A 72,089-nucleotide genomic window follows, 5' to 3' on the forward strand; every position below is an offset into this window, starting at 1 on the left:
CCAGTTGCCTATCAAGAAAGGGAGCAGTAGGGTAAGGCAGTGCCTTCCCGCCTGACTCAGAGTGAGGATCAGCCTTCTGAGGAAGCTGATTGTGAGCCTGAAGAAGGAACTGTCCCAGAGGAGCTTGAGCCTGATCAGGTTGAGTACTTGGGGACAGGGGTGCCTTCCAGCAAGCTGCTGCTGAGGCTGCTGGGAATGCTAGTGGCACCCATAACATCTATTGGGATGATGGACTCCTGTATTCATAGAGTAGAGACCCCAAACCTGGTGCAGCCAGGAGGTTGGTCATTCCTTTGGCATTCAGGGGCTTCCTATTGACACAAGCCCATGATAGTCCCTTAGCAGGACACCTGGGCCAGAACAAGACTTGGGACAGAATTGGCCGTCTCTTTCACTGGCCCCACATGTCTGAAGACACCAAGGAGTTCTGTCACTCCTGTGTAACCTGCTAAGTCAGTGGCAGAGCAGGTGGCACTATAAAGGCCCCCTTATACCACTACCTGTGGTGGGGGTTCCCTTTGAACGTGTAGGGATTGACATTGTTGGACCAATGGATCCCCAAACTGCATCTGGGCATAGGTTTATCCTGGTGGTAGTGGATCATGCCACCAGGTACCCAGAAGCAATTCCCCTTAGGACCACTACAGCAACTGTTGTGGCAAGAGCTCTCTTGGGAGTGTTCTCAAGAGTGGGTTTCCTTAAGAAGGTAGTATCTGACAGAGATGCAAACTTTATGTCTGGCTACTTAACTGCAATGTGGAAGGAGTGTGGAGTGAACTACAAGTTCACCACACCCTATCATCCACAGTGCAATAGTCTAGTTGAAAGGTTCAACAAGACCGTAAAGGGTATGATTAAGGGTCTCCCAGAAAAGCTCAGGCAGAGATGGGATATCCTGCTACCCTGACTTTTGTTTGCATACAGGGAGGTTCCACAGACGGGTCGGCTATAGCCCATTTGAACTTCTGTTTGGGCACCCTGTTAGAGGACCACTTTGTCTGGTGAAGGAGGGATGGGAGTTACCTCTCAAACCCTCTAAACAGGATATTGTGGACCATGTACTTGGTCTCCGCTCCAGAAGGGCTGAGTACATGAAAAAGGCATCCAAAAACCTTGAGGCTAGCCAGGAGTTACAGAAAGCCTGGCATGACCAAAAGGCTGTACTGACTATCTACCAGCGCGTGGGGATGCGCTGAAACATTTTCATTTTGCCATGAGGGGAACGGCTAAACATCACTCTGCACCTTGCTCTTTCTGTGCCTTCAAGATACCGCCATTGGTCACACTGCTGTGAGGGGAACAGCTCAGGATTGGACTGCACTTCCCAGGGGGCCCTGCACTGCGCGGGAGGAGGGCATCAGCAAAGGGCGCCAGAGGCCCTTAAATGCACCAAGGCACTCAAGCAGTGCAGGACACGCTGAAACATTTTCATTTTGCCTTGACTGGAACGGCTAAACATCACTCCTCACCTTGCTCTTTCTGTGCCTTTGCGACACAGCCATTGGTTGCGCTGCCCCTGCCGTGAGGGAAACGGCTCAGAATTGGACTGCACTTCCCAGGGGGCCCTGCACTGCACGGGAGGAGGGCGTCAGCAAAGGGTTCCAGAGGCCCTTAAATCCACCAAGGCCCTCACGCAGCACGGGACGCGCGCGGGTGCTGCCCGGGGGAAGCCCGGCCAAGGCCATCGGCACCCGTCAGAGCCCGTAAGAGGCTGGGCTGGGCTGGGCACCCCCCCCCCTCTATGACCATCAATGGGTAAGCACAAGCTCTTGGGTGCTCAAGACCAGGGGGGGTTAAAAGCAAAAATTCTCTTTCTATAATTTCTTATTTGACCTCTGCTGTGTGCGCTCTTAATAAGGAGATTGCAAATGCGGAAAAAGAACTAGGCCTGGGCACAAGTGACGGTTTGGGCAAAGCAGCGGGAATTGTGCCATCTACACATGTACCGCTAGAACCAGTGGTAGTGATGAGTGGTCCGATAGAAAGGAGCAAAATCCAGTCCCCTCACTTTGCAGCACCTGATGATTTGGACAAAAATAGGGGGGATTCTTCACCAGAAGAGGACACGTCACAACGGGCACTGACGGTGGGTCCCGGAGGGTCAAAACGTACCACCAGAAAAGCTGTCAAGGGACCGAAACTTATTACCCCAAAATTGGCATCGGGGGTTGACGAGAATCTTCAATTAACATTGAGGCAAATTGTTTAAGATGTATTTAGTGCCCGTTTTGAAACCATACTGACTTCTATTGCCAGCAATGTTATTGACACTATGAATTCTTGTGTGGCTGATCTTAAGAAAACATTTGAACGTCTGGATAAATTTATGGACTCATGTATGAGGGAGAAAATGTGACCATGTGAAGTTAAGTCGAACCTAGGCACACTTCCTACATCTTCAGTAGTACTAAGGACCGCTGTGTGTGGAAATAACTCGGGTCCCAATTGGTTGCCCATCCCTGGGGAGGGTGAAAGTTCAAATTTGGGGGGCGGGGTTGGTGTTCCCAGTGTTCAGGGCCTAGGGGGAGTTAAAACATCTAACGCAGCCCGGAAGGTGAATCCTATCCATGATGATGATATTAAAACCCTTAGGGTCAGTAGAATCGATAACCCCCCCCCGAGGCCACTCCTTTGGGTGCAGTTCTCGTTGGGGTTCCTCATTTAAGTGCATCTGATGATGAAACAACTGCGGCTTTGCTGCGAAAATAAAAAATCTGGTGTGATAACTATTGTTCTGGCAATTCTGAGATATCTAATCACATCATAATGGCTAGACGGGTGTCCTGGGTAGGTAATCGGTCAAAGTAAATCCATGGTGACTGTATTATAATACATTTTAACAAACGGGGCATAGCTCCCCTGTTGCTCTGTGATGCTTCTGTGTCAGAACTCGAAGCTAGACCTTGGCTTACCGGTTCTTGCACAGGAACAGAGATGCTTGTACCCAAATCCCTCTCAGCAATGCCAGTAGGTCTTTAATCAGAACCTCCTTGCATTACCTCGGGGGAAGGGGGAAATTGGATAAAATAACAAAAAAGAAGAGAAGAGACTGTTCCTGTATGGGTCCTTCGCTCAGCTATCTTCTGTCACTGTCTTTCGCTAAGGAACCTAAAAACAATAATACATTATCACAATTCTAGCCTCTTTTAAACTATTTAGATTCTACTCTGTAATCTTCTCTCACCCACGCTTATGCTTCAGGACGTTAGCTCCTCTACTGTTATATGGTTGTGTTTCAATTCTCCTCTAGTTAGTTGACACTAGTATATAAGAAAAATAACATTTTAAATTGCTTTTCCTAACATGAGCCTTGACTATGTTAAATTTCATTCTTAGAGTAAGTGCACTTACTTCACTAATTAGCGGAGTTCTTCTCTAATTGGGGATCTGTTATTCTTTGTTATTCTGCTCTGCACCTCTTACACTTTTTCATCCAGATATTTTAATGTATTTTGCAGGTTGACTGGGCAAACTACAATTCCTCAACTCCTGGTGAGTATTTACAATATTTAAATTTCATTATATTCTTTCGCCTGGCTAAGCACACTGTCCATGTTAAATCTATATTCCTTTTCTTTATTTTCAGATACGATGGACTCAGTGAATATTTCTAGTCAGGTAAATGACAAATTTAACATTGCAACTCTGTAAAAGTCTGTTAAAGCCTTATTTGCTTTCACTTCACTTATCTTTCTCCAGCTGGTTTCTGCCACACAAAGCCTCTTAAATCATGCTTCTCAGGGCTTCTTTCTCTAGATGATTTTTCAAACTGCTTGCCTCCAAACTCCTTCTGATAGCTAGACTTGATGAATCTTTTCTCTGTGACCTTCTCTGACTCATCTGCACCTCTCAGGGCTTAATTACTTTAACTTGACTCGGCAACTCGCACTTGCCTGAATGCGCCGAGATCCTATTTGAACTTGACTTCTTTTTGTTTTATTGCTAACCAAATACCAATCTTTACTGGAACATTTCTCTAACTAAACTATAGCGCAACCTTGAAACCAACTTCTCCGGTCAAATTCTGTGGTGAAGTGCGCATTCCTTAATGCGCTCGCGCTGCTCCTAGAATTCACTGCAGCTGTGACCAGAGAGACTAGAGTGTCTACTCGCCTTCTGCTGTGGCCACTGCGGCGGCTATCTTATTTTTCCAAATCTGTACCTTTTTCTTCCAAGTGTGTCTGACTGAAACATCTTGTCCAGCTCGCCTCATATTAGGGTCACTAAGGATAGAACCCAGGGTTTGAGTCCTGACATTCTGATTCTTATGTAGAAGGTAGAAGGGTTTTTCTGTTGTTTTTTTGCTTACCCACCGTTAAATTCCATCCGTGCCCCAGGTGGGGCCAGTGCCAATAGCTCTTATCAGCCTTTATTGGGCCGGCTCAGTTTCTCAAGTTCAGCCACCAGTACTCAGGGTGTATTTAGGAGGGAAGAATTACTATCTAAAATGTCAGGATCATTGGCAAGGCCCCGTGGGGAAGTCTTACCACTTTCAAACAGATTCTCCCTACTCCGTGTGCTGGACGTGAATGATTGACTAGTGGTGAAAGAGGATGGTTTAACGGTAGTAAGTTCTAATAAACCTGATGGAAGCAATAATGGTAGGGGCGTCTATAACTCTGGCTTATGTCCTATTGATCTGGGCAGGGAAGATTCTGTAGGCGACTACCCACATAATTACAGGATTATGAGCTGAAATATTGCGGGTTTAAGATCCAAGAGAGACAATCTAAATTGGTTATTGTTTATAAAAACAAATGACATAATCGCCCTCCAGGAGACCTGGGACAGGGGGGAACATTTCTGGCTGGATGGTTTTATTTCATATTTCTTACCTGCATGTCTGGCTCTAGCGGGTAGAGCAAATGGTGGCCTTATGTTTCTTCTGTCCCTGGAACTAAGGGGCACCATAAAAAGGTTAGAGATAGACTCCTTTCATTGTTTGATAATTAAAGTCAGTAGACCAAACTACCCAAAGCTATTATTAGTGAACTTCTATAACTCGTGGGAGAGTGATTATGCGAATCAGCACCCAAGCACTTTTAATCATTTTTTATAGGAATATAGGACTAAGCAATCCACTTTTTATCATGTTTTATTAATGGGTGATTTTAATACTCACTTGTGTGAGTTGCATTGTTTAATTGATGACCCGCACGGATATAATTATGCCATGATCCCACATTTTGAACATTCCACACGTGGTGAGGGCCTTGAGTCCCTTTTGACTATTACCGATCTCTTTGAACCCGGTTTTGTTAACCCACAAGATCGGTGTCCCACATTTAAATCTAAGGTAAGAGACACAATCATAGATTACATTTTTCTGTCCCCTATGCTGCTAAGTAAGGTTATTTCTTATAATGCCTGGGAATCGCCTTTCAGCGATCATAATCCTGTCATTTTAACTTTGGATAATAGCTGTGGCATTCTGGGAAAAGGAGGCAGGAACTTGGTTCCCAGTAGGGTGGTTACTTGTGATCAGGGTAGGAGGCTTAGATGGGCCAAAGTAACCCTGGATACTTTTTTTACGGATCTGTGCGAAAAAAGTATAGATAATATCACAACTTGCACTGATTATTTAAGTTCTAAGGATGCGGTTCTCAGAGCCTTTGAGGGCATCTGCAGCCAGATAGCCTGTGACTTAACAGTAAATATAAAAACAAGAAACACATGAGGTCTAAGATGGTTTGACGAGAATTCTTCACATGCCCACTGCTCCTTAGTTCTAGCTTTGAAAGAAACAACCACGTGATAGGGAATTGATAGTTAGGCTGAGGAAGCAGTATAAGACAGTATTGCATAGTCGGAAAACAGAGATCAAGGCAGAGGCGTGGAATGCCCTAATATCCACTGCGGTGTTAAGGGATAGCTCTAAATTTTGATCTATTATCAACACCCCGTTCTTATCCGGTGAGGATAATGAGATCCAGGAATGTAATATTACAGAGGCCCAATGGCGTTCCCACTTTGAGGCAACTTATGAATACAGGGTGGCACTGGAATGCATTCCTTGGTCTTCATTTTGTCAAGCTACAAACCCATTTGAGTTTAAAGAGGGGGAAATTGAGAAAGCTATAAGAGATACTGCTAGTAACAAAGCACCGGGCCCAGACTGCGTTCCTGCAGACCTCTATAATAAAGTAGACCACAATTCTGGGAAAAAATCCTTGCTAATGTTTTTAACGCCTCGGGGTTGGTAGGGTTTCCGGCATCATGGTCGCAATCAATCATTATCCCTATTTTTTAAAATGGTCAGAGAGGGGATCCTCTGTGTTATAGACCAATATCCCTCATTGACTCTTTTGTGAAGATTTTATGAAAGGTTATTGTTAGATCTGGGGGTCCCTAGTTGGCAATGGTATTCACCTTTGTCCAAATGGGTACCCTTACTTCTGGATAAGGGTATTACACTCCTTAATAACCCCTGCTCACCCCCTTGGTAGCTTTGCTCGAGCAGACAGGCTTATCTCAGAGCAGTGTGTTAAGCATTTGTGAATATACACAGGAATACAGTGAAAACACTACAGATGGACGCAACACAGGTTTTATAAAAATAAGTATTCTTTATATAGACTTAACACTAGACCACAAACAACAAAAATCCACTATACTACACTTAAAGTCGACTTAAAGATGATTAAAGTTGCCTATTTCAAGTTGATGATAAATGCGACAAAGTTCTCAACAAAGTACCTGGATGTGTAACGCAAAGAAAACAAAAGGCTCGCAAAAAATTAAAATGCGTCGGTTCCGTGATCCGGGGGAGAGGATGCATCGGGCCTCAAACCTTGCGCAGAGTAGGGGATGCGTCGTGATCCTTACCGGTGCGGAGGTGATGCATAGATTCTCGGACTGCGGGCCCGTTGCGGGGCGCAAGATGGCGCCTTGATGCGATGCGATGATCCAGTTGCGATGCGACAAGATGGCGCCCTTGATGTGGCGAAGCGATGACGATGCGATGACGCCCTGGTAGCCTTGCGACGACTCTGTACTTTAGAGCCGCGACAGACCCTACGACACGTTTCTCCAGTGATGCGATGGCGACTCTCACTATGGCATCACGCTTCTTCAGTGATGCGACAGCAGACAGCTTCGATGAACACACGCTTCCAGGGAGATGCGGCGAAGGCTCGCTTCTCCGGAGATGCATCGATTTCAGCTGCGGCGGCGACACCCTTCTTCTCGATGTGTCGCACTTCCAGCTCCCAGTGGTACGCAAGTGTCTGGAGTCAGAATTCCCAGCAAGGAAATTCAGTGGGGAGCTGGAGGTGAAGTCTTTTGTCCCTGAGACTTTAGCAGGAGGCAAGCACAGTTCAAGCACTTGGAGAATATTCTGTAGATGAATGGAAGTCCTCAAAAAGTTCCTTCTTTCCTTTGGCAATAAAGCAACCACTGCAGGCCAACCCAGCAAACAGCACACTGGCAGAGGGGCAGTCCAAACTCTTGCAGCTTCCTTGGTTCTTCTCATTGACAGAAAGGTTTATTGTTCCCGAAGTGATCTAATTTCTTGGGATCAGGGTCCCAATATTCATACCCCAAAATCCTTTGTTCTCTGAAAGCAGAGAGGCCTCTGCCTAGTCCAAACCAGTTCCTGAGCACTTTGTTTACAAGACTCTCCTCTTCCTTTCACTGTGCAGGGCAGAGACATCAGCCGCCCCACAGGAGGTGGAGCCAGCACAGGGGCGGGAAGATAAAGATCTGGAGCACTTTGTTGACAAGATTCCTTTTCTCCTTTCAAAGTGCAGGGCACAGACATCAGACAAGCCACAGGTGGTGGAGCCAGCACCAGCATTGTAGAGGGAAGGCCCAACGCTATTCAGGTCCCAGGTGCAACTCCTTCCTCCCATCTAGATGCAGATCTATCTATTCACCACTGGGCTGCCCCAGCCTGTCTCCTGGAATTCCCCAGCCCTGTCACTCACAAACCCAGACATGGAATACACAACCTAGCAGAGGCAGGCCTGGACAGTTCGGCAAGAATATACCTACTTTCTAAAAGTGGTATTTTCGAACACAGAATATTACAGCCAACTTTGCTAAAAGATGTATTTCATTACTCTGAATTCAGGCATACAAAATTCGAATTTCTACCATGTTCTCTGAGTCAGTTAGGATTATAGGAATGTAATAATCTAACTACCCATTCTAACCTATGGAGAACAGGTTGCCTTCAATAGTGAAAAACGAAAATGGCTGTCATTCACTATTACGACATGCTACACACACCAGGGCATGTCCTACCTTATACTTACAATGCACCCTGCCCTTGGGCCTACCAGAGGGGTGTCTAATATGAAGCGAAGGGAAGGTTTAGGGACTGGCAAATGGGTGCACTTGCCAAGTCGACACGGCAGTCACAGACTGCACCCAGGCCTTGCAATGGCAGGCCTGAGACATACTTTACAAGCTGCTTCTGTGGGTGGCACAACTAGTGCTGCAAGCCCACCAGCAGGATTTGATCTACAAGCCCTGGGCACGCATGTGCACTGTACTAGGGGCTGACAGTAAATCAAATAACCCATCATGGAATAACCAATTAGTACATCAATTTAACATAGGGAACACTTGCACTGTGGCACTGATTAGCAGTGGCATTCCGTCAAAAATGGAAGGGAGACTCACGCCAATGATGTCAGGTCTAACAGTTATTTTAGCTAAAATTACAGATTGAGCAAATGAGAGAGAGATCTTGTCTAACCTACAATATGGGTTTAGACAAGGCAGAGGTACTATGGATCTTTGCCTGCACCTGCATTTATTAATAAGTAAATATACCATGGCTAAAGAGGGCTGCTTGAGGATGTCATTCATGGAACTATCCTCCGCGTTTGACCTGGTCAACAGGTCAAAGCTATGGAGTATTTTGCTGGAAAAAGGTCTTGACCCTTGTCTAGTTTACTTCTTGGCCAATCTCCATCAAGACCTTACAGCAGAGGTCTTCAATCTGTGGGGCGCGACCCCCTGGGGGGTCGTGGAGTCCTGGGAAGGGTGTCGCAGATACTGTTGGAGCGTGCAGCAGTTCCTGGCGTCAGGCTGATTGAGGCCGGGTGATCACGGCGGAGGCCTAATTCACGCCTCATTAACAAGTAAAGGTCTTCTGAAGACCTGTGAAGTACTCGGGTGTGCCTTTCTGTGTGTCCCGAAGCTGTTTCAGCCGGGCTCACTTACACGTGGTGGGGAGTGGGGGGGGGGGGTGTCTGGGGGAGGAGGCTGTAGCCCTTTGAGTTCAATCAATGGACTTAGCTGTGGGGTTTATTTTTATTTTTAACGTTTTATATAGCGCTAGCTTAACCCGTAGGTATCAGAGCGCTTTACAAACACACATAGTAAACAGCAGAAGGACATTACAGTCATTGGTTCAGTCCCACGAGCCCTCATACCTGGCGCCTTTGCAGGAGAAATGTACCTGAGACTGTTCTTCACGGTGAGGTGTTTAAACAGCCTGTCTGCTCCCCCCCCCCACCTCCCCCAAGCAGGGAAGCACAGAGATGCCCTCCCATGAGAGAGGAAGAAGAAGGAAGAAGACGCAGAGAGATACTGACCCCACCCCCATGAGAGAGGCACAGAAAAGGTGGGTGGATGAAGGATGAATGTATGTGTGGATGGAAGGATGAAGAATGGGTGGATGGATGGATGGAAGGAAGGATGAAGGATGGATGGGTGGATGTAAGGATGAATAGATGGATGTGTGAAAAGGTGGGTGGATGAATGATGAGTGGATGGATGTAAAGATGAAAGGGTGGATGGATGGATGAAGGATGAATGGATGGATGTGTGAAAAGGTGGGTGGATGAATGATGAGTGGATGGATGTAAAGATGAAAGGGTGGATGGATGGATGATGGATGGATGGATGTGTGAAAAGGTGGGTGGATGGATGGATGAAAGGGTGGATGGATGAAGGATGTATGTATGGATGGATGGACAAAAGGGTAGATGGATGAAGGATGGATGTATGGATGGATACAAGGTTGCATGGATGAATGATGGATGGATGGATGAAAGGGTGGGTGGATGTATGAAGGATGGATGGATGAAAGGGTGGATGGATGAAGGATGTATGTATGGATGGAAGGACAAAAAGGTAGATGGATGAAGGATATATGTATGGATGGATGTGTGAAAAGGTGGGGGATGAATGATGGGTGGATGAAAGGGTAGGTGGATGGATGAAGGATGGATGGATGAAAGGGTGGATGGATGAAGGATGTATGTATGGATGGAAGGACAAAAAGGTAGATGGATGAAGGATGGATGTATGGGTGGATAAAAGGTTGCATGGATGAATGATGGATGCATGGATGGATGTGTGAAAAGGTGGGGGGATGAATGATGGGTGGATGGATGGATGAAAGTGTGGGTGGATAAAGGATGGATGTATGGATGAAAGGTTGGATGGATGTATGGATGGAATAATGAAAGGGTGGATGGATGAAGGATGGATAGGTGAAATGGTGGATGGAAGGATGAAAGGGTGGATGGATGAAGGATGGATGTATTAGATGGATGGGTAAAAGGTTGCATGGATGAATGATGGATGGATGTGTGAAAAGGTGGGTGGATGGGTGGATAGGTAAAGGATGGATGGAAGGATGAAAGGGTGGATGGATGAAGGATGGATGGATGTGTGAAAGTGTGGGTGGATGAATGATGGATGGATGGATGTGATGAGGTCTAACAGGCGCATTTATGGTTGTCGATAGTTGTTGATGATGAGGAGTACCAGTTTCTAGGATCTTTTGTCGTAAGGGGGTCCTTACGCCTAAAAAGGTTTTACAAGGGGGTCTCGGCATCAAAATGTTTGAAGACCTCTGCCTTACAGCATCAGTTAGGATATCCTAGGCTGGTAAATGCACTAGATCTTTTAAATCGAGCAGGTATGCATTTTGGCACCCCTGCTTTTTACTCTTTACATTAATGATCTGGATAAATCACTGGTGGAGGCACCCCTGGATATTCCACGTGTACTTTTAGCCTGTACCGCGGTAGGCCTCCATAGGCTCCTTGGCACCTTTGGGGCCTATATGCACTCTCTGGACCTGATAGTGAATATTGGTAAGTCACATACTATGTCAACAAGTCACAGAGCTAGAAAAATGAAACCCTTTTACTGTAATAGAGTGGAAGTTTCTTCAGCATCCTCTTTTACCTACTTAGGGGTTTCATTCGATGATAGGTTATCCTGGGTCCCGCAACAAATAGTAAAAAAAAACACAGTTACACGATCTTCTTTATCTCTTTTAGGGTTTGCACAGCGTTTGGGGGCTAGACAGATAGAGGCCATTCTAAAGGTTAATAGAGCAAAGTGGCAGGCCATTGCGGCCCATGAATCCTCTATCTGGGTCTATAAAGAGCAGACTGTGGCACAGATAGTCGAAAATAAATTCTTACAAAAACTTTTCTCTGTACCACAATCTACCCCAACGTATGCTATACATCAGGAATTGGGGCTTGGCTATATTTCTGATATTTTGAGCACAGCCTTGTTGCTCTGCTGGCTCAAAACCTGGCTGAACCCTGATCTAACCCTGAACCATTTGATTATCTAAGATAGGACGGCCAGAACTTTTTGAGGCCCCCAAAAAGATTCAAACGGAGGATGTGTTGTGTGTGAATTTGAATTTTAAGAATTTTCTGATGCTGGAGCGAGAAGAACAGGAGCTAACCAAACCTTTAGTTAGGGCTCATTCCTTGTTAAAAGCAACCATCTCTATGGAACCCTATCCAATAATGGTGAACAAGCCTTATAATCGCTGGCTCCTAATTAGGCTCCGCTTTAATTTGATTCATCTCACTTTGGGGGATTTTCCTGGATGGTGCAAACCTGAGGACGTAGAGCCCTGTCACTGTGATAACTTTTCATCTCATGATACTTCACATTTTATGATGTTCTGCGACTTTTATTCTAATAATCGCAAGATATTTTTGTTACCTATCTTGAGAGGAATGTTTTTTTTACAGGTTAGACCAGCACTAGTCTTTTTACAGTCATTGTGTAACCCAGGAGATATTTTTAACATTGCATATTTTCTTGTTGCTGCTGTAAGGTTAAAGAAAAAAAGGAATCTGATGATGTATTTTGCCTAATCAAGACATTTTAGGATTGTTGAACTGTTTAATCTATGAAAATCTGGATAGGATGTTTTAATTTGTGCCATTGTTTTTATACACTTTTGTCTACATGCTTTGTAATATTGTTAGTGTTTGTTGCTTGTTTTTGTACTTTTATGATTTTAATTAATCAAATAAAGTGGATTGACTGACTGATCTACCCGCCAGGATAGAAAGTGTGGGTATTGGCGCCTGTGGCCCCAGCAGCTCTCCAAGACAAGTGGACTGGGCCCCACACTATTGTTGAACAAAAGGGAGAGGTCACCTATTTGGTAGATCTTGGAACTCCCAGGAGCCCCCATAGGGTGCTTCATGTCAACAGACTGAAACCATATGTTGACAGGGCAGACAATGGCTTGCCCATGGCTATTGATGAAGCACTGGAGGAAGAGAGTGACCCTCTCCCAGACCTGCTCTCTCGGAACCCTGATGATGGATCAGTTGATGGAGTAGCCTTGGGAGGCCGCCTCACTGATCAGTAGCAAACTGATTGCAGACAAGTTCTACAACAGTTCAGACATATGTTTTCACTGACTCCAAGTCAGACTACCTGGTGCACTCATGAAGTGGACACTGGGGACCGTCTGCCTGTTAAAAATAAGATTTACAGGCAACATGATCATGTCAGGGACTGTATCAGGACAGAAGTCCAGAAAATGTTGGATCTGGGAGTAATTGAACCTTCAGATATCCCATGGGCAAGTCCAATAGTCCTAGTACCCAAGCCTCACACCCAGGGTGTAAGAGATATGAGGTTTTGTGTAGACAACAGAGGTCTCAATGCAGTCACTAGGACTGATGCCCATCCAATTCCTAGAGCAGATGAGATTATAGATATTTTGGCATCTGCCAAATTTCTGAGCACATTTGATCTAACAGCTGCCTATTGGCAGATCAGACTAGCTGATGATGCAAATACAGCATTTTCAACCCCTAGTGGACATTATCAATTTGTGGTGTTGCCCTTTGGTCTGAAAAATGCACCTGTCACATTTCAAAGGTTGGTGAATAAAGTCTTAACAGACCTGGAAGCCTATAGTGCAGCTTATCTTGATGATATTGCTGTCTTTAGCTCCACCTGGGAAGATTACCTGACCCACCTGAAAAAATGTGTTGGAGGCCCTGTAGAAAGCAGGCCTAACACTCAAGGCTACTAAGTGCCAGATAGGGCAGAGTCAGGTGGTGTACCTGGACCACCTTGTAAGTGGAGGCCAGGTTCAACCATTGCAGAGTAAAATCCAGACCATAATGGACTGGGTTGCTCCAACCACCCAGACTCAGGTCAGAGCTTTCTTGGGCCTGACTGGGTATTACAGAAGATTTGTCAAGGGGTATGGATCCATTGCGACACCCCTAAATGAGTTAATAAAAGAATGCCTAAGAAAGTTCAGTGGACAGTCAGCTGTCAAAAGGCATTTGATGACCTAAAGCAGGCCATGTGCACTGCACCAATTCTGCAAAGTCCTAACTACTCCAAAGAATTAATTGTCCAAACAGATGCATCTGAGTTGGGGGTAGGAACTCTGCTATCACAATCGAATGATGTTGGTCAGGACCAGCCAGTAGCTTTTATTAGCAGAAGGCTGACCCCTAGAGAGAAACGTTGGTCAGCTATTGAGAGGGAGGCCTTTGCTGTGGTTTGGGCTCTGAAGATGCTGAGGCCATACTTGTTTGGCACTCACTTCACAGTTCAGACAGACCATAAGCCCCTCCTATGGCTAAAACAGATGAAGGGTCAACATCCCAAACTGCTCAGGGAGTAACCATGCCAACCATGTAACCATGCCAATGCAGATGGACTCTCCAGATATTTCCACTTAGAACATGAAGACACAACTGGTCAAGGTTAGTTTAAAGTCCTTCCTTTGGTGGGGGTGTAGGATACAAGGATCTTCTTTCTATGGTTACCCCCACTGTTTGCTGTGTTTTACTGTTTCTTTTACTTTAGTCTGGCTGTGGCCCTGCCAATCAGGACCGCAGTCTAACTGTTCTATCTCTAAATGGATTGCATGTACTTTAGGTACATACCAGTATGGTTACTGAGTTACCTTGTGAGCCCCTAGTATATTGTACCCTGGGTAAAAAGGGCATAGGCACCCCAGAGGCCTACCAGGGGCTGAAGCATGTATTATGACACCTCTGGGAAGCCTTCCAAAATGACACCACTGGTCTGCACTTGCTGCCTGGGCAAGGTGGTGTAAGAACTCCTTGCTGGGATATAGTATACCAATATCCACCATTTAAAACCAACACATATTAACCTATAAGTCACTCCTTTGGCAGGCCTTGACAATCCTGAAGGCAGAGTGCTTGGTTTTGTGTGAGAGGGTGCCCTAGCATGAGCTGACCCCCTCTGCAGCTTCCGGAATCCCTTCCTTATGACTGTTCTGAGATATGGCCATACAATGTACTCTTAAGTGCATTATAATCCTTGTGGTTAATGCTAACTTTAAGTTGGCTTTATCAAAACATGTCGTGTTTGGTGTCAAACACTTTGAAATAGTACCCCGGCCAGTTCTGGCAGCGGGGTTGGCATTCCACCCTTCTAGAGGGAGAAGACATGTACACACTGGTACACCCGGTAAATGTTTTAAAGAGCCCCTGCATCGCAAAATGGATGCTGCTGCTACAGACACAAGTCTGACCTCCTGCTGCTGGATGAAACTCCGGCAGGGGAGGCCTGGACAAAAGGTTTCCTGCCTTGGGAGGGGCTAGCACTTTCCCAGGAAGGCTTTAGTGTATTGGGGAAGGGTGGGTTGCATTCACTGAATGCTTTTCAGACACTGCCTGGGGCACACAAGGTGCTCCATGAATTTCCCAGTTCAAACCAGTTGCTGGGGCACTAGCCCCAGCTCTGGCGTGAAACTGGACAAAGGGGAAGGTGTGTAACCACCCCTTCCCCAGGTCCTCCCATAGGTGGGACCCTAGAGTTAGTACAACCCCTCAACTTAGTATAAATATAGGAACCCAGTCACTAGGACTTTAGATTACCCTGGATGAAACTCTGAAGACAAAATCATGGACCTTCAACATTCCATATCGACTGGAAGACGGAAGAAATCTCCCTTGGTGTCAAGGAGTGACTTCCCTATTCAAACAAGCACCAAAGAAGCATCTTGCCAGTCGGCATTTTCGAGGCTCCCGCCGGATCCCAAAGAATCTGCGACACAGGACATGGGCTTCCAGACATCTCCGAGGCTGACATGAGTCCCCAGCAAAGCTAAGACCTGTAGATATCACAAGAGATGTGGGACAGGAACTCCTAGACATCCTGCAGGCTTGCAAGTGCATCTACCTCCCAAAGTTTTCCGATGTTTTGCAATGGGCTATTTGTGGCCCTTGCTCCGAGCACCTTTTGCACCGAAGCTGAGATGCCTCTACTCCACGAGTGTTCCATGGGCCCGCTTTCTTCACCGCAGCTTGAGGCTCCTTCACGATATCTAGTCTGTTGGCTAGTGGGTCTCCCCAAAGGACAATCCTTTGTTTCCTGAGCTTTCCTGGTTGCTCAAGATGTGTTCTGACTCCCCTCCAAAGGGTGAGTCCCTCATACCTTGCTGGTTTAGACTGAAGCTAATCTTTGCATCTTGCGTGGGTTGCTGTTGTCAAAGCATGTTGGGTCCAATCCGGATTCCGACGCTCCAGCACTCAACATCCTTTGTGGGACAGCTTGAATCCAGCTCCTGGTTGTCTTCGACACCTCCTGGTCCTTGTGGCTGAAGTGCCAAGCTGCACCTACTTCACTTGAAAGCACCCGACATCGGCTCGCATCTTCTTGTCGCCATCCTGGTCACTGGCTAGTGACTCAGACTCTGTCCCCTCTGCTTTCAGGGTTTCAGATCTCTGATCCACCCTTGGATCCATCCGGACACTTTTCCTCGGGAAACATCCTTTACAACACAACTTTTACCACGCAGTGCCTTTACGATGCAACTTTTACAACGGAAACCATTACAACGCATTGCGCTGGGGGGTGCTCTAGGATAGGGAATAGGTTTAATTTACTATCCAACACCTTCCCTACTATCCACGGGGACTGGAGTTGGAATAGTAAATTAAACAATTCACTATCCAGCGCCCCTAAGCACTATGCATTGTAAAGGCATGCATTGTAAAAACTGCATTGTAAAGGCATGCGCGGTAAAAGCATGCGTTGTAATATCATACATCCCTTTTCCTCTGGTCGCCTGCAGCACTTCTTCACAGCTCTCCATTGGAATCGCCAACGAAACCCGACACGAAAAGACACCTATGCACCCGGCTTCCCTGGGTGAGGTAACACGAGTACTCTGGTGGTCTTGACTCTCAAAGTGTCCTAGTCTAAAGGGCTTTCACCGCAGTCCACTCCTGAGTGTCCTTAAACTTTAAAATTGGAACTTAAACTTTCCTCATAGAAGTCTATGGTGATGTGCGGCTGTGTTTAGACACTGTACGTGGGTCTCCTGCATCCCTACCTTGATTGATTCCTGGTTGCCCCGGCAGTTCTACAGGCCCTAGGCCTCACTTCTATCCCTCATGTGGTTCTTATACCACTATTTTAGTATATGGTTTGTGAGGCCCTTAGGACAAAACATATACTGTGCTATTTACTGTGTGCTATATAAAGTTTGTGTACTGTACTTTTTGCCTCTAGCCTCATAAAGAGACTAGAGGGGTTGTGTTTAGAATAAATACATAAATATTTGATATATACCTGGTTGGTGCTCTTTCATTTGATCATTATAGATTGGTAAAACAACCTGCTTTACATTCCTTCAAGACTTAGCCTGAAGGCTGCTCTCCACAGCTACCACTAGGATAGCCTTATCTAAAGGTTGTCTTAAACCCAACATCAGTAAGGGTCGTAAGACGGGTGCAAGGTGCCCACTAGAATAGTGGACATCATATGCCAGACCAACTTCTCACAACGTGGATCCACAAATTTCCACACACACAGCATTCCCCTAGGTCTCCCAATAAAAATGATACCTCACTTGCGTGGGTGGGCCAAGTACCCATGACAGGCAAGGGCCCAAAACCTCCTGAGACAACATCAAAATGACCTATCACAAAACAACCTAGTTTTGCAAGGGGGGTCACCTGGGTTTTTGTCCCAGGGATTGACAGCCATCTTGGGAAACTAGACACCCGGGGAAATCCAGCGAGGTATGGCTTGCGTGGGTCCCCTAACATTTCCTACCCAGAATCCCCAGACAACATCAAATTAATATGAAAAAATCACTTTTTTCCCAAATTTCTCTGTGGGAAAGTTCTGGAATCTGCATGTATCCACAAATTTCCACTCACCCCGCGTTCCCCAAAGTCTTCTGAGAAAAATAGTGCCTCATTTGCGTGGGTGGGTCAAAGACCCGTAACAGGCAAGGGCCCAAAACCTATTGAGGCGACATCAAAATTATCAATCACAAAACAACCTGGTTTTGCAAGGGGGGTCCCATGAGTTTTTGGCCCCGGGAGTCCAGCAAGGAATGGCTTGCTTGAGTCACTATACGTTTTCCTACCCACAATCCCCTGCAAACCTCAAATTTAGCTGAAAAAATCACTTTTTACTCAAATTTCTTTGTGGGAAAGTTCTGGAATCTACTTGGATCCACACATTTTCTCACACTCACCGTTCCCCCTGGTATCTTGATAGCAATGATGCCTCACCTGCATGGGTGGGTCAAGTACCCACGATAGGCAAGGGCCCAAAACCTATTGAGGCGACATCAAACTTACCTATAACAGAGCTACCTGGTTTTTGGGGGGGGCATCTGGGTTTTTGTCGCCAGGCTCGGGGCCATCTTGGGAAACTACCAAACCCTGTTGTGGGCCTAAGCCTACCCACATTTGTGAGGTACCATTTTTCTCAGAAGGCTTTGGGGAACGTGGGGTGGGTGGAATTTTGTGGATCCACGCAGATTCCACAACTTTCCTCCACAGAGGAAAATGTGGGTTTTTAGACACATTTTCAGGTTTGCGAGGGATTCTGGGTAACAGAACCTGGTGGAGCCAGTCCAGTCACCCCATCCTGTATTTGCCTGGGTGTCTAGTTTAAAAAAAAAAATATTGGTTTGCTAAGCTTTCCTAGGTGCCAGCAGAGCTAGGGTTCAAAATCTACAGCTAGGCACTTTGCAAAAAAAGGGTCACTGTTCACTATAAAAGGAATCTGACTGTTACGTTCCGTACAATTTGCAATATATCGGGCTAAAAAGGTTTATGGAACAGAAAGAAACTCACCCTGGTGTATGAAAAGCAGCGGTTGAGCCCATGAGACGAGGGGCATTGAAGTTTAGTTCGCAGCACCGGCTCTTTCACCCGCATAGTCACGGACTAGGAATCGGCAGTGAGGAGCTGCATTCTGAGCTCCTGAGAGGGATTATGGGGATACGCACGCAAAGAGGCAGTGTGTGGGTGGAAGCTGCAGCGGGACTACTATGCAGCTGAAGAGCCACGGCTAGAATTGCCTATTGTGATCCTACCAGTGACTGGACCAACCGCCCCGTAACTAACAACTGCGGCGAGAAAAGTGGAAAAAAGGAAAAAAATGAAAGAGTTGGTGTGCATGACTCCGGTAAGGTGAGGGGGAGGGGTAAGAAAGGTGATCTGGTGGCTCCCAAACCCCTAGTTAGACCACTAGCAGAGCACTCTTTACAAGCCATAACTCGGACAGTGGTTTTAAAAAGCACAAGGGAACAAAATGTCCCCCCCATAATAGATCCCCCCTAGGTACAAAATCAAGGCTTAAGTTACTCCTTAAGGAGCAAGCACTTAGTCTCTGAGTTCACTGGGGAAGCCGGTCAAAGCTCCTCAGTGGAAGATCGGGTCGTAACTCCTACTATTATTACAACAAAAACCAGCAATAAATTGGGAGACAGGCAGAAGACTCAGAATCCGGGGGGGGGGGAGCACTACCGTTTTATCAACTAAAGCTGCTCAAACTAGTCAAGGGGTGAAGATCAAGGTGACACCCTCCAACCTATCCTTCTTTAAAATACAAGAAAAACAAGCACCTATAGTCTTAGCTACTGAAGGGAAGAATCATACTGGTGGGGTCAAAGAAATGCAATCTGCAGTGACTCCCCCTAGGGATGAAGGAGGAGAGACGAATAACTGGTTTCAAGCCCTAACTTTGAGGGACCCCGAAGAGGTTGGGGTGACTCCTCAAATAGCTTGCCAGGAAGGTCCAGAGGCAAAAAATACATTATTCCAAGGCACACCTCAAAACAGGCAAGAAAATACTCTGGAACAAGGCTTACAAGCTGGGATGGGAAACCTGTTGGGGACCCTAATTGGCGAGATGAGAACAAACTTTGCCAAGTTAGAGAAGAACCAAGAAAATATCAAGGCAACTTGCGAAGCACTTGAGTCTAAAGTCAACTCCTTAATGGACCGAGTATTTGTCGTGGAAACTACAGTGGAAAAATTCGGGAAAGATGTAAAAGATTGCGAGGGAGAAATCTGCACTTTAAAATCAAACGAGAAGGAACTTGAGGCAAGATTGAAACACTGGAGAATAACCTGCAAATATTAAACATTCCAGAGGGGTCAAGAGGACAGAACATAAGAAAATTTGTGGTAAAACTATTGAAAGATCATATCCCTGGGATGGATGAGAAAACGCTGGACGAAGATATCCAAAGAGTTCACAGAGATCCCTTTAGACTTGGTAACTTAAAGTAAAATGCCTGGAGAATACTAGTACATTTTAAAACCTACACCTTGAAAGAACATTTTTTGAATGATGTTCTAAAAGCGGGGACTTTTGAAAAAGGAGATTATAGCTTCAAAATTTGTTACGACCTATCAAGAGCCACACAGGAGCTGGGAAATTACATGCAAGATCTCAGGTCACTAAGAATCATGTAGAAGAATCAGACCTACAACATCAAAGAGCCAAAAGAAGTATTCAATCTTATAAAGCAAATTGAATTACAGCAGTGGCAGAGTTAAACCTAGGGATCATCTCTAGTGCGTAACCAGAGCCTCGGTTGACGGTGCTCGCATTGGACCCACAAGTTTTGTCCAATGACAACAGGGAGGGTTCTCCAGGGGAGGGGGGGAGTTTTGTTATTTATTTGCACATTTATTTTGCTTTGGTGGGGGTTTTGGAAAAAAAAAACACAAAAATATGGTCCGATATGCTGAACACCATTGTAGACAAGATACCAGCAGAACAAGGGTGGTTCTTAAAAGAGGAAAAGAACAAGAAAAAAACAATGGCCAAAATTCTGGTTAACAAGACGATAAATATCATGTCCTGGAATGTGAATGGCCTCAGAGTAAAGAAGAGACGCCAGCACATTTTTTAACATTTAAAAATAGTGAAGTGTGAAGTTATAATTTTGTGAGAGACTCCTTTTAAAAGCAGAATGGAGTAAAATTATGAAACATCAAAAATGGGTTGACAGTTGCATCTGCACTAATCAAGCTTGCTGTATTATTAAAGGGATAGCAATCATTTTTAAAAGATCGTCAAAAGCAAAAATTCTAGAGCAATGTACTGATTTGAAGGGAAGATGGGCAGTTGTTAAAGTAAAAATAGGGGGAAACCCATGTATTATTGCTGGATACTATGGGCCAAATACAGATAACCTGGTCCACTTCTAGCATTATATTGCCAATTAATAGAAGTTTCCGCTCCAATTATTCTGGGAGGAGACTTTAATTAATTACTAGATCCTAAAATTGATAGATATCCACCCAGAAAAGCATTCAATCGCCAGAAAAGAGAGAATGGTTGAATAGGTTTACAGAAGACTTAGGTCTGGTAGACGTATAGAAAACTAAGGGAAATCGAAATAATACATTTATCTACAAACACAAAAAGTATGGTCACGCATGAAGGATTGATTTTTTCCTGATGTAAAAATCAATAAGTAATTGCGGTAACAAGGTCAAACACGTTCCTGCACATTTATCCAACCATTCTCCAGTCTGTATAGAAATAAACCAAGGGTCTTCCCAGGCAGCTATAAGATGGACCGTAGATTGCACGCTCCTTTTAAATAAACAGGTAACAGAAAAATACAAAATTATAGCTGAGGAATACTTTGAGAATAACATCAACAAGGAAACTCCCATCCAAATAGTTTGGGATGCTTATAAAGCAGTAACAAGGGAAGCTCTCATTGGTCTGGGGGCCACAAGAAATGTGGAGAATAGACATAAAATATATCAGTTGGAGGCAGAGATTCTAGATCAACACAGGATCCTTGAGCCTGCAATGTCAAGTCTAGAACAAGTAAAGGCAGAGGACGAAATTCACAAAAAGAAAAGCAAATTATCAAACTTATTGAAGGAAAGGGTTAGGAAAAAGTGGGAAGCCTGCAATCTAGCAAACAGTGAATATGGGGAAGGCAGAGGGAACTCCTTGCTTGGAAAACTAAGACTTAGGGGCCCATTAGGATGTCGGGCAGAATATCCTCGCCAGGCTGGTGGTAGCCACCGCTGGCCTGGCAGGGGCAATCCGCCCGACATCCACTCCCGAATTCCCCCCCATCCATATTGATATGGCGGGGGAGACCGCGGCGGACAGAAAGACCATCCACCGCTTTTCCTCCCCGGTCGTCTTGCGGCCGGTGCGGAAAATGATTAATATGGTGGCGGTGTCTCATAGACACCGCCAGCCATATTAGTATGGCCAAATCGGATGACTTTCCGTGGCGGCTTGCAGTCTTCACTCTGGGGGCCCCCTGCGGGCCCCCAGAGTGAAGGAGGGGTGGGGGTGAACACGGGGGGTACCGGTGGTACCCCACAGCATTTGCATAAGCAAAGCGGCAGGCACCGCGCGGTGCCTGCCGCTTTGTTTATGCAAATGCGCACATTCATTTTTAACATTGTGGAGGGTGGTGTAGTGAGCACTGCCCGCCGCAATGTTAAAAATGTGGGATGCTCCCGCCACTGTGGCCGGCGCATCCTAATGCCGACATCGGGACCCCCGGCCTTAAGGCGGGCGATCCCGTTTTCCGCAAGGGTGGTGGGCGGGTAAAGCCCGCCCGCCATCCTAATGGTCTGACAGAAGTAAGATTATTGCAATACAGGGAATATAACATGGGAACACAGGTAGTAGATGACCTGGGGATTGAGAAAGGTTTTACAGACTTTTTTCAGTCTCTACATGATGAAGACCTAGTGGTACCTAGTAATTTAGTTGATTCCTACCTGAGAGTTTCCAAGGTTAGAGGCAGAAGAAAGGGAACTGTTGAATGCAGAAATTACTGTGGAAGAAGTGACTGATGCTCTAAACACACTGAAGAGCGGGAAGGCAGCAGGTCCAGATGTACTTCCAAATGAGCTATACATAGTTCTAAAAGAAACACTGGGTCCCAGATTAGTGGAATTATTTAATATGATTGTCACTAAAGGTCCAGCCCTTCCGAAAACCTGGAATGGACCCACCATCAGTTTAATTTTAAAACCAGAAAAAGAGCCCATGAAATGTGAGTCATATAGACCTATATCTCTCTGAAACAACGATTATAAAATGTTCACACAAATTTTAGCAGCATGACTAGGGCACATCACCAGCCATTTAATTCATGAAGATCAAAAAGGGTTTATTAAGGGGAGAAAAATGAATTACTCGCACCCATCAATTGATTGGAGCTATCGATATTGCCATACAAGTTCTTAAGTTCGACACCGCAAAGGCATTCGGTCAAATAAATTGGATGTTTTTACGCATATGTAATACTCCATTACAGCTTAGGCAACAACTTTTTAAAGGCAGTTACAAACATATACGCAGCCCCAGTGGCAAAAATACTCATAAACAGTAGCCTTACTAAGGAATTTCAAATTAAAAGAGGCATGCGGCAGGGTTGCCCACTCTCCCCTTATTTATTTACCCTATAGATAGAGCCACTAGCTAACTTTATAAGAAGATGGCAAGGCATTATCCCATTTAATTTTAAAGGATGGGTTAATAAAGTGGTCTTATATGCAGACGACTTGATGTTTTTCACAAGTAATCTGGAAGCTTCTTACCCTAATATTACACATCTGCTAAATGAGTTTGATGAGGTTTTTCGGGTATCAGGTTAACCACTAGACAACAGAGATAATGGAGTGGAACTCCCAACCATCAACAGCACTTGTAAAAAGTAGAATAAAGTACTTGGGGATTGAGATATTAAAAAATAATGACGAGATTGCCCAAGTAAATTTCGACCTAAGAGTGAAAGAAACTAGAAAACTGCTAAGATCCTGGAGTGGCTTACCTCTTTCATTCATGGGGAGATCCATTATTAATAAGATGACCATTCTTCCTAAATTCTCCTTTATCCTCAATGCTATTCCACTAGAATTTAAAACTCAGTGGATTAAGAAGATACAAGGTGAAATCAACAGGTTTATATGGCTCTCAAACAGAGTAAGGATTGCCTTGAAAAAATTACATAGGAAGAAAGAACAAGGTGGTATCGCTAGCCCTGACATCCTATTCAAATCTGGCATGGATCCGGCCCTCCAGGGCTGACTTTGGAGAACCCTGGATTACAGAGCTATCCAATTTAAAAACATCAGGATAGGGGCGTGGCCAAGATGGCGACCTGAGGAGACGGCTGTTTGAGAGGCTCTTCATCCCAAACACCCATTAGCGCACTTTTATTACACATTTAACCCCTCAATCGCCTCGATTGCTGACTGCTTTTGGAGAGCACACGGTGTATGCCTCGGAGCGGCTGGGCGCGAGAACGTGAAACGCCCGAGCCCTTTGGCAGTCGTGAGCGCTGTCCCCGGACCGAGGAGTGACAACATTGCAGCCGGGCCCGCCGAGTGATCGAGGACGGCTTGGTCCCCAGCAGCGGGCCGACGCACTGCGCAGAACAGCACTGCACGAGATGCCACAATGGGGGAAGAGACGCGGAGGAGCGAAGAGCGAGCTGCGAGCCCATCAGCGGGAGGCCTGAGGAGGGGGGCGACCGAGCCGGCCGGAAGGAGAAGCACTCGAGGTCCCGGTCTGGGCCTACACGGAACCCGATAGACGTGCCCCCCCAGCGCCTCAGGGGGAGGAGAGAGCGGCAGCCGGCCGGGTCACGGCCCACAAAGTCCCCCAGTGAGGTGTGGTGCACTGTGCTGGGCCAATCTGGGTCTGGAGCTCGGGGGGTATTCACTCGAGCCCCCGGCGTGAGGCCTAGTGAGGCCTATCAGGCACGGCGGGAAGGCCAGAGAGCATGTCATCCCGTGCCAGGGCAGACGCTGAGTCAGTGACCAATCCCGGGTACCCCTTCCAAGCATCGGCCGCACCGCAGCACAAGGGGCCACTGTGTAGGAGAAGAGAGCTACACCAGTCCGGGGAGGGCCGAAAGCTCGGGGGGCGATAATCAAGCCCCAGGTGTGGGCCTGGCGTGGCCTGTAAGATGCGGTCCACCAGTGGGCTGCAAAGGGGGCCGGAGTGGGCAATCTCCGTCGTCCTGAAGGGCGTAGAATAAGAGGTGGGCCCTGGGGACACATTGGAAGTGCAGGCTGCGCTGTAGCACACAGGGCCCCCTGCGCAGAAGAGAAGAGCGGCACCAGACCAACGAGGGCCGAAGGCCAGGGGGCGTCAGCTGGGCCCCCGGTGAGGAGCCTGGTGGGGCCCACCAAAACTAGGACTTCAGGGCAGCGACAGAACAGCGATGCGCAACGAGTGAATCCGGCCCGCACGAGTGTCCAGCATTGGGGACGACTTGTCCTACTCCTCGGAACTGCTTGTGCCCGCTCTCGACAGTGAGCCCACTGGCGGTGAGGGCCGGCGCAGCGGAGCGCGCTGCGACTAAGCACGCGGAATATCATGTCTACCACGAACCGCAGACCGGGCCGCACCATCCCCGAAATGCTGGCCAAAGGCGCCCCTAAAGGAGATAAGAGCCCCGATAAGCCAGCGCTGATGGATCACCCCAAGGAGAAGGAACGAGAGGGGGGAGAGGCCCCCATCACAAAAGCTTTCATGGAATCCCTGTTCAACTCCCTCAGAGAGGACTTTCAAACCCTCAAGCAGGATATGGCGGGAGAACACAGAGAGCTGCGTTGCGATGTTGACGGCCTCGGAGAGCGCGTAGCGGCGATAGAAGACACTGAACACACTTGGAGTGAAGAGGTCGAATTTCTACAACAGGAGATTATCAAGCTCCACGAACAACAGACAGACTTGCAGGCACATGCTGAGGACCTTGAGCACCACTCCCGTCGTAACAACATACGAGTCCGGGGCGTGCCACCCAAATCAGAAGGGGACAGTGTTACGACCTACCTGCAACGATTGCTTTGGGAAATATTGGGAGGATTTTGAGATCTGTATAGATAGAGCACACAGGGTGGGCCTGGCGCGTCGGGCACAGGCCCCTCCACCCGACATCTCGGCTTTCCTGCCCGACTACCCCTTAAAGGAACGTATTTTGAAAGTGGTGTGCCAAAAGCAACCCCTCCAATTCCAGGGACACCCAGTGGGGTTATTCCAGGACTTGTCGGTGATCACTCTACAAAAGAGAAAGGCGTTCAGAGTGGCCACAACTTTCCTGTGGGACAATAAAATTCCATATTCCTGGGCCATCCCTTCAGGCCCATCTTCAAATGGAAGGGGACTCTCCACCAGCTCCGATCCCTACGAGACACGTGAGAACTTTTGGGCATTGCCAATGAAGGGGAAACTGCAGACGAGGGTTGATCCACGCAAAATTCCCAGCAGAGATCCCCACAGACATCAGGAGACGGCTGGCAACTTGTAGTGCGCCGGCGCTCGCCCAGAAGCAACCTCCGGCCAGACCCCAAGACCATGGCTCAAGAACACGCAGCGGCGATACAGGAAGTCTCCAAAGACACGAAAAATGGGACTTGCTGCAACATATATGGGGGAACCAATACGCACCATCTCAGCATTGGGCTGGGGGGGCGGGACAGGGGTCTATGGGATCGCCACTGCCACACCCTCCCTAGACTCGTAACTTTACTACAGGCCTGGACTGAGATTGTATAGGCCTGGGACAATGACCATTCGTTGGGGATTCAAAGTTGGGGCCGGGGGAGAGGGAGGGGAGGGTGGGAGTGGCAAGGGAAGTTTGGGAATTTGGGGCAGTGGGGGTTGGGCTGGGAAGGGAGGGGGGCTGGAGGGAGAACAGTTGGGGTTGGGCTGGAGAGTTGAGGGGTCGGGTCATGGGGGGGACTAGGGGCGGTGGGAGGGGCTGGGAAGGGAACCAGTGTGCCAAGGGGGGCTACAGGAGATAGATTCATTACCTTTCATGTACGTCCTGCAATGTGGTGCTGTCACACGTGTATAAGGCCTCCCACCCATTTGTCCTCAGATGGCTGATTGAACTCTGAAGGTATTGACTCTTAATGTGAAGGGCCTGAATAACCCCATCAAGCGGAGGGCGGTGCTCTCGTACCTGGAAAACTCAGGGGCCGAGATTTGTTTACTCCAAGAGACCCATCTCCTGGCGAAGGATTGGCATAGGATGCGCTCCCGCGCCTTCCCACAGCAGAATTTCTCCTCTCTCCCAGTGAAGAGGGCCGGGGTGGCCATTTTGGTGTCTAGGCATTTTCAGGGGTGGGCGGGGGACAAACTGGGAGAGATTAAAGGCAGGCTCCTCGCCTACAGCTTCTTGTTAGGTGGACAGCCTCTGACAATTGGTTCTCTATACTCTCCGAACACTGGGCAAGAACCCTTCCTGAAGAGCGCCATTTCGGAGACACTCCAGTCCCCCAACTCTCTCTTACTTCTTGGGGGGACCTCAATTTGGTAATGAACACTAACATGGACAGATCTGGACATAGATATGGGGACACGGGCTCCCTCTCCATTGCGGGCAAGGCTTGGATACACGAACAGGGCCTGGTAGACCTCTGGAGAACTAAACACCCTGGGACGTCCCAATTCACATATTATTCACACGTACACTGCACCTATGCTAGGCTGGACCACTTCCTTGGTTCCTCTGACTTAGTCACTAGCCTTACAACTGTCTGCATTACACCGGCAGCTCTTTCTGACCACGACTCAGTTGAGCTACTGCTCAAAATTCCTAAATTTAGCCGTCCCCCTGGGACATGGCAGCTGCGCGAACCCTCCTGCAGCGCTCGGAGGTCACCAAGCAGCTTCATAAATGCATCACTGACTACCTAACCGTTAACAACAGGCCCGAAACGCCGGCCTCGGCCCTGTAGGGGGCCCTGAAGTCGGTGGCCCGAGGCAAACTCATCGCGATCGCGGCTGCAGAAGCCAAGGTCCGCAAGGCGAAACGAGAGGATCTCACCGCCCAGGTCTATGAACTCGAAAGCGTTCATAGCCGAACCGGGGCTCCACGAGTGTGGAAGCAATTGAAAGCGGCCAGGGCCCAATTGGCCAGCCTAGACACGGATAGGGCAGAATTTGCTGCTCTCCGCCTTCGTCACACTTACTCTGTCGGAGGGAACATGACCGGCCGCTTATTGCCAGCGCGCTGAAGGCAAAGACACAACGCTCAAAGATATCAGGTCTTAAGGATGAGAATGGCGTCAACATTGAGGGGGAAGCACAGGTCGCAGAGGCGTTTAGGGACTTCTACGCCTCATTATACCGTGCCGACACGACCTCGGGCAGAGATAATGACACATACCTAGAGACCGCGGGGATAACCGCGCTTTCCTCTGAGAGTGCGAATGCCCTGGAAGCCCCCATACGTATAGACGAGGTGACAGCGGCTATATCCCAACTCCGCCCTCTCAAGTCCCCTGGGCCGGACGTCTTCTCCGCCCGGTTTCTATAAAACCTTCAGCCAGCTGCTGGCCCCTATTCTCACCCAGCTCTTTAACTCCTTCGGCGGCCCGGGCTCTATCCCTCCGGATATGCTGGAAGCCGAAATTGTGGTGCTGCCCAAACCTGGCAAAGAGCCCACACGCTGCTCGGCATTCCGCCCCATCTCCCTCCTCAATCTGGTCCTGAAGCTTTTTACGGGCATCCTAGCCACATGCTTGGGTTCATATCTGCCTGGGATTTTGGAACCCGACCAGTCGGGCTTTGTCCCAAACCGGCAATGCAGTGATAACACCAAACGGATACTCCACCTGGTCGACAAGGCTCACTTTCAACAATCAGACTCAGCTCTGCTGGCCATTGACGCTGAAAAGGCATTTGACCGGGTGGACTGGACCTTCCTGCAACGAGTTCTGATGCGATTTCGGCTGGGAGACCGATTCCAATCTTGGATTGCGAGTTGTTATCATCGCCCTCAGGCTCGGGTTCGCTTGGGTGGCCTACGCTCGAGGACCTTCGAGATCCAACGCGGTACGAGGCAGGGGTGCCCACTCTCACCTCTCCTATTTGCTTTATACTTAGAGCCGCTAGCGCAAAAGATCCGCGATAACCCCTACATTCACAGCATTACGTTCGGCAGGGAACCTCACACAATTGGCCTGTACGCCGACGACATCATAGCTGCTATGGACTGTCCGGAATGCTTGATATCTGCCTTTATGGAGGAAATAGAATCTTTTGGAGTCATCTCTGGCTTCAAAATAAATAGGAGGAAATCGCTGATACTGCCTCTGGGCAGAAATGCTCATTCCCTCGCAAACGCACCGACGTATGGTGGAGGCCTACAGACGACTACACAACTCCCATATTTGGGTATCACCCTCACCTCCTCCACAGATTCGACGGTTGCCCTCAACTACACAACTCTTACATCCCGGGTCCGAGCCGACTTCGCACGGTGGTCCAAACCGTCTCTCTCCCTGCTCGGGCCAGTTGCGGCAGTGAAGATGTCGACTCTGCCTAAAATTCTGCACATCTTTCAAACCATTCCGGTAATACCCCCGGCTGGCACTATCGCAAACCTACAGACTGCCCTTAACCATTGCATCTGGGTGGGGGAAAGACTGCGATTACATAAGCAACTGGCATATCGGGGCATAGATGAAGGGGGTCTTGGGATCCCCAACCTCCTCCACTACTTTCAGGCCACCCAACTCCGTTACCTGGTGGAGTGGTACAGACCGGAATCCAAAAAAAGATGGTTGTTTCAGGACAGAGCGATGGCCCAGACATACCTATGGAAAGTTCAGTTCCTCCTACGGCACAACAGGCCGCGGTACCTTCTGAAATCTCCTATCACCTGCACCATCATGCGAATCTGGGATGCGGTTGCTGTCAGGAGAGGATTGACGACCTTCCCGCTCACTCCTCTTCTAGACAACCCGGAGTTCCCCCCGGGCAATGACCCTCGCGCCTTCCCACAATGGCGCAGCATGAGTTGCCGATCCGCTGGCCACCTTTTTGATCTGCACGGCTTCATCCCCTTCCGTGATATATCGCGGGGATACGATGTCGTCTCCCCCACCTTTTCCAATACTTCCAAATCCGGCACTGGCTTACACATCCAGACCGCGCTCCCCTGGTTGGCAGACACATGACAGAGTTCAAGAGGTGGCTGGTGACAAAAGACTCGGACAGACATCTCATATCGTAACTCTACAAAATGCTCACACCACCCGCTACCCCAGGCAGAGCGGCGGTACAGAGACGCTGGGAGGCAGAGTTAGAGAGGACCTTGACTAAACAGGAATTGAGCTACATTTACTACAGGGCTTCACACACTACACGCAACACCGCAGGCAGGGAGGCGGCAGTGAAGCTGGGCCTCTATTGACACCTCACCTCACCCAACAAAGGGAACCCTGCTCGCAGCGCGCTTTGCTGGAGCTGGTGTGGAGAACGGGGCACCATGACTCCTCTGGGAATGCAGGGAAGTTAGGGACTATTGGAAAGCGGTCCTGGATGACATAGACAACATATTTGACTTTGAAATTCCGAGATTCCCAGCCTACGCCATCCTAGGCCTTCTCAATGCACTTACTTTCCCCCTGAAATCAATTATAGGGCGTCAGATGGGGATCGTCATGCAAGTGGCATCACAACATATTCTGTCACTATGGGGAACAACTGCTAGGGGCACTCACACGGGATGGCTACATAAAATCTGGTTTACCTTGGGCATGGAATGTATTCAAGCAACACTTCCACAGTCCGCGGCCACGTTCTGGAAGGTCTGGCTACCATTATTGTCCCTCCTCTCAACTGAATTCAATGAAATCACTTGCCTTAGATATCGCCGCTTGTTGCGCCTCACGTAGACCCCACAGGATCCCACATAATCCTATGAAAGAGGGCAACGAACAGCATTTGAATATTTTGATGATTGTCTTACTGGTATGGCACACTGGTTGGGGTGGGTGTGGGTTGGAGGGGGGGTTTCTGGTTTCAAATTTTGAAGTTTTGTTTCCCTATCAGGCTGAACACCCCCGGGTTTTGCATCCCACCTACGAATTGGCATATGTATCTTGCTTCCATCTCGATTTACAGTGAAAACATGTATATCTGCCTCAACCGCTGGATATGTATAATGTCCTTTCATTGTAGCACATTGCCTGTTTCTGATCTTGAAATCAATAAAAATACATTTGAATCTAAAAACATCAGGATACTCCTTAAAGCACACTGCTCTTATACCCCTTATTTTGAAATTGCTACAGAGGAGGACTATTGTATGTTTAAAATTGATCACCTACACTTTTTCCAAAAAATCAAACTAAAGGTCCTAGTCGCAGCTTACAAACTGTGAAATCAAATAAGGAAAATATTGAAGATTTCGTATTATAGTAATCTAGCAGCCATCTAGGAATCACCAGGAACTGCTGAATATTTGAAAGACACTCTGGCAGTCCCCTTGAAGAGGGTAGGTATTACAAAGTGGTGTCAATTGATTCAAGCAGGAACCTTGATAAGCTGGGACTCCCTGTCAGTAAGTACGGATGGGAAACTGTCCAGGTTCAAATACTATCAACTTACGAGCTGGGCAACGGACCTAGAGGAGTCACAAGAAGAGAATACGGAGGCAGAAAAGGATTAACAAAGTGTCCTAGTATGAAAATAAATATTGAAATGGTACTGGCTTATGATCCAAGCAGGAGAAGAAGAATTTGCTCTACTACTGGACCTATGGAAGAAGAATCTACTAACACAAGACCTGCAACATCTATGGCAAGTCTCTTGTTCTTTCTTATGGCTTATAATAGTATCTTCACCCATTGGTGACTCGCATAGTGTGTGCTGCGGGGTGGTGGGGCCGGACGGGGGAGGGGCAGGGTGGGGCTAGCAAACACAGACATACTACAGAATGGAGGAAAGTCATTATTACGTTCCTCCGTTTCATAGTATGCCTGTGATTGCTAGCCCCCTACCCTGCCCCCTCCCATGCCCCACGTCTCTGCCTCACAGGACACCCTATGTGAGCTGCCAATGTCTGCACCCTTCAGGAAGAACCATCTTTTTACCTAATACAAGGCATATTGAACGCTAGAAAAACTAACTAAGATGAATAAGTAAGTAGTGAGAACTTGCCCAAAATCTGGTGAAGCAAAGGTGGACGACGTCCACATGTTTCATCTTTGCCCTCAACTTGGAAGACTATTAATAAAGCCTTAGAACAGACTATTGAGGTAAGCATAACTATTGCTATTTTTGGTAAGGTGGAACATAATGGTTCTTGCCCTGCTTTAAACAATAACCAAAAACAATTGCTTTTTATGCTAATCTTACTGGCTAGGCGAGAGATATGTAAAAAATTGATTCTTGCATGCCCTCCAACACTAACTAAATGGCGCTCTTTCGTAGATAACGTCCGAAGACTGGATCAATCCAGAGGGAAAAGGAACAGGACTAAATTCTTGTATGTGTGGGACAAGAATATATTTCAATATGAAGTAGTGGTAGGGTAGAAAAGGACGTCCGATGATTACTTACAATGTAATAAAGCAAGTTCGGGGATGGTTGCCATGGTGGCACCATGAGCGACTATCCTGGGGAATTTGGAGATATTAAGACACAAACCTCACCTTAAGACGAGAAGGCAGTCCCTTCCATGAGAACTGTGAGGAAAATCCCTAGTCAGAAATTATCTAAAAAGAGGGATTATTGTCTACCCATATCTCAACTTTTGCATAAATGAGGACAACATTTTTTTCACTGAATTAAACAAAAAAAACTATTATTATTAACAACAAATTATTAATTAATTTATAATAAATTACTTTACACTTTTAACACTATACCATCTCAATTTACCAAATAATAATAGATAAAAAAGAATCAATTCATTTAATATAATTAAATTACTTCCCACCCTATTCCTCTAATAACTACAACTCGCTACAGAACTAAAAACACAAAATTCTAATAAAAAGAATTAATAACTACAACAATTTTAACACATATATTAAAGATACAATTCCTATATACATACATCACATACATTTAAAACATATACTATAATACATTGCATTAATAAAAATTGATATTTTTAACAACTATATTTTTGAAAACGATATTAAGGACTTCGATATTTTAAAATTGATATTACTTACCTAAGTCGATATTCTTGACCACAATATTCTTGCTGTCGATATTTCTGAGCCACGATATTTGTAACTCAATATTTGTGCAACTCAATATTTTAAACTCGATATTCTATCTGCACACCATTCTAGCTCTGAGTCTTAAATAGTCATTGTTAGACTTGGCATCTGTTACCATGGTTCCCTGTCTTTTTGCTTCTGCCTCCTGTGCTTTGACTATATGCTGGATTTATTTTTTGCTGGTTTTAGTACTCTGGGTACTATACCACTGTTAAACAGTTCTAAAATGCAAATGCTCTACATCTAAAATGTAACAACAATTGTTTTCTCCCTGATTGGCATATTTAATTTACATGTAAATCCCTAGTACAGTGCCCTATATGCGTCCACGGCCTGTAAATTTAACTCTACTAGCGGGCCTGCAGCACTGATTGTAGCCCTCTAAACATGGCTCAGGCCTACCAATACATAGCCTGTCTGTGCAGTTTTAAACAGCCAATTCGACCTGGCAAGCTAAACCATTTGCTAGGCCCAAGTCATCCAATTTATCATGTAAGGCGCCCCTCAGTAGCCCCAAGTGCATGGTGTAGTGTACTTAAAAGGTAGGACATGTACTTTTAAGTTTATACATGTTGTGGTAGTGAAATACTCTTAAATCTGTATGTAACTACTGCAAGGCCTACATCTCCAATAGGTTAAAACGGGATTGCCTTGAAACATCTTTCAAGTGTAATTTCCCTTTGGAAGCCAATAAAAAAATTTGAGTTTGATGTCTCTGGGCTCACAATTTAAAAATACGTCTTTTAGTGAAGTTGGTTTTTAAATTGCAAGTCTGAAAATGCCACTTTTAGGAAGTTTGTCTGGAGGGGCACGCTAGTTGGAAGCTGGCATTTTCTTGCTTAAATCATTCCGTGCATCTGCCTGTCTCTGGAATACACATCTGGTTGTCCGATAGTTGGGCTTCCTGAACCCGACGGCATTTGGAATGACTGAGCCGTATTGAGCAGAAATGTACATCTCTACGTTCCGCATTTCCGAATAACCAATTAGGATGCTGTATTCAGGCAGCCTTTCCAAATGTTGCCACCGAACTCAAATCAGCAGTTTGAATCAGACTTTGGGGGCCCATTGCGGGCCCCCCTGCATCTAAAGCCTTTCCAATCGGGATGGTGGGGGTACCCATGGGTCGCTCTTTACCAGTCATGCACAGTGTGGCAGGCACCAGGGGGTGCTCGCCACAGGGTGCCCGATTTTCCCCTAGCCCCCCCTTTCTTCAATGGGAGCCTATTCATTCGATCGGAACATAGGCTCCCATTGAAGTCAATGGGAGTCAAACTGAATTGTATCTGGAAGCATCCGGATCCATTGTACTTGGTCGGTTGGACTCTCCTAATCCGAGTTGGTTAGAAACCGTTCGAAATCCGAATTGGTTGGAATCATTTCCAAACTGCATCAGAATCCGGCCCAGGAAGTTTCCTGCACTATATAGTGTGACTGGAGACATGGCAGGGAGATGCAGGGTCTTGTACAGTACAAAGACTTTCCTTTAAAGTTTGTCTACTTCGGAGGCTGAAATTGGTAGAAGTGCTGGACCTTTGACACCAAATACTTAAAACACTTCTGGATTGAGGGCATTTAGCGAGGAAGAAGAGTTATGTTGCTGTCAGGAGTGTCAACCATGTTGCTGTGTGCTTTGCTGTGTTGGCCTACTGCTCGCTGTTTCTGTCCCAGCAAAGAAAGAACTGGACTTTGCTTTCTACATCATGCTTTCTAAGTTTCTCCAAGGGCTTGAGTTGAGCTTGCCTCCTATTGAAAGTCTCAGTGAAACCAAAGACTTTAAGCCTAAGCAACTGGGCTACTCTGCTGAGAGCCTAGACCTGCCATGTGATGATAAATCCAGTTGTGTGTCCTTGAAGGTGAATTTTCCTACAAAACAAGAAATCCACACATCGACTCAGGCGTCATTTTGGAACTGGCACATCTCTGCAAAAACTGATGCTTCGCCGCTGCCAGCACCAAAGCTGTGGTCCCCACTCGCTGAGTGTGTGACGCATCAACCACGACATCACGGGCCACAGCTTTTTGCCACAGTGCCGCTGAAGAATCAATGCTGTGTGAGTCTCGAGTACTGCATCACCGAGATCAGGGACGCCTCACTCCTATTCCGACGCAGTGCTTATCTGGACGCTAAGAAATCGACACAGCACTAACATAGTGCTCTCCAACATCATCTCATCATGGAGTCTGCCTCAATTTTCAAGAAATTGATGCAGCACCAATGCATCATGCTATGACATCTGTGCATCATCAACACTGCACCCCGGTAAGAAAAAGCGGTCTTGACCGACAATCAACGCATCACCTCCCCTGAACCTCAAATTGTCTTCTTGCCAATGCGCCAATGACCTCCAATTGCAGTAGGGAACCAATGCTCTACCTGCCTTCTTGACACTCATCTCCCCTGCGTCATGCATCATCTTTGATTTTATATGCATCCCAGGTACTTTGTGGATATGTCTCAGTCAAGCATGATCAGCTAGCCCTAGTTGGAACTATTTGCTTCTATATGCTATATTTCGGCTTTAATATTGCAAAATTCATTTCTACACTAGTGTGTGTCAGATCTTTATTTGTTTGGTCTTGTTTTAATCAAATAAATATTGGCTATTTTTAAAATGGTGTGGAGTTCTGTTGTGGTGTTTTCACTGTGTGTGTGTGTGTTTGTGTGTGTGTGCCTGTGTGCACAAATACTTTACACGTTGCCTGGGATAAGCATGACTACTTTGCACCAAGCTAATAATGGGTGAGCAGGTGTTATCTAAGGTGTGTAACTTAACTCTGACTAGACTGAGGAGCCCTACTAGGACAAGGTGCATACTACTGCCAACTAGAAACCTCGGGCATATTATCAACACAGGCGATAAAATTATCGCTTGCTTTATCGGCAGAAAACTGCCGCTAAAGCCAGCGATAATTTTATCGGCTTTAGCAGCAGTTTTCTGCCGATAAAGCAAGCGATAATTTTATCGCCTGTGTTGATAATATGCCCCCTCATTTCTAAAATTGGGGTCAGCGGTGGAATAGGACTTGTATTTGTGCATTACATACTGTGATTGGTGTACACTACTTCCATATCGCATACCATAACTTAACAACATACCATTTTTCCTTTTTGACTTTTTGCCTTCTCGAGTTTGGATACTTGTGAACTTTTTGCCACAATCTTGTCTCAGTCTAGAGAGCCATTCATTGCACCTGCAGGTTTGGTGTTTGATGGGTAGAGGCTGGAAACCTACACAGTGCCTCAACTTAAGCAAATCTATAGAGACCTTATTGTCCAGTTGAAAGGCCTCACTAAAAAAGGGGAACTACAAAAGGCACAGAGGAGCAGAGGGCCTTTTTGGCAATCTGGGATGCAGCTGGACACCCCGCGGACCATCATGTGGAGGGAAAGGAAGGCAACGTCTCTGGTGATCAGTTGATCAGTATATAGATCAGGGTCTGTTTGTGGGGAAAGTACCCTCTAGGGCTGGCAGCAGTGTTTCCTCCAGAGGTGTATCCAAGAGGAGCTGGAGGACAGGCGAAAAGACAGAAATTTTGAGCTAAAAAATATCAGTATGGTAAGTGAGAGGGGTAAAGATCTGGAAACAATAAGTTTGGCTATGGAGGAAAAGAGTCTAGCTATGGAAGAGAAGAAAATAGTTTTGACTCATCATGAGCTGAGTTTTAAGGAGCTGCATCTGAAACCATGCAGGCTGAGTCCAGATCAGATGGTGGCAGTTTTAATCAAGTCCAGGTGGAGTAAAAAGTTCACAGATTACAGCAAGGAGCAAGACATAAATCAGTTGTTTCAGGGCTATAAAACATCTTTGCACATGCACCGGGTCCCTGAGAGATATTGGGGAGCGGGTCTGTGAGAGTAATTTGCATTGGAGGATCAGGATTCCTTGCTGGCACTAGGTCCATCAAGTGGACTTACTTACACAACCATGAAGGAAGCCCTGATTAAGAGATATGCCTTATTCCAGAGAAATACAGAGTCAAGTTTAGGGAAAGTAATGTAATGTAATGTAATGTAATATAAGCACACATTTATATAGCGCTACTGTCGCTCCAGGGAGCATCTTGGCGCTCCACACCCAACCCTGCTAAAATAAGTTGGTGGACAGAAGGCAGTATCACGCAGTACAAGCTTTACACCAATGCTCTGCAAGCTGCATCGGAGAGTGAGAAGATCCATGTCTTCAGGGATTTCCTAAAGTCACTCTCCTTGACTATACGGCGCAGCTGAGCTGGCAATTTATTCCAGGCTCTCGATCCTAACACAAAAAGAGATTTCCCCCCTTTGGTGGCCAGTCTGAATCTGGGGACCACTAGAAGATTTTGATTGGCAGACCTCAAACAGCGTGTTGGCACATAGCGTTTAAAGCCTTTCCGAAGATATCTGGGGCCTTGAGATTGAAAGGCTCTAAAGGTAATAACAAGAATCTTAAATAATACACGCTTGTGAATGGGCAGCCAATGTAAGGCCTTAAGCGCCGCCGAAGCAGATGATCTTCTTGGCCAGCGGAGTACCAGGCGAGCAGCAGCATGCTGGACCATCTGCAGCCTATGCAGCACTGCTTTATTAGTGCCTGCATAAAGACTGTTGCAGTAGTCTAATCTAGATGTTATAAGGGCTACTGCCACGGTCTTTCTGGCATCCAGAGGGAGAAGATCAAAAAACTTCCTCAATGCCACCGCTTGCTGATTGAATGAGAGTTGGTCATCGAATTTAATCCCAAGATTTCGCGCAGAAACAATGGAATTAGGAGGAGCTTCTGCATCCTCGGGCCACCATTGTGAGGGGGAAAACAGATTTTGGGATCCAAAAGATATTATTTCTGTCTTCCCCGAGTTACACTTGAGGTGATTGTTAGTCATCCACTCAAATGTAGCCTTTAGATAGTTCATCAAATTTTCTTCCGCCCCAGGCAGCTCCCTATCCAGCACCAAGATCAACTGGGTATCGTCAGCGTACGATATGACTTCAATCTGATAGGACGCAATCAGCTCAATCAAGGGGACCATATAAAGATTAAAAAGAACAGGACTCAAACTAGCGCCCTGTTGGACCCCTGAGCTGACAGTCTTTTCCTCAGATTTGTAGTCACCCAGTACTATTACCTGACGTCTCTGAGACAGGAAACTAGTGAGCCATGCCAGTACCATTCCCCCTATACCTGCGTTCTCCAAGCGGTCGATCAAGATTGAGTGTGCGACCGTATCGAAGGCCGCCGATAGGTCGAGTAAAATCAAGACGGCCTTCTTCCCTTGGTCCAGTGCCATTCGTAACGTCACGGCTGAGAACAAAAGAACGGACTCAGTCGAGTGCTTGGACCGAAACCCTGATTGGTTGGAGTGTAAGATGTTATTTTCCTCCAAAAAATTCGTAAGCTGATAATTAACGAATTTCTCCGTCAGTTTAAACACCGCCGGGAGTAGGGAAATAGGGCCGGGTTGGACAGAATGGTTGGGTCTGGCAGGGCTTTTTTCTGCAGTGGCATAACCGCTGCACATTTCCAGTCATCTGGGATTGCTACTGTGGCCAACGAGGAGTTGATGATACTATTGATCATTGGGTTTAATTCCGCAACCAAGGTTCGAAGGACCATAGGCGGGCAAGGATCAAATGGGGACCCAGATGCGAGTCCTCCAGAGGGACCTGCGTGAATGATTCCAAGCGAGGAGTGTTAGGTGTCATCGCGCCTGTCCTCATTTTGCCCGGAGTAGCCGGGGTGGAGGGGCCTGATGGAAAATCTCTAACAATATCCTGGATTTTCTTTTCGAAATAGTTGGCTATGTCATTACAGAGCAAAAGAGAGGATGGAAGCTCCTGGGAGAGTGCGGTGGGATTAGTAAAACTCTTAACTATCTTGAAGATCTCCTTCTGTCCCTTGTCCGAAGAAGAAATAACCTCCAAGTAGTAAGTTTTTTTTGCCAGCTTAATTGCGGCATGATAGTTCTTACGTGCCGATTTATAAATATCATGAGCAGCTGGCTCATAATTCCTTCGCCATCTGCGCTCCAAAGATCTTACTGCACTCAGTTCCATTTTCAAGGTTAGTGTAAACCAGGGGGCGCTCTTTTTATTTGTGGGGCCACGTGTGTTTCCACGCTTCTTCCTCACGTCCAGAGACGACCCAAATGTTGCGAGCCATTCGCAATATTGCTGGTTATCTGTTAGCATGCACCCTTTTAGACCAGGTTTACTGGCCCTCAACTTCTCCAAAAGCTCAGGTCGTGCTAGGGCAGTGATCCAATCTGGCTTACAACTAACCGGGTCCCGATTTTCATTTGGCACCGGAACCTTCTGTTTCACCAAAAGATGAAATGGGATGAGTTTGTGGTCTGACCAAGTTAAGGTATGTGGAGCCTTAACTGACAAACCATCCATATTAGAGCAAATACAATCCAGAACATGGCCTGCTGCATGGGTGGGTTCTAGTGTCAACAAGGTAAAGGCCAAGTGTATTTATAATATCCGTAAAGTCACTAGTGCCTGGTTCCTTAGGAGAATCTAAATGGAGATTAAGATCTCCCATCACTGTGCAATGTGCGAACCTAAGAGTAAGCTCGCTCAGAGCATCTCCAACACTTTCCATAAAATCTGTTAAAGGGCCTGGTGGACGATAGATCAGAGCACCGGAGAAGGAGAAGGAATCATGGATGGTCAGACAAAAAGCCATAGCTTCCGCTCCTTTAATATCAGGCAGCTCAAACGTTGTACATTTGATAGCGGTACGATAAATGATTGCCAAGCCACCTCCACGCTGCAGTGGTCTGTCTAATCGTTGGATTGAAAAGGCGTGTGGTGAGCCACAACCAGGTCAGGATTGCACCATGGGCGGAGTCAGGTTTCCGTGACAAACAGCCAATCTAGACCCATTTCAATGATCAGGTCATGAATATGCTGAGCATTTTTGCATAGTGACCTGGCGTTAAGGAGCCCCCCCCGGAGTACAGTTGAGTGAGAGTTGACATGGAGGCTTAGTACAGGAGTGAGCTTCGTCTTACAGTGCTGACATAGGGCTGTTTCATCCCATGTATCTGGGGACAAGAAATTGTGACAAGAGGGAAGGTCAGTATTAAAGGAACCTAACCAATCCCTGGAATTCACTACTGGAGTAAGCCTGGAGATGGCGTCCCTTACCTCCGCCGCAGCCTCGATGCGGACGAGCGCAGACGGGCAGGACTCTGGCTGGACTCCGGCGTGAGTCCGGCGTGCCCGCTGCGCGGCATCAAGGCAGGTTTAAATAGGGCCGAGGTCAGCCGGGCAGAAGACTAGGGCGCTCACCAAAATGGCGCCGCGTTTTTGTCCCTGCCTACCACCAAGATGGCTGGGGGCGTGAGTGTGAGGAAATAAGTGACCCGCCAAACAGCGGTGAGGACAACCAATTACAAGTCAGGTAAGCGCTATGTGTGCTTAATAAAATAGTATCAGGCGGTTTTGCAATTTATTTAAAATAAAACGGCGATATTAAAAACGCATACTAGCGCGATATAATCAGGCTGGGCAGCGCGTCATGTAGGGCTAGCGCAGCGCTACAACATACCTTGTCCTGGGCCGAGCAGACGGATACTAGCGTCTTAAATAGGGCCGAGGTCAGCCGGGCAGAAGACTAGGGCGCTCACCAAAATGGTGCCGCGTTTTTGTCCCTGCCTACCACCAAGATGGCTGGGGGCGTGAGTGTGAGGAAATAAGTGACCCGCCAAACAGCGGTGAGGACAACCAATTACAGTGCAGGTAAGCGCTATGTGTGCTTAATAAAATAGTATCAGGCGTTTTTGCAATTTATTTAAAATAAAACGGCGATATTAAAAACGAATACTAGCGCGATATAATCAGGCTGGGCAGCGCGATATAATCAGGCTGGGCAGCGCGTCATCTAGAGCTAGCGCAGCGCTACAACATACCTTGTCCTGGGCCGAGCAGACGGATACTAGCGTCTTAAATAGGGCCGAGGTCAGCCGGGCAGAAGACTAGGGCGCTCACCAAAATGGCGCCGCGTTTTTGTCCCTGCCTACCACCAAGATGGCTGGGGGCGTGAGTGTGAGGAAATAAGTGACCCGCCAAACAGCGGTGAGGACAACCAATTACAGTGCAGGTAAGCGCTATGTGTGCTTAATAAAATAGTATCAGGCGTTTTTGAAATTTATTTAAAATAAAACGGCGATATTAAAAACTCATACTAGCGCGATATAATCAGGCTGGGCAGCGCAATATAATCAGGCTGTGCAGCGCGTCATGTAGGGCTAGCGCAGCGCTACAACATACCTTGTCCTGAGGGTAAGAAGCTTGATTCCTAAACATGGCTGGAATGTGTTGATTCGTTTTGCAGATCACTGGATGGTTGGGTGAAGGGCAATGAGTTAACAGATTTTCAAGGGCTGTACAATTTGATTGCATGGGAGCACTTGTTTAGTCTTTGTTAGCATTTGATTGTTACTAAGCTTAATGACCCCAGGAAGCTTGCTCAGGATGCAGACTGCTGGCTCAGCACCTGGGTCCACATGAGGCTGTAAGGGGCAGACTCTGCCAAGAGAGGGCAGGATCTCATTACAAGAGAGGGGGGGACAAGGGTAAACAAGAGTCCTCTAAAGGGCCCCAATCTAGTTCTCAGGGTAAGGAATACCCCCAGGTGATGAGAAACCATTGATCTCTTTGGGTAAACCTACATTCAGGGGAGGCGTAGATTCCGTCCTGGAGGCAGAGATTCCGAACCATATGTGGGACTTCCGGCCCGTAGGTGGAGATTTTGGCCATGGTTAAATCTCCGCCACCGGCCGGAATTCCCACCTCCGGGCAGGAAGTCCCACCTACGGGTCAGAATCTCCACCTCTGGGGCGGAATCTCCACCTCCGTGCTGGAATTTCCAGCCCGAGTGCGGACACAAAATTAGTAGTCGTAAATCCATTCTGTGAATACCAAAAGTAGTAAGTGCATTTTGTAAATACCAAAAGTAGTAAGTGTATTCTGTGAATACCAAAAGTAGAAAGTTTAGGATTTTGTCTTAAGTTACTTCTGTGAATCAGGCCCTCTGTCTGAGTAGGCATGAGTGTCCATTCAGCCCATGGCAAAGGGTGATCAGAAGGACCTGGAGTCAAACAGTTGCCCAAGTGCCTGCCAGAAAGAGGAAGGGCAAGGGAAACCCGCTTCAGAATTTCTCATGGTCCGAGAAGAGGATGATCTTGAGGGAGACGCCCTGGCAGCTGCAGGGGAATAAGTGGCTGAACTGGGGGACTTCCCGGAGCTGGCCCATTGACATCAAAAAGAGGGTCCAATCTGGGAAGAGTTTTACATGGAGCAGAAAGCTAGGCAGAGTCTGGATCGCACTTGATCTATTGGGAGAACAATCTGCTGTATAGCAAGCCTAAGGTTGCTGAGCCTGAGGTAGCCCATGTGGTGGTAGTAACCCAGCGCTTCAGAACCTTCCTATTGTGTTTGTCTCTTGATGTGCCTATCATCTGGAGCAGGATAAAACCTTTGACAAGCTTGTCACCCACTTTTACTGACCCCAGATAAAAAGGCATTCAGATGCATTCTGCTGGTCTTATCAGATTTGCCAGGCAAGTGGCAAGACTGGGGGGAAATACAAGGCTCCCCTACAACCATTCCCTGATGTGAGCCCCCCCTTTTCGAGCAGGTGCCCATTGACATTGTGAGGCCATCCGGACCCCTAAACAGCCAATGGCAACGGGTTCCTCCTGGTCTTGGTGGACCAAGCCACCCGATACACAGAGGCTATCCCTCTGAGGATGGTGCCCATCATAGCCTGGGCACTGATGGGGATCTTTACCTGCGTGGGTTTCCCCAAGGAGGTGGTATCTGACTGGAGTACCAATGTCATGTCCCCATACACGAAGGCCATGTGGAAGGAGTGTGGAGTGAACTACAAATTCATCACCCTTTACCACCCCCAAAGCAATGGCTTGGTGGAAAGTTCATCTGAACCCTGAAAAGCATGATAATGGGTCTGTCAGAGCCCATGAGGCATAAGTGGGAGGGCCTCTTACCATACCTTTTCGTCACCTAAAAGTGGGTACCCCAGAAGGCGGTTGGCTGTAGCCCCTTTGAGCTGCTGTATGAGCACCCTGTGAGAGGACCTCTCTGTTTGGTTAAGGAAGGCTAGGAGCAACCTCCTAGGAAGCCATTCTAGGATGTATTTAGTTACATACTGGCCTTCTGGAACCAGACAGCCCACTTAAAGATAGCCTCTCCATAGAACTTAAAAGCTAGTCAGAAGGATATGAAAAATTGGTACGACCAGAATATGACTTAGGTTGAATTTCTGCTTGGTCAAAAGATGAGGGTGGTGAGACCAGTAGAGCCCCACGCTCTACAAGACAAGTGGTCTGGCCCATTTTAGGTAAATGAGCATAAGATTGATGTCACTAACCTGGTTGACTTGCAGCCTCACAAGAACCTTTTGACGGTCCTGCACATGAACCGCCTCAAGCCCCACTATGAAAAAGGTCTGAGTTGACCATGCTCTTCGATTCTGAAGACGGGGTTGAAGAGGAAAGTAACCTTCTCCTCAACTGCCAGCCTTACAAGGAGCAGGATAGGCCAGTAAAGGGTGTGATCCTCTTCCCTTCTCTGACCCTAGAAAGACGGAGTGACTGTCGTCAATTGCTAGGGCAGTTTGCCACTCTGTTCTCACTCACTCCAGGAGTCATCAAATCGTGCACTGATGTCATCGATGCTGGGAATAGTGCACAGGTAAAACACAAAGGGCCTTATTTATGAAGGCCTTGCGCCGCTGATGCGTCACTTTTAAAATGGGAAAAAGTGAAGTACCGGCGGCATCAAGGGAGAGGTTTCCTAGATGTTAGCTTTAGGGATGATTGAACCCTCCAGCAGTCCTTGGTCCAGCCCAGTGGTCTTGGTTTCAAAAGCTGCTGTACCCGGTGCCACAACGGAACTGCGGTCCTGTGTGGACGTCGATGGACACACTGCCATCACCAAGACTGACACAAACCCCCTCCACATAGCTGATGAACTCACTAATTGGCTGGGAGATGCCACCTTACTTAAAACATTTGATCTAACATCTGGGTACTGGCAGATACCCTTGACCAAGGTGGCATGAGAGAGGTTAGCAGTCTCAATATCAGAAGGGCACTTCCAGTTCCACGTTATGCCTTTAGGTTTGAAGAATGCCCCAGCCACCTTTCAGAGGTTGGTCAAATAGGTCCTAGCGGGTTTTGAGAACTTCAGTTCTGCGTACCTGGATGACATTGCTGTTTTCAGCTATAGTTGGGAGGACCACTTGCACCACCACTGGGAAGTGGTTGAAGGCACTGCAGAAGGTAGATCTCACTTTCAAGGCCAGTAAGTGTCAGCTAGGGCAAGGGTCTGTGATGTACTTGGGACACAAGGTAGGAAGCAGCCAGGTGGCGCCCCTACAACCTAAGATTTACATCATTTTGGCTTGGGACCCTCCAAGACCCAGACAGAGGTGTGAGCCTTATTAGGTCATACTGTGTACTACAGAAGATCCATCCAGGGCTATGGCACCATCTCTGTCCCCTTGACAGAGCTAACGTCCAAGAAGCAGCAAAGACAAGTTATCTGGCCTGAGACATGCCAGACGACTTTTGACACCCTGAAGGAGTCTGTGTGCATGGCGCACATGCTCAATGAGCCCAACTTCTCTAAGAAGTTTGTGGTGCAGACCGATGCCTCAGAGCTTGGTGTGGGAGCTGGGCTTTGACAGCTACACCAAAAGAGGGTCTACACCAACCTGTAGGCTTCATTAGCAGGAGGTTACTCTCCAGGAAACAGAGTTGGAGCACAATTCAAAGGGAAGCTTTTACTGTGGTCTGGGTGCTGAGGAAGCTAAGGCCATACCTGTTTGGGGCTCACTCGCAGGGTCAGACAGACCACAGACCCCTTAGATCGTTAATGCAGATGAGGGGTGAGAAACCAAAACTGTTGAGGTGGCCCATCTCCCTACAGGAAATGGACCTTACAGTGTACCATTGCCCTGCTACAGAACATGGCAATGCTGATGGTCTGTCTAGGTTCTACCACCTTAGTGATGAGAACTCCCAGGAGTTTGGTTAGTTCTTCCTACTTTCAGCTGAGGGAAGGGGATGCATTATCCCTGGTATCTGTTGGAGCTGTTTCCCCAGTCTTTCTGCTTCTGTCCCCTGCTTTTCTCTCTATCCCGGATTTAATTTTGCAGGTTTTTAGGACTCTGGACACTTTAATACTTCTAAGCAGTGCTAAAATGCAAGTGTTCCATGTCTAAAATGTGATCACAATATGTTTCCCCCTGATTGGCAAATTTAATTTACCTGTAAGTCCCTAGTATTGTGCACTATATGTGCCCAAGGCCTGTAAATGCTACTAGCAGGCCTACAGCACTGATTGTGCCACCCACTAAATAGCCCTTTAACCATGGCTCAGGCATGCCATTGCAGAGCCTGTCTGGGGAGTTATAAACTTCCATTTTGACCTGGCAATTTAAACCACTTGCTAGGCCCAAACCTTCCCTTTTATTGCATATAAGGCACCCCTAATGTAGCCATGTACTTAAAAGGTAGGCCATGTGCTTTTATGTTTTTACATGCCGTGGTAGTGAAATAGTTTTAAATCTGTAGTTCACTACTGCAAGGCCTTTTTCTCCAACAGGTTAACATGAGATTGCCTTGAAACATATTTCAAGTGTAATTTCCCTTGGCAACAGATAGTTTGGTGTCTCTGGTCTCACAATTTAAAAATACATATTGTAGTTAAGTTGGTTTTTAAATTGCAAGTCTGTAAATGTCACTTTTAGAAAGTTGGCATTTTCTTGCTTACCCTTTTTTGTGCTTCTTCCTGTCTCTGGAATACACATCTGGTTGGCTGACAGTTGGCTTTGTGATTTCACTCTAGACTGTCACATACAAAGGGAACTGAGGTGTGTCCTGCATATCCTGATGGCCTATCATCAGCCTGATGAGCCTTCTTGAGCTAGAGTGGTGGTAGGAGCTGACACCTGCATTTGAATAGGGCTATGCCTGTCTTCACACAAAGAGTTTCCTGCTCCATGTAGTGTGTCTGGAGACCGGGCAGTGGAAGGCAGGCTCTTGAGCACTACAAAGAATTTATTTTGAGGTTTGCCTACTTCAAAGCCTGAAATAGGTATAAGTACTGGACCTCTGACACCGTATACTCAGAACATTTATGGATTGATGACATTTCTGCCAGTAAGAAGAACTGTGTTGCTGTCAGTAGGGACTACCACTTTGTTACATGCTTTGATGTGATGGCCTGCTGCTTGCTGCTTCTATCCTAGCAGTGAAATAACTGGACTTTGCTTTCTATATCATGCTTTCCAAGTTTCTCAAAGGGCTTGAACTAAGCTTACCTCCAGTCTCAGGGACATCACAGACTGTAATCTACATCCCCCATGCATTCTGCTTAGAACCCATACATGCAAGGGGTGCCAAATCTAGTTCTCGGTTTTTGGAGGTGACGTTGCATGAAAAACCAAGAAATCTAAGTATAGACTCCAGGTGTCATGTCGGAACCGGTGCATTCCTTCAAGAACTGATGCATTTCCACTGCCTGCACCAAAGCTGTGATCTCCAAACGCTGAGTGCGCTACGCATTGACTGCCACAACATTGCAGGCCCCAACTTTTTGCTGCAGCGCCTTTGAAGAATTGATGCTGAGTGAGTATCAAGCACCACATCACCTATGTCTGTGACGCCTTGCTCTGATGCAGCATCTGTTTTGTCACAAAAGGAACTGATGCAGCATGGATGCATCATCACTGTTCTAATTTCGACATGGCGCCTGCCTCCACATGCAAGAAATCATTGCAGTGCTGATGCATTGAACCAGGATATTGACACATCATCGACAATGCAGTAAGGAGGCAAGGACTCCACCGGCAAACGATTGGCTCACCTCCCCTGCATCTCACGTCATCTTCTCTCCAACTACCTGGTATCCCCTAAGGAATCGATGCTTCACCTGCCTTCTTGATGCTCATCTCCCCTGCATTATGCATCATCTTTGATTTTTGACAGATGCCAGGTACTTTGTGGATTTGTCTCAGTCAAGCACGCTCAGATAGCCCCAGCCCGTCCAATCTGTTTCTAAACCCTATATTTTGTATTTAATATTGCAAAATTAATATCTTCACTTATCTTTGGGGGATTTGTATCATTTTGGTCTTGTTTTAATCAAATACATATCGGTTTGATTTCTTAACTGATGTGGCATCCTTTTATGGTGGTTTCACTGTGTTACTGTGTGCCATTATATGCATACATTCTTTACACGTTGCCTCTGGGATACGCTTGACTGCTCTGTGCCAAGCTACCAAGGGATTGAGCAGGGGTTATCTTAGGTGTATAACTTACTTACCCTGTCTAAAGTGAGGGTTCCTTTCTTAGACAATGTGCATACCACTGCCAACTAGAGACCCCATTTCGAACAGCCAAGTAAGAAAGGAGTGCGCTGCAGGGTACTCAGAGGAATGTTGTACAACCATAGCTAATATCCAACAGCCAGTCTCCGAGAGGTGAGCAGACATCACCTGATGTTCCTAGAAGTGCATTCCCATTGTGCAGCCCCAAGAAGAGCATTCGGGTGAGGTAAAACTGTTGGACTCCCAACGTCCACATGGCCACAGCCTGTCCTTGCTAGTTGTTGACAGGAACTGCAACACCTTGATTGCAGCTGCCAAGGCAGGATTCAAGCTGTCAATGTATGTCAGAACCAGCCTATGCATAACCACAACTGTCGAGCATCATAATTGGGATGTGCCCGGCTGCAAATGCCAAGTGTTTTGACCTGTGCACAACAACACCTGTCCAGAAGGGATCAGCATGTGCATGGGTGCGACTGCCAGAAATGAAACCAGCCTGCGAAGGGGCTGTATCAGCCCACGTACCTTGTCTATGCAGGGCTGCAGCTACCAATGTCACAACCAGCACGATGAGACTGTATCCACAATGGTGTCATCTGGACTGACCAGGATCTCAAATGGACCTACTGGTTGCAGCGTTGGTCAATCGCCAATACCTAAAAGTGAGAGACACTCACAGATGAACTAATCGGCCATTGTTAAGCCAGAACTGCCTTCATGTATTTCAGGATTATTAAAACCTGTAGCTAACATTAATTCATGCTACTCCTGCATACCTTAAGGCAAAGGTTGAGCTCCCAGAACCAGGATCGCACCTGGACAATAAGTAAAGCAGGGAGCAAGAGGGGAGAGGCCAGCACTGCCTGAATGGCATCCAGCAACACCAAATTGTTTCTCGTGGATAGTAGAGAATAGTATTTGATTCTACGGTGTATTAAAATAATTATTTTTATTGTAAAAGATAAAGACTGCACAGGACATTCATTTGTTGAAATATTTGAGTGCTCTAAACTTGAACACCCCCACACAACCTTGAGGAGAAGGCAGCGATACCCGGCAACACTACCACTGAGAGTCAACTGCAGCATCCGTTGTACATAGCCCATTTTGCAGAGCCATACCAGGACAGACCCAGAACATCAGAGGGCAATAGTTGCAACTCCCATAAGCTGAGACTCAGTCCCTGCTTGCCCTATGCCCCCCCCAATGAGAGTCTGATAGTAGTACATGACCGACACACTGTGCAAGGAGATTTCTAAATGTAGAAATCTCAGATTTTAACCGATGACAATTGTCATGTTAAGTTACTGGAACAGTTTCTTTGTGAAATGGCTCATATTCCAGGATCTGTGGTTATTCTTATCAGAGAAGGCTTGTCATTCATCAGTGGAATCGGGAAGGCTTTCAAGTTATCTGGTGATGTTGAGGACCCACTCCTGGCAATGTTTGAGGGCCCCATCAATGACCTAGTGGGGATCCAAAATGCACTCAACTGCAGAGCCTGAATCAGGGCTAAACCGATCTTGAGTCGCTTGTGTTCCAGTTCATGGAGGAATGGCCTGGCAGTTTGGGCTGGACTGTTTCTATTGGAGCGGGGACAAGAGTGATTTGCATATGGTTGGGTCCAAACTGAGGTAGCATGGGGGGAGAACTTGCATATTGCCGCCACCGCCAAGAGTCAAGTCGGCCGTACAGGAAGGAGCGGGACCTACCTTGCCGCCAATGTCGCCACTGCCACCCACAGCACCACAGACGCCGCCGCAGCCGCGCTGGGACCACATTACCCAGCAGCCCCAGCGGCGCGGCGTAATTAACGCTGCATCATCGCGCCAGGAGGCGCATTTAAACTGGGCAGCCCTCTGCGTTGCGGGACGAGCCGGGCGAAGCCCGGGCCAAGGGCGGGCCCGTTGAAGCCTGTTCAAGAACGGATAAGGACGGGACGGGCCAACCCCCTAACATCCATTCCAACCACTCAAGGTCAGTGATTCATAATATAGTATTGGTGTGATATATCCTGCTAGTTAAGAGTGTAAAGTAGTGACTTCTCACTAGCAAGTATGGCTACCTCACCGAATGTAGGTATAAATGGCAGGAAGTCAACTGGAGGTACATTACTAGGGACACTGGATAATTTCCTTATCAGGGTATCGACAGTCTTGGCCAAGGATATTGAACTCACAGAAAAGAGACTATCCCTGGACACAACCTTTGATAAAAGATCTTCTCTGGGAAATCTGGTAAGGGCTAGATCGCCATTATATCAACAGGCTGATTCCCAGGGTACGCTTCCTCCTTCGGGGGTGGAGGAGAGAAGTTTATCACCACGACCAGTGATTATCCTGAAAACTATTGCAAACTCCCTCAGGGATATGGACTCTCAGAGTGTTGCAAGAAGAGTCCACACCCCTAACATTAAAACTCGTTCCGCTTGCTATGCAAAATCTGGATTTGCTCACCAGGAGGGGGGGCGCTAACAAAAAGAAAACTCCCTGGGGCACCAATACAGGCTGGGGGGAGGAAAGCAAAAATCGCCAAAAAAGTTGCATCCACTGAGGATCCTGTGGCTACGTCACTCATTAGCTCTACTCGAACTGTATCGCTTGCCAAAGACGGGCACAGTGGCCGCCAAGCATCTGTGGGGGAGGAAGCACACTTAGACTTGGGTCCATTGTTTTGGAAAAGACTGGAGGGCACTTTCAAGAAGATATGCCATCCAATATATGATCGGCTGGACTCTATTGAAAATAGACTGGTGTGCCTCGAATTTTCACTTGCATCGGTCCAGAAGCAGGTGGGATCCCAGTCTAGTGCACCAATCGGCCCGCAGAAAACAACTATAGCCCAAAGTTCAACTGAGTCTAGTATTGTTGGTGCTGCAATGGGGGGGGATAGTTCTACTCAGTCAGCCACCATGGTGTCTACCGCGGTTCTCCCGCCTGTTAGGGGTGCTACCGGTCGTCTTAATTGAATTCTGTCTTCAGCAGATTCAGTTAGTAGTTTTAGTTGGGTAGGTTTAGTTTGGTTGATTGTATGAAGTGCTAAAACCTTTTGTTCACGTTAATGGCAAATTGCCTTTGGCAATGCTTGTTTATATTTTCATTTCATTAGGTAGGGTTAATAGCTAGAGTGTGCGCTCCTTTGTGAGACAGGTTCTTAGAATGTGCGCTCCTTTGAGAGACAGGCTCGCGCCAGCCCTCGTGCCCTGTGTCATCTTTAGTTAAGGGCTCGCGCTAGTTCACGTGGCAGAAGCTATAAATAGAAGCTTCTGCCAACGGTATTTTGCTTCGTCTCTCGTTGTTCCAGACGAGAGCTTCTGACCCCGTCGAGTCCCCTCAGCCTTCAGAGAACCTTGTTCCTTCTCAGTCCAGAGATCTCCCTTTGAGTATTAAACCCCTACCACCCTCTGCTGCGTCCCATGTAGTCCGCTTCCCTTCCGCTTTCAGTGGAGCTTCGCCGAAGTCGAAGTCCCGTCTCCTTCTCTTCCTCTCCGTGTCAGCCGGGAGGTTCGCTCTCGAAGGAAAAGCCTCGCAGCAGTCAGTTCGAGCCAGCAGTCCGTCGCGGACGAACAATTTGGGACAGTAAGATTTTCTTGGCGGCAATTGAGCTGTAAATATTGCGCTTTGGGTATTAACTTAAATAAGAAGTGAGCGCTTCTTGAGACAGGTGTGGGACAATTAAACAAGCCTTTATAAAGGCAAAAAACTTAAAAGAGGAACTATCACCAGTCATTTTAAGAGACTACGAAGTCCACGATTGTGGGCTCAAGACTGGCCTGAGCTTCCAGAAAACAAGCCTTGGTAAAGGCAAATGCCTTTTAGTGGTGAAAACAACAATGTATAGATTTCTGTGTGATTAGAAAACTGACTTGAGTAAGGTATATCAGATAGGTGTTAAGGAAGTCAGTTGAAAACAGTAGCACTTATTTAACTGCTGTGTATTTTAGTGGTAGGCTGTTATCTTTTTGTCTTCCTACTGCAGAATCACTTGAGCAGAAGAAATATCAAGTCTCAGGTACGCTTTGCATGAAGAGTTCAAGTTCAATGTTAAATAACCCTACTAACTAAATTAACCTGTCAACTCAGTTAATTGGTCAAGAGTTATTGATTTTTTGGAACTTTTATCTAAAGGTGTCAAGAGACTGAGTTAGAGCAAAACAGCTTCTGAAAAGTGTGAGCAAGGGCCAATTTCACAAATGGTCAGTAAGTGGAGATGTTTAAGGTAATTCTGTGACATGATGCAAGCAGTTGGGTAACTGTATACAAATATTGCACTACAGAATTTCCTGGGACCAGTGTTACGTCATAGAACAAGAAAAGGTCTACGGCCTAGAACACTTTCAAGAGAGAAAACAACAATTACTGAAGATCTTGTTTGTTTATTTGTTGTTAGTCTCTCGGTCCACTTCCCCTTTCCCTTAGGGAGAAGTTAGCTCAGTCAGTGTTGAATTCCTGATTGGGTTGGTTGATCCTTGAGGGAGTTGGGAGTTTGCAGCTCAAGAGGAAACGTCAGAAGTCTCTCAGAGGATTCGACAACAGTAGACGAAGCCATAAAAATTTTAAAAGTCTTCCTCTTGAGCTAGTAAACTCACCCTCATGGATGTAAATCAATTGACCCAGTTGGTACAGAAGTTGAATGTAGAGATGGAGAATTTGCGATTGGAGAGTCAATCGCTTCGTCAAGAGTTAGATGAAACTAGGGTGGGTTTTTTCTGTTTGGAGGGACCCTACAAAGGAAAGGAAACCTGTTTTAGCTCCAACTAGATTTGGTGCTGAAGCTCATTTACCGCATTCTTCTGGAGAGCAGTCGGCTGCTCAACCTGTTCAAGTCACGGTGGTTACTCCAACTCCTGTCCCTCTGGCTAATCCAGAAAGATTTACTGGTGAAAGTGGTAGATATGCCACTTTTGTCAGCCAATGTCAGTTGCATTTTCTGTGTAAACCTCAAATTTTTTCTTCTGACACTGCTAAGGTAGCTTTCATAATTTCTTATCTTGGGGGGGTGGCAGCAAACTGGGCAATGCCTTTAGTTGACAATAATGACCCCTTACTTCATAATCTACAAAATTTTAAATTGGCCATGTCTAAACTATTTGCGAAACATACCCTAGTTCAGGCCTCAGATAATGAATTATTAAATCTTCGTCAGGGATCCAAAGATCTTATTTCATATATGACAACCTTTAACAGACTCTTGGCTGAGACACATTGGACTGAAGAGAAAAGAATTTCCTTGTTTTATAGAGGTCTTAAAGATGACTTAAAAGATTCCCCTGCACACATTGTTACCCTGCCTGAGGATTTTAAAGAATTTCAGGATCTTGTAGTTAAACTTGAACATAGATTAGGTGAACGTAGAAATGAAAAGACTAGAAGTGATTTTAGAAGTTCGCAATTTAAGGTTGAGAAAAAAGAGTCTGATGTTAAGAATTCTTTGATTGAGCCAGTTCAATTGGGTGGGTTTAAGGGACCCTTGACTACAGAGGAAAAGGAACGGAGACGCAAAGGTAACTTGTGTCTTTATTGTGGCAAGCCAGGGCTCTTTGCTAAGGATTGTACGGTTAAGCCCACTAAAAAGAAAGTCTTAGTGGTGGAGACCCCTTCTTCTGTTCAGTCGGAAAACTAGGAAGCTCGAGGAAAGTTGAGATCGTCTCTTCGAGTAAATCTTCTTTTTCTAAGATCTCTCAATTTGTCACTAATGTAACCACTCATATTCCCAAACATTTCACAATTCGAATGGTTTTTATCTTAACCACTTTGCAAAGACATAGTATTCCTGTACTCTTGGATTCTGGGGCCACGGGGAATTTTTTCGATATTGAATTTGCTCATAAATTAAATTTGAAATTTGTGGCTAAAAAGGAACCTGAGCCAGTTAGAGCAGTGAATGGTTCTGTATTGTCTTCAGGTATGATTCGTTTTAACACGGAGCCCTTGACTTTAGTGGCCGATAATGGGCATACTGAAATGGTGGTTTTTGATCTGATTGATGCTCCAACTTTTGGAGTAATCCTGGGTATTCCTTGGTTGGAGTTACATAATCCTAGTATTGATTGGATTAAAAGAACAGTTACCTTAGAATCCTCTTTTTGTAAATTACATTGCTATCAAGAGACTAAAGATCCTGTAATGCCCCTTTTTTGTGCTACGTTGAATTCGGAAGAAAATAGACTTCCTGTAGAATATCGGAATTTTTCGGAAGTTTTTGATCCAGTTGAGGCAACTAAATTACCACCTCATAGAGTTTACGATTGTAGAATTGATTTGATTCCTGGAGCTGTTCTACCTTGCAGTAGAATAAATGCCTTAACTGAACCTGAAAATCATTATTTGAGAAAATATTTGGATGAACTCTTGGAACTTGGTTTCATCCGTCATTCCACTTCCCCAGTTTCGTCTCCACTTTTTTTTGTTGCGAAAAAGTCAGGGGATTTGAGGGCTTGTATTGATTATAGAGCAGTTAATAAAGCAACAATTAAAAACAGATATCCATTACCTTTGATTCCAGTACTTCTTAATCAAATTAAAGGGTCCAGCATTTACACCAAGTTGGATCTTAGGGGAGCATATCATTTGATTCGAGTAAAAGAAGGTGATGAGTGGAAGACCACTTTTCGTACTAAATTTGGTCTATTTGAGTATACTGTTATGCCTTTTGGTCTTTGTAATGCTCCCGCAGCTTTTCAATATTTTATCAATGAAGTCCTACATGATTTATTGGATGTCTGTTGTATAGTTTATATTGATGACATCTTGATTTATTCTAAGAATTCTGAGGAGCATTTACAACATGTTCAAGCGGTTTTACAGAGATTAAAGGATCATTCTTTATTTGCAAAGTTGGAAAAATGTGTTTTTAATGCCACTAAGGTAGAATTCCTTGGTTATTGTTTATCACCTGAGGGAATTCACATGGATCCTAAAAAGGTTGAAGCAATTTTAACTTGGCCAATTCCTGTTTCTATTAAGGATACACAAAGAATTTTAGGATTTGCCAATTTTTATAGACGTTTCATTTCAAAATTTTCTGAAATTGTTTCTCCTATTACTCAGTTGCTGAAAAAGGGGAGGGTTTTTTCTTGGACTCAGGAAGCAGATCAAGCTTTTTCTTTATTGAAGAAAGCTTTTACTTCAGCTCCAATTTTATTTCATCCTAATCCAGATAGGCCATTTTTTGTTGAGGCTGATGCTTCGCAAACTGCTATTGGGGGTGTTCTGCTCCAAAAGGATTCAAATTCCGGTCATTTACATCCAGTAGCCTTTTTCTCTAGGAAGCTTTTGTTGGCAGAACAGAATTACACTATTGCTGAACGGGAACTTTTAGCTATTAAGGATGTTTTTCAGGAATGGCGACATCATCTTTTGGGGGCAAAACATACTATCACAGTATTTTCTGATCATAAAAATTTACAATTTTATTCCACGGTGAAGGCTTTTAGTCCTAGACAGATGAGGTGGTTGCAGTTTTTTAGTGAATTCGATTTCTTAATTACTTATCGGCCCGGAAATAAGCAATTATTATCTGACACCCTTTCACGATTGGTTTGTGAAAAAGATTTAATTCTGGTTAAAGAGCCACCTAGTATTTTGCCTAAGGAGAAAATAGCTGCAGAGATTCATTCAGAAATTTTCTTGGATACTATTAAGGATGAATTAAAAAGTTTTAATGTTCAGGAGTGGTTAACCAAGAAAGGGAATTCAGTCTGTGAGGGTCTATTTTATCACAATGATAAGTTGTTTGTTCCTACCAAAAACTTACAAGATAAGGTAATGCAATGGAATCATGATCTGGCTATTGCTGCTCACCCTGGCATTAATAAAACTTTGGAGTTATGTCAACGGCATTTTTGGTGGGAAACTATGTTTTCCGCTATTCAGCAATTTGTGAAAGCTTGTCCTGTTTGTTCACGACAAAAGGGTTTACATGCAGTTCCAATGGGGTTACTTCATCCTATGACAATTCCTCCTCAACCTTGGCACACGATTAGTTTAGATTTCATTACGGATCTTCCTATTTCTAATGGTTACACTACGGTTCTTGTGGTGGTTGATTTACTTTCCAAGATGGGACATTTTATTCCGTTGCACAGGATTCCAACTGCTGTGGAATTTAGTACTGTGTTTTTATCAAATATTGTCAAACTTCATGGGCTTCCCTCCAAGATTATTTCTGATAGGGGTCCTCAGTTTATATCAAAATTCTGGTCACAGCTTAGTAAGCAACTTGGAATTGAGTTAGCCTTGTCTTCGTCTTTTCATCCTCAGACTGATGGGCAAACTGAAAGGGTTAATCAACATATTGAACAGGGTTTACGGTGTTTATTAACTAATTCTTTGGGTCGTTGGGATGAAGTTTTACCCTGGGCAGAGTTTTCTTACAATAACACCACACATTCGGCCTTGGGTTGTTCTCCTTTTTGCTTCCTCACTGGTCAACATCCTAGGTCACTTCCCATTCTTTTACCTGAGAAACATCAATCTATGCCTGCAGTTTCTGATAGGTTGACATCTTTGATGGATATTCAGGAGCGGGCTAGGAAGCAGTGGATTAAAAGTAAGATAACTATGAAACGTACTGCTGATTCTCATCGTAAATCTCCCCCTCTGTACAAGGAAGGTCAACTTGTTTGGTTGTCTACTAGGAACATTCAATTAGAGGGTCCAAGGAAATTGAAACCTAGGTATTTGGGTCCTTTTCAGATTGGAAAAATTTTGAATCCTGTTTCTGTGAAATTGGTCTTGCCTGATGAGTATAAAATTCATCCTGTTTTTCATGTATCTCTTTTGAAGCCTTTTGAACCTACCACTCGACCTGATAATCCTTCTCCGCCTGTAGTTATTGGGGATCACATTGAATATGAGGTTAAATCTATTTTAGATTCTAAAAGAGTTCGGGGTGTTTTGTTTTATTTGGTTGATTGGAAGGGTTATGATCCTTCTGAGCGTTCTTGGGAGCCTGAAAGAAATGTTCATGCCCCCAGACTTGTCAGATCCTTTCATGCTTTGCACCCTGATAAACCTCGACCTGTAAGACGACCTTTGTGGGGAGGAACTGTTAGGGGTGCTACCGGTCGTCTTAATTGAATTCTGTCTTCAGCAGATTCAGTTAGTAGTTTTAGTTGGGTAGGTTTAGTTTGGTTGATTGTATGAAGTGCTAAAACCTTTTGTTCACGTTAATGGCAAATTGCCTTTGGCAATGCTTGTTTATATTTTCATTTCATTAGGTAGGGTTAATAGCTAGAGTGTGCGCTCCTTTGTGAGACAGGTTCTTAGAATGTGCGCTCCTTTGAGAGACAGGCTCGCGCCAGCCCTCGTGCCCTGTGTCATCTTTAGTTAAGGGCTCGCGCTAGTTCACGTGGCAGAAGCTATAAATAGAAGCTTCTGCCAACGGTATTTTGCTTCGTCTCTCGTTGTTCCAGATGAGAGCTTCTGACCCCGTCGAGTCCCCTCAGCCTTCAGAGAACCTTGTTCCTTCTCAGTCCAGAGATCTCCCTTTGAGTATTAAACCCCTACCACCCTCTGCTGCGTCCCATGTAGTCCGCTTCCCTTCCGCTTTCAGTGGAGCTTCACCGAAGTCGAAGTCCCGTCTCCTTCTCTTCCTCTCCGTGTCAGCCGGGAGGTTCACTCTCGAAGGAAAAGCCTCGCAGCAGTCAGTTCGAGCCAGCAGTCCGTCGCGGACGAACAATTTGGGACAGTAAGATTTTCTTGGCGGCAATTGAGCTGTAAATATTGCGCTTTGGGTATTAACTTAAATAAGAAGTGAGCGCTTCTTGAGACAGATGTGGGACAATTAAACAAGCCTTTATAAAGGCAAAAGACTTAAAAGAGGAACTATCACAAGTCATTTTAAGAGACTACGAAGTCCACGATTGTGGGCTCAAGACTGGCCTGAGCTTCCAGAAAACAAGCCTTGGTAAAGGCAAATGCCTTTTAGTGGTGAAAACAACAATGTATAGATTTCTGTGTGATTAGAAAACTGACTTGAGTAAGGTATATCAGATAGGTGTTAAGGAAGTCAGTTGAAAACAGTAGCACTTATTTAACTGCTGTGTATTTTAGTGGTAGGCTGTTATCTTTTTGTCTTCCTACTGCAGAATCACTTGAGCAGAAGAAATATCAAGTCTCAGGTACGCTTTGCATGAAGAGTTCAAGTTCAATGTTAAATAACCCTACTAACTAAATTAACCTGTCAACTCAGTTAATTGGTCAAGAGTTATTGATTTTTTGGAACTTTTATCTAAAGGTGTCAAGAGACTGAGTTAGAGCAAAACAGCTTCTGAAAAGTGTGAGCAAGGGCCAATTTCACAAATGGTCAGTAAGTGGAGATGTTTAAGGTAATTCTGTGACATGATGCAAGCAGTTGGGTAACTGTATACAAATATTGCACTACAGAATTTCCTGAGACCAGTGTTATGCATAGAACAAGAAAAGGTCTACGGCCTAGAACACTTTCAAGAGAGAAAACAACAATTACTGAAGATCTTGTTTGTTTATTTGTTGTTAGTCTCTCGGTCCACTTCCCCTTTCCCTTAGGGAGAAGTTAGCTCAGTCAGTGTTGAATTCCTGATTGGGTTGGTTGATCCTTGAGGGAGTTGGGAGTTTGCAGCTCAAGAGGAAACGTCAGAAGTCTCTCAGAGGATTCGACAACAGTAGACGAAGCCATACAAATTTTAAAAGTCTTCCTCTTGAGCTAGTAAACTCACCCTCATGGATGTAAATCAATTGACCCAGTTGGTACAGAAGTTGAATGTAGAGATGGAGAATTTGCGATTGGAGAATCAATCGCTTCGTCAAGAGTTAGATGAAACTAGGGCGGGTTTTTTCTGTTTGGAGGGACCCTACAAAGGAAAGGAAACCTGTTTTAGCTCCAACTAGATTTGGTGCTGAAGCTCATTTACCGCATTCTTCTGGAGAGCAGTCGGCTGCTCAACCTGTTCAAGTCACGGTGGTTACTCCAACTCTTGTCCCTCTGGCTAATCCAGAAAGATTTACTGGTGAAAGTGGTAGATATGCCACTTTTGTCAGCCAATGTCAGTTGCATTTTCTGTGTAAACCTCAAATTTTTTCTTCTGACACTGCTAAGGTAGCTTTCATAATTTCTTATCTTGGGGGGGTGGCAGCAAACTGGGCAATGCCTTTAGTTGACAATAATGACCCCTTACTTCATAATCTACAAAATTTTAAATTGGCCATGTCTAAACTATTTGCGAAACATACCCTAGTTCAGGCCTCAGATAATGAATTATTAAATCTTCGTCAGGGATCCAAAGATCTTATTTCATATATGACAACCTTTAACAGACTCTTGGCTGAGACACATTGGACTGAAGAGAAAAGAATTTCCTTGTTTTATAGAGGTCTTAAAGATGACTTAAAAGATTCCCTTGCACACATTGTTACCCTGCCTGAGGATTTTAAAGAATTTCAGGATCTTGTAGTTAAACTTGAACATAGATTAGGTGAACGTAGAAATGAAAAGACTAGAAGTGATTTTAGAAGTTCGCAATTTAAGGTTGAGAAAAAAGAGTCTGATGTTAAGAATTCTTTGATTGAGCCAGTTCAATTGGGTGGGTTTAAGGGACCCTTGACTACAGAGGAAAAGGAACGGAGACGCAAAGGTAACTTGTGTCTTTATTGTGGCAAGCCAGGGCACTTTGCTAAGGATTGTACAGTTAAGCCCACTAAAAAGAAAGTCTTAGTGGTGGAGACCCCTTCTTCTGTTCAGTCGGAAAACTAGGAAGCTCGAGGAAAGTTGAGATCGTCTCTTCGAGTAAATCTTCTTTTTCTAAGATCTCTCAATTTGTCACTAATGTAACCACTCATATTCCCAAACATTTCACAATTCGAATGGTTTTTATCTTAACCACTTTGCAAAGACATAGTATTCCTGTACTCTTGGATTCTGGGGCCACGGGGAATTTTTTCGATATTGAATTTGCTCATAAATTAAATTTGAAATTTGTGGCTAAAAAGGAACCTGAGCCAGTTAGAGCAGTGAATGGTTCTGTATTGTCTTCAGGTATGATTCGTTTTAACACGGAGCCCTTGACTTTAGTGGCCGATAATGGGCATACTGAAATGGTGGTTTTTGATCTGATTGATGCTCCAACTTTTGGAGTAATCCTGGGTATTCCTTGGTTGGAGTTACATAATCCTAGTATTGATTGGATTAAAAGAACAGTTACCTTAGAATCCTCTTTTTGTAAATTACATTGCTATCAAGAGACTAAAGATCCTGTAATGCCCCTTTTTTGTGCTACGTTGAATTCGGAAGAAAATAGACTTCCTGTAGAATATCGGAATTTTTCGGAAGTTTTTGATCCAGTTGAGGCAACTAAATTACCACCTCATAGAGTTTACGATTGTAGAATTGATTTGATTCCTGGAGCTGTTCTACCTTGCAGTAGAATAAATGCCTTAACTGAACCTGAAAATGATTATTTGAGAAAATATTTGGATGAACTCTTGGAACTTGGTTTCATCCGTCATTCCACTTCCCCAGTTTCGTCTCCACTTTTTTTGTTGCGAAAAAGTCAGGGGATTTGAGGGCTTGTATTGATTATAGAGCAGTTAATAAAGCAACAATTAAAAACAGATATCCATTACCTTTGATTCCAGTACTTCTTAATCAAATTAAAGGGTCCAGCATTTACACCAAGTTGGATCTTAGGGGAGCATATCATTTGATTCGAGTAAAAGAAGGTGATGAGTGGAAGACCGCTTTTCGTACTAAATTTGGTCTATTTGAGTATACTGTTATGCCTTTTGGTCTTTGTAATGCTCCCGCAGCTTTTCAATATTTTATCAATGAAGTCCTACATGATTTATTGGATGTCTGTTGTATAGTTTATATTGATGACATCTTGATTTATTCTAAGAATTCTGAGGAGCATTTACAACATGTTCAAGCGGTTTTACAGAGATTAAAGGATCATTCTTTATTTGCAAAGTTGGAAAAATGTGTTTTTAATGCCACTAAGGTAGAATTCCTTGGTTATTGTTTATCACCTGAGGGAATTCACATGGATCCTAAAAAGGTTGAAGCAATTTTAACTTGGCCAATTCCTGTTTCTATTAAGGATACACAAAGAATTTTAGGATTTGCCAATTTTTATAGACGTTTCATTTCAAAATTTTCTGAAATTGTTTCTCCTATTACTCAGTTGCTGAAAAAGGGGAGGGTTTTTTCTTGGACTCAGGAAGCAGATCAAGCTTTTTCTTTATTGAAGAAAGCTTTTACTTCAGCTCCAATTTTATTTCATCCTAATCCAGATAGGCCATTTTTTGTTGAGGCTGATGCTTCGCAAACTGCTATTGGGGGTGTTCTGCTCCAAAAGGATTCAAATTCCGGTCATTTACATCCAGTAGCCTTTTTCTCTAGGAAGCTTTTGTTGGCAGAACAGAATTACACTATTGCTGAACGGGAACTTTTAGCTATTAAGGATGTTTTTCAGGAATGGCGACATCATCTTTTGGGGGCAAAACATACTATCACAGTATTTTCTGATCATAAAAATTTACAATTTTATTCCACGGTGAAGGCTTTTAGTCCTAGACAGATGAGGTGGTTGCAGTTTTTTAGTGAATTCGATTTCTTAATTACTTATCGGCCCGGAAATAAGCAATTATTATCTGACACCCTTTCACGATTGGTTTGTGAAAAAGATTTAATTCTGGTTAAAGAGCCACCTAGTATTTTGCCTAAGGAGAAAATAGCTGCAGAGATTCATTCAGAAATTTTCTTGGATACTATTAAGGATGAATTAAAAAGTTTTAATGTTCAGGAGTGGTTAACCAAGAAAGGGAATTCAGTCTGTGAGGGTCTATTTTATCACAATGATAAGTTGTTTGTTCCTACCAAAAACTTACAAGATAAGGTAATGCAATGGAATCATGATCTGGCTATTGCTGCTCACCCTGGCATTAATAAAACTTTGGAGTTATGTCAACGGCATTTTTGGTGGGAAACTATGTTTTCCGCTATTCAGCAATTTGTGAAAGCTTGTCCTGTTTGTTCACGACAAAAGGGTTTACATGCAGTTCCAATGGGGTTACTTCATCCTATGACAATTCCTCCTCAACCTTGGCACACGATTAGTTTAGATTTCATTACGGATCTTCCTATTTCTAATGGTTACACTACGGTTCTTGTGGTGGTTGATTTACTTTCCAAGATGGGACATTTTATTCCGTTGCACAGGATTCCAACTGCTGTGGAATTTAGTACTGTGTTTTTATCAAATATTGTCAAACTTCATGGGCTTCCCTCCAAGATTATTTCTGATAGGGGTCCTCAGTTTATATCAAAATTCTGGTCACAGCTTAGTAAGCAACTTGGAATTGAGTTAGCCTTGTCTTCGTCTTTTCATCCTCAGACTGATGGGCAAACTGAAAGGGTTAATCAACATATTGAACAGGGTTTACGGTGTTTATTAACTAATTCTTTGGGTCGTTGGGATGAAGTTTTACCCTGGGCAGAGTTTTCTTACAATAACACCACACATTCGGCCTTGGGTTGTTCTCCTTTTTGCTTCCTCACTGGTCAACATCCTAGGTCACTTCCCATTCTTTTACCTGAGAAACATCAATCTATGCCTGCAGTTTCTGATAGGTTGACATCTTTGATGGATATTCAGGAGCGGGCTAGGAAGCAGTGGATTAAAAGTAAGATAACTATGAAACGTACTGCTGATTCTCATCGTAAATCTCCCCCTCTGTACAAGGAAGGTCAACTTGTTTGGTTGTCTACTAGGAACATTCAATTAGAGGGTCCAAGGAAATTGAAACCTAGGTATTTGGGTCCTTTTCAGATTGGAAAAATTTTGAATCCTGTTTCTGTGAAATTGGTCTTGCCTGATGAGTATAAAATTCATCCTGTTTTTCATGTATCTCTTTTGAAGCCTTTTGAACCTACCACTCGACCTGATAATCCTTCTCCGCCTGTAGTTATTGGGGATCACATTGAATATGAGGTTAAATCTATTTTAGATTCTAAAAGAGTTCGGGGTGTTTTGTTTTATTTGGTTGATTGGAAGGGTTATGATCCTTCTGAGCGTTCTTGGGAGCCTGAAAGAAATGTTCATGCCCCCAGACTTGTCAGATCCTTTCATGCTTTGCACCCTGATAAACCTCGACCTGTAAGACGACCTTTGTGGGGAGGAACTGTTAGGGGTGCTACCGGTCGTCTTAATTGAATTCTGTCTTCAGCAGATTCAGTTAGTAGTTTTAGTTGGGTAGGTTTAGTTTGGTTGATTGTATGAAGTGCTAAAACCTTTTGTTCACGTTAATGGCAAATTGCCTTTGGCAATGCTTGTTTATATTTTCATTTCATTAGGTAGGGTTAATAGCTAGAGTGTGCGCTCCTTTGTGAGACAGGTTCTTAGAATGTGCGCTCCTTTGAGAGACAGGCTCGCGCCAGCCCTCGTGCCCTGTGTCATCTTTAGTTAAGGGCTCGCGCTAGTTCACGTGGCAGAAGCTATAAATAGAAGCTTCTGCCAACGGTATTTTGCTTCGTCTCTCGTTGTTCCAGATGAGAGCTTCTGACCCCGTCGAGTCCCCTCAGCCTTCAGAGAACCTTGTTCCTTCTCAGTCCAGAGATCTCCCTTTGAGTATTAAACCCCTACCACCCTCTGCTGCGTCCCATGTAGTCCGCTTCCCTTCCGCTTTCAGTGGAGCTTCACCGAAGTCGAAGTCCCGTCTCCTTCTCTTCCTCTCCGTGTCAGCCGGGAGGTTCACTCTCGAAGGAAAAGCCTCGCAGCAGTCAGTTCGAGCCAGCAGTCCGTCGCGGACGAACAATTTGGGACAGTAAGATTTTCTTGGCGGCAATTGAGCTGTAAATATTGCGCTTTGGGTATTAACTTAAATAAGAAGTGAGCGCTTCTTGAGACAGATGTGGGACAATTAAACAAGCCTTTATAAAGGCAAAAGACTTAAAAGAGGAACTATCACAAGTCATTTTAAGAGACTACGAAGTCCACGATTGTGGGCTCAAGACTGGCCTGAGCTTCCAGAAAACAAGCCTTGGTAAAGGCAAATGCCTTTTAGTGGTGAAAACAACAATGTATAGATTTCTGTGTGATTAGAAAACTGACTTGAGTAAGGTATATCAGATAGGTGTTAAGGAAGTCAGTTGAAAACAGTAGCACTTATTTAACTGCTGTGTATTTTAGTGGTAGGCTGTTATCTTTTTGTCTTCCTACTGCAGAATCACTTGAGCAGAAGAAATATCAAGTCTCAGGTACGCTTTGCATGAAGAGTTCAAGTTCAATGTTAAATAACCCTACTAACTAAATTAACCTGTCAACTCAGTTAATTGGTCAAGAGTTATTGATTTTTTGGAACTTTTATCTAAAGGTGTCAAGAGACTGAGTTAGAGCAAAACAGCTTCTGAAAAGTGTGAGCAAGGGCCAATTTCACAAATGGTCAGTAAGTGGAGATGTTTAAGGTAATTCTGTGACATGATGCAAGCAGTTGGGTAACTGTATACAAATATTGCACTACAGAATTTCCTGAGACCAGTGTTATGCATAGAACAAGAAAAGGTCTACGGCCTAGAACACTTTCAAGAGAGAAAACAACAATTACTGAAGATCTTGTTTGTTTATTTGTTGTTAGTCTCTCGGTCCACTTCCCCTTTCCCTTAGGGAGAAGTTAGCTCAGTCAGTGTTGAATTCCTGATTGGGTTGGTTGATCCTTGAGGGAGTTGGGAGTTTGCAGCTCAAGAGGAAACGTCAGAAGTCTCTCAGAGGATTCGACAACAGTAGACGAAGCCATACAAATTTTAAAAGTCTTCCTCTTGAGCTAGTAAACTCACCCTCATGGATGTAAATCAATTGACCCAGTTGGTACAGAAGTTGAATGTAGAGATGGAGAATTTGCGATTGGAGAATCAATCGCTTCGTCAAGAGTTAGATGAAACTAGGGCGGGTTTTTTCTGTTTGGAGGGACCCTACAAAGGAAAGGAAACCTGTTTTAGCTCCAACTAGATTTGGTGCTGAAGCTCATTTACCGCATTCTTCTGGAGAGCAGTCGGCTGCTCAACCTGTTCAAGTCACGGTGGTTACTCCAACTCTTGTCCCTCTGGCTAATCCAGAAAGATTTACTGGTGAAAGTGGTAGATATGCCACTTTTGTCAGCCAATGTCAGTTGCATTTTCTGTGTAAACCTCAAATTTTTTCTTCTGACACTGCTAAGGTAGCTTTCATAATTTCTTATCTTGGGGGGGTGGCAGCAAACTGGGCAATGCCTTTAGTTGACAATAATGACCCCTTACTTCATAATCTACAAAATTTTAAATTGGCCATGTCTAAACTATTTGCGAAACATACCCTAGTTCAGGCCTCAGATAATGAATTATTAAATCTTCGTCAGGGATCCAAAGATCTTATTTCATATATGACAACCTTTAACAGACTCTTGGCTGAGACACATTGGACTGAAGAGAAAAGAATTTCCTTGTTTTATAGAGGTCTTAAAGATGACTTAAAAGATTCCCTTGCACACATTGTTACCCTGCCTGAGGATTTTAAAGAATTTCAGGATCTTGTAGTTAAACTTGAACATAGATTAGGTGAACGTAGAAATGAAAAGACTAGAAGTGATTTTAGAAGTTCGCAATTTAAGGTTGAGAAAAAAGAGTCTGATGTTAAGAATTCTTTGATTGAGCCAGTTCAATTGGGTGGGTTTAAGGGACCCTTGACTACAGAGGAAAAGGAACGGAGACGCAAAGGTAACTTGTGTCTTTATTGTGGCAAGCCAGGGCACTTTGCTAAGGATTGTACAGTTAAGCCCACTAAAAAGAAAGTCTTAGTGGTGGAGACCCCTTCTTCTGTTCAGTCGGAAAACTAGGAAGCTCGAGGAAAGTTGAGATCGTCTCTTCGAGTAAATCTTCTTTTTCTAAGATCTCTCAATTTGTCACTAATGTAACCACTCATATTCCCAAACATTTCACAATTCGAATGGTTTTTATCTTAACCACTTTGCAAAGACATAGTATTCCTGTACTCTTGGATTCTGGGGCCACGGGGAATTTTTTCGATATTGAATTTGCTCATAAATTAAATTTGAAATTTGTGGCTAAAAAGGAACCTGAGCCAGTTAGAGCAGTGAATGGTTCTGTATTGTCTTCAGGTATGATTCGTTTTAACACGGAGCCCTTGACTTTAGTGGCCGATAATGGGCATACTGAAATGGTGGTTTTTGATCTGATTGATGCTCCAACTTTTGGAGTAATCCTGGGTATTCCTTGGTTGGAGTTACATAATCCTAGTATTGATTGGATTAAAAGAACAGTTACCTTAGAATCCTCTTTTTGTAAATTACATTGCTATCAAGAGACTAAAGATCCTGTAATGCCCCTTTTTTGTGCTACGTTGAATTCGGAAGAAAATAGACTTCCTGTAGAATATCGGAATTTTTCGGAAGTTTTTGATCCAGTTGAGGCAACTAAATTACCACCTCATAGAGTTTACGATTGTAGAATTGATTTGATTCCTGGAGCTGTTCTACCTTGCAGTAGAATAAATGCCTTAACTGAACCTGAAAATGATTATTTGAGAAAATATTTGGATGAACTCTTGGAACTTGGTTTCATCCGTCATTCCACTTCCCCAGTTTCGTCTCCACTTTTTTTGTTGCGAAAAAGTCAGGGGATTTGAGGGCTTGTATTGATTATAGAGCAGTTAATAAAGCAACAATTAAAAACAGATATCCATTACCTTTGATTCCAGTACTTCTTAATCAAATTAAAGGGTCCAGCATTTACACCAAGTTGGATCTTAGGGGAGCATATCATTTGATTCGAGTAAAAGAAGGTGATGAGTGGAAGACCGCTTTTCGTACTAAATTTGGTCTATTTGAGTATACTGTTATGCCTTTTGGTCTTTGTAATGCTCCCGCAGCTTTTCAATATTTTATCAATGAAGTCCTACATGATTTATTGGATGTCTGTTGTATAGTTTATATTGATGATATCTTGATTTATTCTAAGAATTCTGAGGAGCATTTACAACATGTTCAAGCGGTTTTACAGAGATTAAAGGATCATTCTTTATTTGCAAAGTTGGAAAAATGTGTTTTTAATGCCACTAAGGTAGAATTCCTTGGTTATTGTTTATCACCTGAGGGAATTCACATGGATCCTAAAAAGGTTGAAGCAATTTTAACTTGGCCAATTCCTGTTTCTATTAAGGATACACAAAGAATTTTAGGATTTGCCAATTTTTATAGACGTTTCATTTCAAAATTTTCTGAAATTGTTTCTCCTATTACTCAGTTGCTGAAAAAGGGGAAGGTTTTTTCTTGGACTCAGGAAGCAGATCAAGCTTTTTCTTTATTGAAGAAAGCTTTTACTTCAGCTCCAATTTTATTTCATCCTAATCCAGATAGGCCATTTTTTGTTGAGGCTGATGCTTCGCAAACTGCTATTGGGGGTGTTCTGCTCCAAAAGGATTCAAATTCCGGTCATTTACATCCAGTAGCCTTTTTCTCTAGGAAGCTTTTGTTGGCAGAACAGAATTACACTATTGCTGAACGGGAACTTTTAGCTATTAAGGATGTTTTTCAGGAATGGCGACATCATCTTTTGGGGGCAAAACATACTATCACAGTATTTTCTGATCATAAAAATTTACAATTTTATTCCACGGTGAAGGCTTTTAGTCCTAGACAGATGAGGTGGTTGCAGTTTTTTAGTGAATTCGATTTCTTAATTACTTATCGGCCCGGAAATAAGCAATTATTATCTGACACCCTTTCACGATTGGTTTGTGAAAAAGATTTCATTCTGGTTAAAGAGCCACCTAGTATTTTGCCTAAGGAGAAAATAGCTGCAGAGATTCATTCAGAAATTTTCTTGGATACTATTAAGGATGAATTAAAAAGTTTTAATGTTCAGGAGTGGTTAACCAAGAAAGGGAATTCAGTCTGTGAGGGTCTATTTTATCACAATGATAAGTTGTTTGTTCCTACCAAAAACTTACAAGATAAGGTAATGCAATGGAATCATGATCTGGCTATTGCTGCTCACCCTGGCATTAATAAAACTTTGGAGTTATGTCAACGGCATTTTTGGTGGGAAACTATGTTTTTCGCTATTCAGCAATTTGTGAAAGCTTGTCCTGTTTGTTCACGACAAAAGGCTTTACATGCAGTTCCAATGGGGTTACTTCATCCTATGACAATTCCTCCTCAACCTTGGCACACGATTAGTTTAGATTTCATTACGGATCTTCCTAATTCTAATGGTTACACTACGGTTCTTGTGGTGGTTGATTTACTTTCCAAGATGGGACATTTTATTCCGTTGCACAGGATTCCAACTGCTGTGGAATTTAGTACTGTGTTTTTATCAAATATTGTCAAACTTCATGGGCTTCCCTCCAAGATTATTTCTGATAGGGGTCCTCAGTTTATATCAAAATTCTGGTCACAGCTTAGTAAGCAACTTGGAATTGAGTTAGCCTTGTCTTCGTCTTTTCATCCTCAGACTGATGGGCAAACTGAAAGGGTTAATCAACATATTGAACAGGGTTTACGGTGTTTATTAACTAATTCTTTGGGTCGTTGGGATGAAGTTTTACCCTGGGCAGAGTTTTCTTACAATAACACCACACATTCGGCCTTGGGTTGTTCTCCTTTTTGCTTCCTCACTGGTCAACATCCTAGGTCACTTCCCATTCTTTTACCTGAGAAACATCAATCTATGCCTGCAGTTTCTGATAGGTTGACATCTTTGATGGATATTCAGGAGCGGGCTAGGAAGCAGTGGATTAAAAGTAAGATAACTATGAAACGTACTGCTGATTCTCATAAATCTCCCCTCGTAAATCTCCCCCTCTGTACAAGGAAGGTCAACTTGTTTGGTTGTCTACTAGGAACATTCAATTAGAGGGTCCAAGGAAATTGAAACCTAGGTATTTGGGTCCTTTTCAGATTGGAAAAATTTTGAATCCTGTTTCTGTGAAATTGGTCTTGCCTGATGAGTATAAAATTCATCCTGTTTTTCATGTATCTCTTTTGAAGCCTTTTGAACCTACCACTCGACCTGATAATCCTTCTCCACCTGTAGTTATTGGGGATCACATTGAATATGAGGTTAAATCTATTTTAGATTCTAAAAGAGTTCGGGGTGTTTTGTTTTATTTGGTTGATTGGAAGGGTTATGATCCTTCTGAGCGTTCTTGGGAGCCTGAAAGAAACGTTCATGCCCCCAGACTTGTCAGATCCTTTCATGCTTTGCACCCTGATAAACCTCGACCTGTAAGACGACCTTTGGGGGGAGGAACTGTTAGGGGTGCTACCGGTCGTCTTAATTGAATTCTGTCTTCAGCAGATTCAGTTAGTAGTTTTAGTTGGGTAGGTTTAGTTTGGTTGATTGTATGAAGTGCTAAAACCTTTTGTTCACGTTAATGGCAAATTGCCTTTGGCAATGCTTGTTTATATTTTCATTTCATTAGGTAGGGTTAATAGCTAGAGTGTGCGCTCCTTTGTGAGACAGGTTCTTAGAATGTGCGCTCCTTTGAGAGACAGGCTCGCGCCAGCCCTCGTGCCCTGTGTCATCTTTAGTTAAGGGCTCGCGCTAGTTCACGTGGCAGAAGCTATAAATAGAAGCTTCTGCCAACGGTATTTTGCTTCGTCTCTCGTTGTTCCAGATGAGAGCTTCTGACCCCGTCGAGTCCCCTCAGCCTTCAGAGAACCTTGTTCCTTCTCAGTCCAGAGATCTCCCTTTGAGTATTAAACCCCTACCACCCTCTGCTGCGTCCCATGTAGTCCGCTTCCCTTCCGCTTTCAGTGGAGCTTCGCCGAAGTCGAAGTCCCGTCTCCTTCTCCTCCTCTCCGTGTCAGCCGGGAGGTTCGCTCTCGAAGGAAAAGCCTCGCAGCAGTCAGTTCGAGCCAGCAGTCCGTCGCGGACGAACAATTTGGGACAGTAAGATTTTCTTGGCGGCAATTGAGCTGTAAATATTGCGCTTTGGGTATTAACTTAAATAAGAAGTGAGCGCTTCTTGAGACAGATGTGGGACAATTAAACAAGCCTTTATAAAGGCAAAAGACTTAAAAGAGGAACTATCACAAGTCATTTTAAGAGACTACGAAGTCCACGATTGTGGGCTCAAGACTGGCCTGAGCTTCCAGAAAACAAGCCTTGGTAAAGGCAAATGCCTTTTAGTGGTGAAAACCACAATGTATAGATTTCCGTGCGATTAGAAAACTGACTTGAGTAAGGTATATCAGATAGGTGTTAAGGAAGTCAGTTGAAAACAGTAGCACTTATTTAACTGCTGTGTATTTTAGTGGTAGGCTGTTATCTTTTTGTCTTCCTACTGCAGAATCACTTGAGCAGAAGAAATATCAAGTCTCAGGTACGCTTTGCATGAAGAGTTCAAGTTCAATGTTAAATAACCCTACTAACTAAATTAACCTGTCAACTCAGTTAATTGGTCAAGAGTTATTGATTTTTTGGAACTTTTATCTAAAGGTGTCAAGAGACTGAGTTAGAGCAAAACAGCTTCTGAAAAGTGTGAGCAAGGGCCAATTTCACAAATGGTCAGTAAGTGGAGATGTTTAAGTTAATTCTGTGACATGATGCAAGCAGTTGGGTAACTGTATACAAATATTGCACTACAGAATTTCCTGAGACCAGTGTTACGCATAGAACAAGAAAAGGTCTACGGCCTAGAACACTTTCAAGAGAGAAAACAACAATTACTGAAGATCTTGTTTGTTTATTTGTTGTTAGTCTCTCGGTCCACTTCCCCTTTCCCTTAGGGAGAAGTTAGCTCAGTCAGTGTTGAATTCCTGATTGGGTTGGCTGATCCTTGAGGGAGTTGGGAGTTTGCAGCTCAAGAGGAAACGTCAGAAGTCTCTCAGAGGATTCGACAACACCGCCTCCCACTTTGGTAGAGGCAGGGAATATAGCTCCAGCCTATAGGACGCACCAGGTAGCTGGGAGTAGACCGGCCACACAGCAAAAATTGTCCTTGATGCCTAAGGCACACAGTGTAGCCACCTTACCTAACATTGATCTCCCGCCTGAATCAGCCCCCTTTGTGGTAGTCTTGCTGGGGGTCCCCTCATTGGCCCAGGAGAAGTGGGAGTCATATGTTGATCTTAAAAATAAGTGCACCTTCTGGCTTAATGAGTATTGACCACTGACGATCAATATACATGCAGAAATTTTGTTTGCCAGGAGGGTGAATTGGTTAGGAACGAGTCATAAGTCGAAGACGGGGGATTCTGTCATCATTCATTTCAGAGACTGGAGGTGTGTCAATCACATCTGTAATTGGAGTCAATACGACCGGTCCACTGGGATACAAGCACTCCCCTATCTTATTTTTATGGCCCCCCAGTTTCCATTGAGAGGGATACTTTTTTACTGGGAGAGGCACTTAATCCCTGCCCCTTGGGGAACATAAGGCTGTTCAATAGTTTTGAGGCTGTGTCGGAGCTGGGGGATTGCGATTGACGAGATGTATCCCAACGTCCCGTCTCGAATATTATAGTTTCAGGAAATGGGGAAGATGTATAAAGGAGGGCTGGGCAAGGGACCGCCCAAGGAAGTAGGTATGAAGAGAATGGGGGCAGTAGGCAAAACACCACATGTCTAGGTAACGTAGAGTTGGCAAAAAGAGAGGGTTTATTAGCAAAGCAGAATATTACATACCAAGCCCCTAGTGTATCTCCTGTGTCGGGAGACTTTGCTTTTAGGTCAGAGGGGTCAGTATGCCAGACATCCTTTTTTTCATGGAATGTGGCAGATTTGGGGACTAAACTTAACTCAACCGCCTGAATGGAATTTATTGACATATTATATATTTGTCTTTTACAGGAGACTTGGGCGGTTGAACCTGTGTTTAAAGTGGGTTATTTGAATTTTTTTGTCCCTGCGATCTAAAAACAACCAGGTCGTCCTATGGGTGGACTAGTGGTATGGGTTAGGCAAAGCCTTACGTGTTACACCCAACTTCTCCCTGTGATAAGTAATGATATTCTTGCTGTTAGGTTTAGTTTTCCATCAAACTTAAAAATCTATATTTTTAATGTTTATGCCAGGGGCCTACCAGTTGGTAGGAAATCTGATGTCGTATCAGCCCTGGAAACATTGCTTCAGGCCACCCCCACTAATGTATTGCCATTAATAGCTGGAGATTTTAATACCACTTTCGAGCCACTTGGTCTCGACGACATGCACTTAAGAGAGGATGAGGATTGTAGGTGGGGAGTCCCTCAACTGGATATTAAACCTATAAGAAAATGGACAGAGGCTGCTATTCAGTTGAAGGGCCTCTGCATGGGGAACCAGTTGAGGGCTGCCAATGTCCGAACATTGTCGGACAGGATGGGTAAGGAAACTTCGATAATGGTGTTAGGGCAAGTAATATCGACTACTTACTTTTTCCCCTTAAGTTGTGGTACACTCTTCTCGATATGTAGGTGATGGAACACATCGAGAGTGACCACAACCCCCTGACCGTGGTGTTCAACTTGGGTCTACATAAAGTTGACAAAATGTCCAGAGGATCTATTCCGCCTGACCTAGTAATAACAAATGATGAGCGCCACCTGAAGTGGTGGCAGGTTGTAGAGCACCAGAATATTCTGACTGAGATTGAGTTAGGTTTGGAAGGTGTGCTAGCAACCATGGAGGTAGTTATAACGCATGGGTCCCTGTATAAACCATTTATGGATGCCCATGATAATTTTTTTACCAAACTGAAAACTTACTTCTGTAAACCTAGTCAAGGTAACAGAGCCCAAACTCGAAAAGTGGAGAATTGGTATGATGGCTCATGCCGTCAAGCTAGGGTGGAGCTTGGCCAAGCATTAAAAACTAAAGATTTTAGCGAAATAAAGGTGGCTCGAGCAAATTATAGGCATAAACAGTTCATTGCTAAAAAAGCATGGGAAGAGAGTAGGTGGCAGTAACTTAAAGCGGCATGTGAGCCCAAGAAGCCAAACATTTTTTGGAATCTTTTTAAATGGGACAGGAGTGGGCATCGGGAGAGCCCTCAAAATAATGTTGCTCAAAGCGCGTGGGTAGATTACTTTAAGCCTCAATACGCTAGTAGTGAAGCTGACAATAGTGAGGGGACTTACGTCCATAGTTTTTTACAATGATGCCGCCTTCACTGTAAGAGAAGTAGATAGGGGGCTAGATCTAGTGACTGAGGGACGCGCCCCAGGTATGGATTATGTCCCCGCCGACCTATTCCTTAATGATAAAAATAGAT

The sequence above is a fragment of the Lissotriton helveticus genome, chromosome 2_1 (assembly GCF_964261635.1).
Source record: "Lissotriton helveticus chromosome 2_1, aLisHel1.1, whole genome shotgun sequence".
Classification (NCBI taxonomy): domain Eukaryota; kingdom Metazoa; phylum Chordata; class Amphibia; order Caudata; family Salamandridae; genus Lissotriton; species Lissotriton helveticus.